Genomic DNA, 72,089 nt, shown 5'->3' with positions numbered 1-72,089 from the left:
GCTTTCCAAAGCTGCTGAACGTGTTTCTTTCTCTATTTCAATGGTATTCTGCCTTGTATAACACACATTTACCACTCTAGTCTCCTTTAAGTAAAGAATATAGGATTCATACAGTGTTTCATGTGATCTTAACTGGAATTAAGGATTTCCCTTATCTTAGCACCTTTTCTACAATAAGAACTGACTTGGAGATTCTCTTTCAGCTGTTCTAGACAAGTTCTCATCTGTTTACAGTCATTTTCACTGAATTAATCATGTTTTCATGTAGTTTCCTATATTCTGACTTCTGGTCCAAATATCAGCTTTGCCCACTTTATCAAACAACTTCCTACACACTGTTAAGTACTGAGGCAGGTATTGAACATTGTCTCTCAACTGTGTTATAGAGTGTAGCACTACATTTCAGTGAAGTGTAAGGCTTTCCAAAGCTGCCGAACGTGTTTCTTTCTCTATTTCAATGGTATTCTGCCTTGTATAACACACATTTACCACTCTAGTCTCCTTTAAGTAAAGAATATAGGATTCATACAGTGTTTCTTGTGATCTTAACTGGAATTAAGGATTTTCCTTCTCTTAGCTACCTTTTCTACACTAAGAACTGACTTGGAGATTCTCTTTCAGCTGTTCTAAACAAGTTCTCATCTGTTTACAGTCATTTTCACTGAATTATTCATGTTTTCATGTAGTTTCCTATATTCTGCCTTCTGGCCCAAGTATAAGCTTTGCCCACTTTATCAAACAACTTCCTACACAGTGTTATGAACTGAGGCAGCTCGGGAACATTGTCTCTCAACTGTGTTATAGAGTGTAGTACTACATTTCAGTGAAGTGTAAGGCTTTCCAAAGCTGCCGAACGTGTTTCTTTCTCTATTTCAATGGTATTCTGCCTTGTATAACACACATTTACCACTCTAGTCTCCTTTAAGTAAACAATATAGGATTCATACAGTGTTTCTTGTGATCTTAACTGGAATTAAGGATTTTCCTTCTCTTAGCTACCTTTTCTACACTAAGAACTGACTTGGAGATTCTCTTTCAGCTGTTCTAAACAAGTTCTCATCTGTTTACAGTCATTTTCACTGAATAATTCATGTTTTCATGTAGTTTCCTATATTCTGCCTTCTGGCCCAAGTATAAGCTTTGCCCCCTTTATCAAACAACTTCCTACACACTGTTATGAACTGAGCGAGCTAGGGAACATTGTCTCTCAACTGTGATATATAAAGTGTAGTACTACATTTCAGTGAAGTGTAAGGCTTTCCAAAGCTGCTCAACGTGTTTCTTTCTCTATTTCAATGGTATTCTGCCTTGTATAACACACATTTACCACTCTAGTCTCCTTTAAGTAAAGAATATAGGATTCATACAGTGTTTCATGTAATCTTATCTCGAATTAAGGATTTCCCGGATCTTAGCTACCTTTTCTACACTAAGAACTGACTTGGAGAATCTCTTTCAGCTGTTCTAAACAAGTTCACATCTGTTTACAGTCATTTTCACTGAATTAATCATGTTTTCATGTAGTTTCCTATATTCTGCCTTCTGGTCCAAGTATAAGCTTTGCCCTCTTTATCAAACAACTTCCTACACACTGTTAAGTACTGAGGCAGCTATTGAACATTGTCTCTCAACTGTGTTATAGAGTGTAGTACTACATTTCAGTGAAGTGTAAGGCTTTCCAAAGCTGCCGAACGTGTTTCTTTCTCTATTTCAATGGTATTCTGCCTTGTATAACAGACATTTACCACTCTAGTCTCCTTTAAGTAAAGAATGTAGGATTCATACAGTGTTTCATGTGATCTTAACTGTAATTAAGTATTTCCCTTATCTTACCTACCTTTTCTACACTAAGAACTGACTTGGAGATTCTCTTTCAGCTGTTCTAAACAAGTTCTCATCTGTTTACAGTCATTTTCACTGAATTATTCATGTTTTCATGTAGTTTCCTATATTCTGCCTTCTGGCCCAAGTATAAGCTTTGCCCACTTTATCAAACAACTTCCTACACACTGTTATGAACTGAGGCAGCTCGGGAACATTGTCTCTCAACTGTGTTATAGAGTGTAGTACTACATTTCAGTGAAGTGTAAGGCTTTCCAAAGCTGCCGAACGTGTTTCTTTCTCTATTTTAATGGTATTCTGCCTTGTATAACACACATTTACCACTCTAGTCTCCTTTAAGTAAACAATATAGGATTCATACAGTGTTTCATGTAATCTTAACTCGAATTAAGGATTTCCCGGATCTTAGCTACCTTTTCTACACTAAGAACTGACTTGGAGAATCTCTTTCAGCTGTTCTAAACAAGTTCACATCTGTTTACAGTCATTTTCACTGAATTATTCATGTTTTCATGTAGTTTCCTATATTCTGCCTTCTGGCCCAAGTATAAGCTTTGCCCTCGTTATCAAACACCTTCCTACACACTGTTATGAACTGAGGCAGCTTGGGAACATTGTCTCTCAACTGTGTTATAGAGTGTAGTACTATATTTCAGTGAAGTGTAAGGCTTTCCAAAGCTGCCGAACGTTTTTCTTTCTCTATTTCAATGGTATTCTGCCTTGTATAACACACATTTACCACTCTAGTCTCCTTTAAGTAAACAATATAGGATTCATACAGTGTTTCATGTGATCTTAACTGGAATTAAGGATTTTCCTTCTCTTAGCTACCTTTTCTACACTAAGAACTGAATTGGAGATTCTCTTTCAGCTGTTCTAAACAAGTTCTCATCTGTTTACAGTCATTTTCACTGAATTATTCATGTTTTCATGTAGTTTCCTATATTCTGCCTTCTGGCCCAAGTATAAGCTTTGCCCACTTTATCAAACAACTTCCTACACACTGTTATGAACTGAGCGAGCTAGGGAACATTGTCTCTCAACTGTGTGATAGAGTGTAGTACTACATTTCAGTGAAGTGTAAGGCTTTCCAAAGCTGCTGAACGTGTTTCTTTCTCTATTTCAATGGTATTCTGCCTTGTATAACACACATTTACCACTCTAGTCTCCTTTAAGTTAACAATATAGGATTCATACAGTGTTTCATGTGATCTTAACTGGAATTAAGGATTTTCCTTCTCTTAGCTACCTTTTCTACACTAAGAACTGACTTGGAGATTCTCTTTCAGCTGTTCTAAACAAGTTCTCATCTGTTTACAGTCATTTTCACTGAATTATTCATGTTTTCATGTAGTTTCCTATATTCTGCCTTCTGGCCCAAGTATAAGCTTTGCCCACTTTATCAAACAATTTCCTACACTGTTATGAACTGAGCGAGCTAGGGAACATTGTCTCTCAACTGTGATATATAAAGTGTAGTACTACATTTCAGTGAAGTGTAAGGCTTTCCAAAGCTGCTGAACGTGTTTCTTTCTCTATTTCAATGGTATTCTGCCTTGTATAACACACATTTACCACTCTAGTCTCCTTTAAGTAAAGAATATAGGATTCATACAGTGTTTCATGTGATCTTAACTGGAATTAAGGATTTCCCTTATCTTAGCACCTTTTCTACAATAAGAACTGACTTGGAGATTCTCTTTCAGCTGTTCTAGACAAGTTCTCATCTGTTTACAGTCATTTTCACTGAATTAATCATGTTTTCATGTAGTTTCCTATATTCTGCCTTCTGGTCCAAGTATAAGCTTTGCCCACTTTATCAAACAACTTCCTACACACTGTTAAGTACTGAGGCAGCTATTGAACATTGACTGTCAACTCTGTTATAGAGTGTAGTACTACATTTCAGTGAAGTGTAAGGCTTTCCAAAGCTGCCGAACGTGTTTCTTTCTCTATTTCAATGGTATTCTGCCTTGTATAACACACATTTACCACTCTAGTCTCCTTTAAGTAAAGAATATAGGATTCATACAGTGTTTCTTGTGATCTTAACTGGAATTAAGGATTTTCCTTCTCTTAGCTACCTTTTCTACACTAAGAACTGACTTGGAGATTCTCTTTCAGCTGTTCTAAACAAGTTCTCATCTGTTTACAGTCATTTTCACTGAATTATTCATGTTTTCATGTAGTTTCCTATATTCTGCCTTCTGGCCCAAGTATAAGCTTTGCCCACTTTATCAAACAACTTCCTACACAGTGTTATGAACTGAGGCAGCTCGGGAACATTGTCTCTCAACTGTGTTATAGAGTGTAGTACTACATTTCAGTGAAGTGTAAGGCTTTCCAAAGCTGCCGAACGTGTTTCTTTCTCTATTTCAATGGTATTCTGCCTTGTATAACACACATTTACCACTCTAGTCTCCTTTAAGTAAACAATATAGGATTCATACAGTGTTTCTTGTGATCTTAACTGGAATTAAGGATTTTCCTTCTCTTAGCTACCTTTTCTACACTAAGAACTGACTTGGAGATTCTCTTTCAGCTGTTCTAAACAAGTTCTCATCTGTTTACAGTCATTTTCACTGAATAATTCATGTTTTCATGTAGTTTCCTATATTCTGCCTTCTGGCCCAAGTATAAGCTTTGCCCCCTTTATCAAACAACTTCCTACACACTGTTATGAACTGAGCGAGCTAGGGAACATTGTCTCTCAACTGTGATATATAAAGTGTAGTACTACATTTCAGTGAAGTGTAAGGCTTTCCAAAGCTGCTCAACGTGTTTCTTTCTCTATTTCAATGGTATTCTGCCTTGTATAACACACATTTACCACTCTAGTCTCCTTTAAGTAAAGAATATAGGATTCATACAGTGTTTCATGTAATCTTATCTCGAATTAAGGATTTCCCGGATCTTAGCTACCTTTTCTACACTAAGAACTGACTTGGAGAATCTCTTTCAGCTGTTCTAAACAAGTTCACATCTGTTTACAGTCATTTTCACTGAATTAATCATGTTTTCATGTAGTTTCCTATATTCTGCCTTCTGGTCCAAGTATAAGCTTTGCCCTCTTTATCAAACAACTTCCTACACACTGTTAAGTACTGAGGCAGCTATTGAACATTGTCTCTCAACTGTGTTATAGAGTGTAGTACTACATTTCAGTGAAGTGTAAGGCTTTCCAAAGCTGCCGAACGTGTTTCTTTCTCTATTTCAATGGTATTCTGCCTTGTATAACAGACATTTACCACTCTAGTCTCCTTTAAGTAAAGAATGTAGGATTCATACAGTGTTTCATGTGATCTTAACTGTAATTAAGTATTTCCCTTATCTTACCTACCTTTTCTACACTAAGAACTGACTTGGAGATTCTCTTTCAGCTGTTCTAAACAAGTTCTCATCTGTTTACAGTCATTTTCACTGAATTATTCATGTTTTCATGTAGTTTCCTATATTCTGCCTTCTGGCCCAAGTATAAGCTTTGCCCACTTTATCAAACAACTTCCTACACACCGTTATGAACTGAGGCAGCTCGGGAACATTGTCTCTCAACTGTGTTATAGAGTGTAGTACTACATTTCAGTGAAGTGTAAGGCTTTCCAAAGCTGCCGAACGTGTTTCTTTCTCTATTTCAATGGTATTCTGCCTTGTATAACACACATTTACCACTCTAGTCTCCTTTAAGTAAACAATATAGGATTCATACAGTGTTTCATGTAATCTTAACTCGAATTAAGGATTTCCCGGATCTTAGCTACCTTTTCTACACTAAGAACTGACTTGGAGAATCTCTTTCAGCTGTTCTAAACAAGTTCACATCTGTTTACAGTCATTTTCACTGAATTATTCATGTTTTCATGTAGTTTCCTATATTCTGCCTTCTGGCCCAAGTATAAGCTTTGCCCTCGTTATCAAACACCTTCCTACACACTGTTATGAACTGAGGCAGCTTGGGAACATTGTCTCTCAACTGTGTTATAGAGTGTAGTACTATATTTCAGTGAAGTGTAAGGCTTTCCAAAGCTGCCGAACGTTTTTCTTTCTCTATTTCAATGGTATTCTGCCTTGTATAACACACATTTACCACTCTAGTCTCCTTTAAGTAAACAATATAGGATTCATACAGTGTTTCATGTGATCTTAACTGGAATTAAGGATTTTCCTTCTCTTAGCTACCTTTTCTACACTAAGAACTGAATTGGAGATTCTCTTTCAGCTGTTCTAAACAAGTTCTCATCTGTTTACAGTCATTTTCACTGAATTATTCATGTTTTCATGTAGTTTCCTATATTCTGCCTTCTGGCCCAAGTATAAGCTTTGCCCACTTTATCAAACAACTTCCTACACACTGTTATGAACTGAGCGAGCTAGGGAACATTGTCTCTCAACTGTGTGATAGAGTGTAGTACTACATTTCAGTGAAGTGTAAGGCTTTCCAAAGCTGCTGAACGTGTTTCTTTCTCTATTTCAATGGTATTCTGCCTTGTATAACACACATTTACCACTCTAGTCTCCTTTAAGTTAACAATATAGGATTCATACAGTGTTTCATGTGATCTTAACTGGAATTAAGGATTTTCCTTCTCTTAGCTACCTTTTCTACACTAAGAACTGACTTGGAGATTCTCTTTCAGCTGTTCTAAACAAGTTCTCATCTGTTTACAGTCATTTTCACTGAATTATTCATGTTTTCATGTAGTTTCCTATATTCTGCCTTCTGGCCCAAGTATAAGCTTTGCCCACTTTATCAAACAATTTCCTACACTGTTATGAACTGAGCGAGCTAGGGAACATTGTCTCTCAACTGTGATATATAAAGTGTAGTACTACATTTCAGTGAAGTGTAAGGCTTTCCAAAGCTGCTGAACGTGTTTCTTTCTCTATTTCAATGGTATTCTGCCTTGTATAACACACATTTACCACTCTAGTCTCCTTTAAGTAAAGAATATAGGATTCATACAGTGTTTCATGTGATCTTAACTGGAATTAAGGATTTCCCTTATCTTAGCACCTTTTCTACAATAAGAACTGACTTGGAGATTCTCTTTCAGCTGTTCTAGACAAGTTCTCATCTGTTTAGAGTCATTTTCACTGAATTAATCATGTTTTCATGTAGTTTCCTATATTCTGCCTTCTGGTCCAAGTATAAGCTTTGCCCACTTTATCAAACAACTTCCTACACACTGTTAAGTACTGAGGCAGCTATTGAACATTGACTGTCAACTCTGTTATAGAGTGTAGTACTACATTTCAGTGAAGTGTAAGGCTTTCCAAAGCTGCCGAACGTGTTTCTTTCTCTATTTCAATGGTATTCTGCCTTGTATAACACACATTTACCACTCTAGTCTCCTTTAAGTAAAGAATATAGGATTCATACAGTGTTTCATGTAATCTTAACTCGAATTAAGGATTTCCCAGATCTTAGCTACCTTTTCTACACTAAGAACTGACTTGGAGAATCTCTTTCAGCTGTTCTAAACAAGTTCACATCTGTTTACAGTCATTTTCACTGAATTAATCATGTTTTCATGTAGTTTCCTATATTCTGCCTTCTTGTCCAAATATCAGCTTTGCCCACTTTATCAAACAACTTCCTACACACTGTTAAGTACTGAGGCAGGTATTGAACATTGTCTCTCAACTGTGTTATAGAGTGTAGCACTACATTTCAGTGAAGTGTAAGGCTTTCCAAAGCTGCCGAACGTGTTTCTTTCTCTATTTCAATGGTATTCTGCCTTGTATAACACACATTTACCACTCTAGTCTCCTTTAAGTAAAGAATATAGGATTCATACAGTGTTTCTTGTGATCTTAACTGGAATTAAGGATTTTCCTTCTCTTAGCTACCTTTTCTACACTAAGAACTGACTTGGAGATTCTCTTTCAGCTGTTCTAAACAAGTTCTCATCTGTTTACAGTCATTTTCACTGAATTATTCATGTTTTCATGTAGTTTCCTATATTCTGCCTTCTGGCCCAAGTATAAGCTTTGCCCACTTTATCAAACAACTTCCTACACAGTGTTATGAACTGAGGCAGCTCGGGAACATTGTCTCTCAACTGTGTTATAGAGTGTAGTACTACATTTCAGTGAAGTGTAAGGCTTTCCAAAGCTGCTCAACGTGTTTCTTTCTCTATTTCAATGGTATTCTGCCTTGTATAACACACATTTACCACTCTAGTCTCCTTTAAGTAAAGAATATAGGATTCATACAGTGTTTCATGTAATCTTATCTCGAATTAAGGATTTCCCGGATCTTAGCTACCTTTTCTACACTAAGAACTGACTTGGAGAATCTCTTTCAGCTGTTCTAAACAAGTTCACATCTGTTTACAGTCATTTTCACTGAATTAATCATGTTTTCATGTAGTTTCCTATATTCTGCCTTCTGGTCCAAGTATAAGCTTTGCCCTCTTTATCAAACAACTTCCTACACACTGTTAAGTACTGAGGCAGCTATTGAACATTGTCTCTCAACTGTGTTATAGAGTGTAGTACTACATTTCAGTGAAGTGTAAGGCTTTCCAAAGCTGCCGAACGTGTTTCTTTCTCTATTTCAATGGTATTCTGCCTTGTATAACAGACATTTACCACTCTAGTCTCCTTTAAGTAAAGAATGTAGGATTCATACAGTGTTTCATGTGATCTTAACTGTAATTAAGTATTTCCCTTATCTTACCTACCTTTTCTACACTAAGAACTGACTTGGAGATTCTCTTTCAGCTGTTCTAAACAAGTTCTCATCTGTTTACAGTCATTTTCACTGAATTATTCATGTTTTCATGTAGTTTCCTATATTCTGCCTTCTGGCCCAAGTATAAGCTTTGCCCACTTTATCAAACAACTTCCTACACACTGTTATGAACTGAGGCAGCTCGGGAACATTGTCTCTCAACTGTGTTATAGAGTGTAGTACTACATTTCAGTGAAGTGTAAGGCTTTCCAAAGCTGCCGAACGTGTTTCTTTCTCTATTTCAATGGTATTCTGCCTTGTATAACACACATTTACCACTCTAGTCTCCTTTAAGTAAACAATATAGGATTCATACAGTGTTTCATGTAATCTTAACTCGAATTAAGGATTTCCCGGATCTTAGCTACCTTTTCTACACTAAGAACTGACTTGGAGAATCTCTTTCAGCTGTTCTAAACAAGTTCTAATCTGTTTACAGTCATTTTCACTGAATTAATCATGTTTTCATGTAGTTTCCTATATTCTGCCTTCTGGCCCAAGTATAAGCTTTGCCCACTTTATCAAACAACTTCCTACACACTGTTATGAACTGAGGCAGCTCGGGAACATTGTCTCTCAACTGTGTTATAGAGTGTAGTACTACATTTCAGTGAAGTGTAAGGCTTTACAAAGCTGCCGAACGTGTTTCTTTCTCTATTTCAATGGTATTCTGCCTTGTATAACTGACATTTACCACTCTAGTCTCCTTTAAGTAAACAATATAGGATTCATACAGTGTTTCATGTGATCTTAACTGGAATTAAGGATTTTCCTTCTCTTAGCTACCTGTTCTACAGTAAGAACTGACTTGGAGATTCTCTTTCAGCTGTTCTAAACAAGTACTCATCTGTTTACAGTCATTTTCACTGAATTATTCATGTTTTCATGTAATTTCCTATATTCTGCCTTCTGGTGCAAGTATCAGCTTTGCCCACTTTATCAAACAACTTCCTACACACTGTTAAATACTGAGGCAGCTATTGAACATTGTCTCTCAACTGTGTTATAGAGTGTAGTACTACATTTCAGTGAAGTGTAAGGCTTTCCAAAGCTGCCGAACATGTTTCTTTCTCTATTTTAATGGTATTCTGCCTTGTATAACACACATTTACCACTGTAGTCTCCTTTAAGTAAAGAATATAGGATTCATACAGTGTTTCATGTGATCTTAACTGGAATTAAGGATTTTCCTTATCTTAGCTACCTTTTCTACACTAAGAACTGACTTGGAGATTCTCTTTCAGCTGTTCTAAACAAGTTCTCATCTGTTTACAGTCATTTTCACTGAATTATTCATGTTTTCATGTAGTTTCCTATATTCTGCCTTCTGGTCCAAGTATAAGCTTTGCCAACTTTATCAAACAACCTCCTACACACTGTTAATTACTGAGGGAGCTCGGGAACATTGTCTCTCAACTGTGTTATAGAGTGTAGTACTACATTTCAGTGAAGTGTAAGGCTTTCCAAAGCTGCCGAACGTGTTTCTTTCTCTATTTCAATGGTATTCTGCCTTGTATAACACACATTTACCACTCTAGTCTCCTTTAAGTAAAGAATATAGGATTCATACAGTGTTTCATGTGATCTTAACTGGAATTAAGGATTTTCCTTATCTTAGCTAACTTTTCTACACTAAGAACTGACTTGGAGATTCTCTTTCAGCTGTTCTAAACAAGTTCTCATCTGTTTACAGTCATTTTCACTGAATTATTCATGTTTTCATGTAGTTTTCTATATTCTGCCTTCTGGCCCAAGTATAAGCTTTGCCCACTTTATCAAACAACTTCCTACACACTGTTATGAATTGAGGGAGCTAGGGAACATTGTCTCTCAACTGTGTGATAGAGTGTAGTACTACATGTCAGTGAAGTGTAAGGCTTTCCAAAGCTGCCGAATGTGTTTTTTTCTCTATTTCAATGGTATTCTGCCTTGTATAACACACATTTACCACTCTAGTTTCCTTTAAGTAAAGAATATAGGATTCATACAGTGTTTCATGTAATCTTAACTCGAATTAAGGATTTCCCGAATCTTAGCTACCTTTTCTACATTAAGAACTGACTTGGAGAATCTCTTTCAGCTGTTCTAAACAAGTTCTAATCTGTTTACAGTCATTTTCACTGAATTAATCATGTTTTCATGTAGTTTCCTATATTCTGCCTTCTGGCCCAAGTATAAGCTTTGCCCACTTTATCAAACAACTTCCTACACACTGTTATGAACTGAGGCAGCTCGGGAACATTGTCTCTCAACTGTGTTATAGAGTGTAGTACTACATTTCAGTGAAGTGTAAGGCTTTCCAAAGCTGCCGAACGTGTTTCTTTCTCTATTTCAATGGTATTCTGCCTTGTATAACACACATTTACCACTCTAGTCTCCTTTAAGTAAACAATATAGGATTCATACAGTGTTTCATGTGATCTTAACTGGAATTAAGGATTTTCCTTCTCTTAGCTACCTTTTCTACAGTAAGAACTGACTTGGAGATTCTCTTTCAGCTGTTCTAAACAAGTACTCATCTGTTTACAGTCATTTTCACTGAATTATTCATGTTTTCATGTAGTTTCCTATATTCTGCCTTCTGGCCCAAGTATAAGCTTTGCCCACTTTATCAAACAACTTCCTACACACTGTTATGAACTGAGCGAGCTAGGGAACATTGTCTCTCAACTGTGTTATATAAAGTGTAGTACTACATTTCAGTGAAGTGTAAGGCTTTCCAAAGCTACCGAACGTGTGTCTTTCTCTATTTCAATGGTATTCTGCCTTGTATAACACACATTTACCACTCTAGTCTCCTTTAAGTAAAGAATATAGGATTCATACAGGTTTCATGTGATCTTAACTGGAATTAAGGATTTCCCTTATCTTAGCTACCTTTTCTACAATAAGAACTGACTTGGAGATTCTCTTTCAGCTGTTCTAGACAAGTTCTCATCTGTTTACAGTCATTTTCACTGAATTATTCATGTTTTCATGTAGTTTCCTATATTCTGCCTTCTGGTGCAAGTATCAGCTTTGCCCACTTTATCAAACAACTTCCTACACACTGTTAAATACTGAGGCAGCTATTGAACATTGTCTCTCAACTGTGTTATAGAGTGTAGTACTACATTTCAGTGAAGTGTAAGGCTTTCCAAAGCTGCCGAACATGTTTCTTTCTCTATTTTAATGGTATTCTGCCTTGTATAACACACATTTACCACTGTAGTCTCCTTTAAGTAAAGAATATAGAATTCATACAGTGTTTCATGTGATCTTAACTGGAATTAAGGATTTTCCTTATCTTAGCTACCTTTTCTACACTAAGAACTGACTTGGAGATTCTCTTTCAGCTGTTCTAAACAAGTTCTCATCTGTTTACAGTCATTTTCACTGAATTATTCATGTTTTCATGTAGTTTCCTATATTCTGCCTTCTGGTCCAAGTATAAGCTTTGCCAACTTTATCAAACAACCTCCTACACACTGTTAATTACTGAGGGAGCTCGGGAACATTGTCTCTCAACTGTGTTATAGAGTGTAGTACTACATTTCAGTGAAGTGTAAGGCTTTCCAAAGCTGCCGAACGTGTTTCTTTCTCTATTTCAATGGTATTCTGCCTTGTATAACACACATTTACCACTCTAGTCTCCTTTAAGTAAAGAATATAGGATTCATACAGTGTTTCATGTGATCTTAACTGGAATTAAGGATTTTCCTTATCTTAGCTAACTTTTCTACACTAAGAACTGACTTGGAAATTCTCTTTCAGCTGTTCTAAACAAGTTCTCATCTGTTTACAGTCATTTTCACTGAATTATTCATGTTTTCATGTAGTTTCCTATATTCTGCCTTCTGGCCCAAGTATAAGCTTTGCCCACTTTATCAAACAACTTCCTACACACTGTTATGAATTGAGGGAGCTAGGGAACATTGTCTCTCAACTGTGTGATAGAGTGTAGTACTACATGTCAGTGAAGTGTAAGGCTTTCCAAAGCTGCCGAATGTGTTTTTTTCTCTATTTCAATGGTATTCTGCCTTGTATAACACACATTTACCACTCTAGTTTCCTTTAAGTAAAGAATATAGGATTCATACAGTGTTTCATGTAATCTTAACTCGAATTAAGGATTTCCCGAATCTTAGCTACCTTTTCTACAATAAGAACTGACTTGGAGAATCTCTTTCAGCTGTTCTAAACAAGTTCTAATCTGTTTACAGTCATTTTCACTGAATTAATCATGTTTTCATGTAGTTTCCTATATTCTGCCTTCTGGCCCAAGTATAAGCTTTGCCCACTTTATCAAACAACTTCCTACACACTGTTATGAACTGAGGCAGCTCGGGAACATTGTCTCTCAACTGTGTTATAGAGTGTAGTACTACATTTCAGTGAAGTGTAAGGCTTTACAAAGCTGCCGAACGTGTTTCTTTCTCTATTTCAATGGTATTCTGCCTTGTATAACACACATTTACCACTCTAGTCTCCTTTAAGTAAACAATATAGGATTCATACAGTGTTTCATGTGATCTTAACTGGAATTAAGGATTTTCCTTCTCTTAGCTACCTGTTCTACAGTAAGAACTGACTTGGAGATTCTCTTTCAGCTGTTCTAAACAAGTACTCATCTGTTTACAGTCATTTTCACTGAATTATTCATGTTTTCATGTAATTTCCTATATTCTGCCTTCTGGCCCAAGTATAAGCTTTGCCCACTTTATCAAACAACTTCCTACACACTGTTATGAACTGAGCGAGCTAGGGAACATTGTCTCTCAACTGTGTTATATAAAGTGTAGTACTACATTTCAGTGAAGTGTAAGGCTTTCCAAAGCTACCGAACGTGTTTCTTTCTCTATTTCAATGGTATTCTGCCTTGTATAACACACATTTACCACTCTAGTCTCCTTTAAGTAAAGAATATAGGATTCATACAGGTTTCATGTGATCTTAACTGGAATTAAGGATTTCCCTTATCTTAGCTACCTTTTCTACAATAAGAACTGACTTGGAGATTCTCTTTCAGCTGTTCTAGACAAGTTCTCATCTGTTTACAGTCATTTTCACTGAATTATTCATGTTTTCATGTAGTTTCCTATATTCTGCCTTCTGGTGCAAGTATCAGCTTTGCCCACTTTATCAAACAACTTCCTACACACTGTTAAATACTGAGGCAGCTATTGAACATTGTCTCTCAACTGTGTTATAGAGTGTAGTACTACATTTCAGTGAAGTGTAAGGCTTTCCAAAGCTGCCGAACATGTTTCTTTCTCTATTTTAATGGTATTCTGCCTTGTATAACACACATTTACCACTGTAGTCTCCTTTAAGTAAAGAATATAGGATTCATACAGTGTTTCATGTGATCTTAACTGGAATTAAGGATTTTCCTTATCTTAGCTACCTTTTCTACACTAAGAACTGACTTGGAGATTCTCTTTCAGCTGTTCTAAACAAGTTCTCATCTGTTTACAGTCATTTTCACTGAATTATTCATGTTTTCATGTAGTTTCCTATATTCTGCCTTCTGGTCCAAGTATAAGCTTTGCCAACTTTATCAAACAACCTCCTACACACTGTTAATTACTGAGGGAGCTCGGGAACATTGTCTCTCAACTGTGTTATAGAGTGTAGTACTACATTTCAGTGAAGTGTAAGGCTTTCCAAAGCTGCCGAACGTGTTTCTTTCTCTATTTCAATGGTATTCTGCCTTGTATAACACACATTTACCACTCTAGTCTCCTTTAAGTAAAGAATATAGGATTCATACAGTGTTTCATGTGATCTTAACTGGAATTAAGTATTTCCCCTATCTTACCTACCTTTTCTACACTAAGAACTGACTTGGAGATTCTCTTTCAGCTGTTCTAAACAAGTTCTCATCTGTTTACAGTCATTTTCACTGAATTATTCATGTTTTCATGTAGTTTCCTATATTCTGCCTTCTGGCCCAAGTATAAGCTTTTCCCACTTTATCAAACAACTTCCTACACAGTGTTATGAACTGAGGCAGCTCGGGAACATTGTCTCTCAACTGTGTTATAGAGTGTAGTACTACATTTCAGTGAAGTGTAAGGCTTTCCAAAGCTGCCGAACGTGTTTCTTTCTGTATTTCAATGGTATTCTGCCTTGTATAACACACATTTACCACTGTAGTCTCCTTTAAGTAAAGAATATAGGATTCATACAGTGTTTCATGTGATCTTAACTGGAATTAAGGATTTTCCTTATCTTAGCTAACTTTTCTACACTAAGAACTGACTTGGAGATTCTCTTTCAGCTGTTCTAAACAAGTTCTCATCTGTTTACAGTCATTTTCACTGAATTATTCATGTTTTCATGTAGTTTCCTATATTCTGCCTTCTGGCCCAAGTATAAGCTTTGCCCACTTTATCAAACAACTTCCTACACACTGTTATGAACTGAGGGAGCTAGGGAACATTGTCTCTCAACTGTGTTATATAAAGTGTAGTACTACATTTCAGTGAAGTGTAAGGCTTTCCAAAGCTGCCGAACGTGTTTCTTTCTCTATTTCAATGGTATTCTGCCTTGTATAACACACATTTACCACTCTAGTCTCCTTTAAGTAAAGAATATAGGATTCATACAGTGTTTCATGTAATCTTTTTTTTTTTTTTTAATAGTTCACAGATGATTTGACTTTTTATTTTTTATTTAATTTATTTATTTATTTATTTATTTATTTATTTATTTTTTACATATTTTCTTGATTTTTTTTTTATTGCCCCCCTGCCTCCCTCCCATACATCCCCTCCCTCCCCATAGTTTTATGTCCATTGGTTGTACCTATATGCATCTATACAAGTCCTTCGGTTGATCTATTATCTCCCCCTGATATCCCTACCCTCCCCACTGTAATCCGACAGTCTGCCTGTTGCTTTACCTTCTCTATATCTGTCTCTTGGTTCATCAGTTTATAAAGATCTTTATCATCCACCAATGTGTGAGGTCATGTGGTGTTTCTCTTTCGTTGATTGGCTTATTTCACTCAGCATGATGCTCTCCAATTCCATCCAGGTTGCTGCAAATGATGAGAATTCCTTCTTCTTTATGGCAGCATAGTATTCCATTGTGTAGATGTACCATAGTTTTTGGATCCAATCATCTGCTGACGGGCACCTAGGCTGTTTCCAAATTCTGGCTATTGTAGATTGTGCTGCTATGAACATAGGGGTGCATATATCCTTTCTGATTGGTGTTTCTAGTTTCTTGGGATATATTCCTAGAAGTGGGATTACTGGGTCAAATGGGAGTTCCATTTTCAGTTTTTTGAGGAAACTCCACACTGTTCTCCACAGTGGTTGCACCAGTCTGCATTCCCACCAGCAGTGCACGAGGGTTCCTTTTTCTCCGCAACCTCGCCAACACTTGTCGTTTGTTGATTTGTTGATGTTGGCCATTCTGACAGGTGTGAGATGGTACCGCATTGTTGTTTTGATTTGCACCTCTCGGATAATTAGTGACTTTGAGCATGTTTTCATGTGCCTTTTGGCCTTCCTTCTGTCTTCTTTTGAAAATATTCTGTTTAGGTCCATTGCCCATTTTTTAATTGGATCATTCATCTTCCTTTTATTTAGTTGTATAAGCTGTCTGTAAATGTTGGAGATTAAACCTTTATCAGTGGTAATATTTGCAAATATGATCTCCCACACCGTGGGCTTTCTTGTTGTTTTATTGATGGTTTCTTTTGCTGTAAAAAAGCTTTTTATTTCGAAGTAGTCCCATTTGTTTATTTTCTCTTTAGCTTCCATTGCCCTAGGGGCAATATCAGTGAAGAAGTTATTTTGGCATACGTCTGAGATTTTGCTACCTGTGGATGCTTCTAGTATTTTTATGGTTTCCCGTCTGATGTTTAAGTCCTGTATCCATTTTGAGTTTATCCTTGTGAATGGTGTAAGTTGGTGATCTAGTTTCATTCTTTTGCATGTGTCTGTCCAATTTTCCCAACACCATTTATTGAAGAGACTGTCTTGACTCCATTGTATATTCGTGCCTCCTTTGTCAAATATTAATTGAGCATAGTGATTTGGGTTGATATCTGGGTTCTCAATTCTATTCTATTGATCTATTTGTCTGCTCTTGTGCCAGTACCAGGCTGTTTTGAGAACAGTGGCTTTGTAGTATAGTTTGAAGTCTGGTATTGAGATCCCTCCTACTTTACTCTTCTTTCTCAGAATCGCTGTGGCTATTCGGGGTCTTTTATTGTTCCAAATGAACTTTTGGAGAGTTCTTTCTAGGTCAGTGAAATATGTCGTTGGTATTTTAATGGGGAGTGCATTGAACCTATAGATTGCTTTAGGAAGTATGGACATTTTGATGATGTTGATTCTACCAATCCATGAACATGGTATGTTCTTCCATCTCCTTACATCTTCCTCTATCTCTTTTTTCAGTGTCGTGTAGTTTTCCGCAAATAGGTCCTTTATTTCTTTAGTTAAATTTATTCCTAGGTATCTTAATTTTTTTGGTGCGATGGTGAATGGAATTGCTTTTTTAGCCTCTGTTTCTGTAGTTTCACTGTTGGTGTATAGAAATGCCATGGATTTCTTGGCATTAATTTTATATCCTGCTACGTTGCCAAATTCATTTATTAAGTCAATTAGTTTTTTAATGGAGTCTTTTGGGTTTTTTATGTACAATATCATGTCATCTGCAAATAAGGATAACTTTACTTCTTCTTTTCCAATTTGGATGCCTTTTATTTCCTCCTCTTGTCTAATTGCAATGGCTAGTACTTCCAGAACTATGTCAAACAGGAGTGGCGAGAGTGGGCATCCCTGTCTTGTTCCTGTTTTTAGAGGGAATGGTTTTAGTTTTTGCCCATTGAGTATAATGTTGGCTGTGGGTTTATCATATATAGCTTTTATTATGTTGAGGTATGATCCTTGTACTCCCACCTTTTTAAGAGTTTTTAACAGGAAAGGGTGTTGGATTTTGTCAAATGCTTTTTCTGCGTCAATTGATATGACTATATGATTTTTATCTTTCAATTTGTTTATGTGATGTATCACGTTTATTGATTTGCGGATATTGTACCATCCTTGCATTCCTGGAATAAATCCTACTTGGTCATGGTGTATGATCTTTGTGATGTTCTTTTGGAGTCGATTTGCTAGAATTTTGTTGAGGATTTTGGCATCTATGTTCATGAGGGATATTGGCCTGTAATTCTCTTTCATTGAGTTGTCTTTATCTGGTTTTGGTATTAGGGTGATGTTGGCTTCATAGAAGGAGTTCGGAAGTGTTCCTTCCTCTTGGATTTTTTGGAATAGTCTGAGGAGGATAGGTTTTAGTTCTTCCTTGAATGTTTGGTAAAACTCTCCTGTGAAGCCATCTGGCCCTGGGCTTTTGTTTGCTGGAAGCTTTTTGATGACGGTTTCAATTTCTTCCCACGTCACTGGTCTATTGAGATTTTTAGATTCTTCCTGATTGAGTTTTGGCAGTTTGTATTTTTCTAGGAATATGTCCATTTCCTCCAGGTTGTTTAGTTTGTTGGAATAGAGTTGTTCGTAGTATTTTGTAACAATCTGTTGTATTTCGGTGGGGTCTGTTGTTATTTCACCTCTTTCATTTCTGATTTTGTTTATTTGGGTCCTCTCTCTTTGTTTCTTGGTTAGCCTGGCTAGAGGTCCATCAATCTTGTTTATCCTTTCGAAGAACCAGCTCTTGGTTTTGTTGATCTTATGTATTGTTTCTTTGGTCTCTATGTCATTTATCTGTGCTCTGATTTTTGTTATTTCCTTCCTTCTGCTTACACTGGGCTTTTCTTGTTGCTCTTTTTCTAACTCTTTGAGTTGTAGAGTTAGTTCATCTGTTACCATTTTTTCTAGTTTTTTGCAATAGGCTTGTAAGGATATGAACTTCCCTCTCAAAACTGCTTTTGCTGTGTCCCATAGATTTTGGATTGTTGTGTCTTCATTGTCATTTGTTGCCAGGATGTTTTTAATTTCTTCCTTGATTTCTCTGGTAACCCAGTCCTTGTTTAATAGCATGTTGTTTAGTCTCCATGTATTTGATTTCTTTGGATTATTTTTATTGTAATTAATTTCCAGTTTTATGCCACTATGGTCTGAGAAGATGCTTGATATGATTTCTATCTTCTTGAATTTGAAGAGACTTTGCCTATGTCCCAAAATGTGGTCTATCTTTGAGAATGTCCCATGTGCACTTGAGAAGAATGTATATTCTGTGGCTTTGGGGTGGAATGTTCTAAAGATGTCAATTAATTCCATCTGGTCTAGTGAGTCGTTTAGGATTGATATTTCTTTGCTGATTTTTTGTTTAGATGATTTGTCGAAGGGTGACAGTGGGGTATTAAAATCTCCTACTATGATTGTATTGCTATTAATCTCTCCCTTAATGTCCTCCAGCAGTTTTTTTATGTATTTGGGTGCTCCTGTATTGGGTGCATATATATTTACCAGGGTTATTTCTTCTTGTTGGATTGTACCCTTTAGTATTATGAAGTGACCTTCATTATCTCTTGTTATGTCCTTCACTCTGAGATCTAATTTGTCAGATATAAGTATTGCTACCCCAGCTTTTCTTTCCTTTCCATTTGCCTGGAAAACTTTTTTCCATCCCTTCACCCTCAGTCTGTGTGCATCTTTTTTTCTGAGGTGAGTTTCTTGTAGGCAACAGATGTAAGGGTCTTGTTTTCTTATCCAATCTGACACCCTATGTCTTTTGATTGGAGCATTTAATCCATTTACATTTAAGGTTATTATTGATAGGTACTCATTTGATGGCATTTTTATTCTATACCCATGTTCCTTCTTCAATTCCTATTTCTTTATTTTTACAGTAGACCCTTTAGCATTTCTTGCATTGCTGGTTTGGTGGAGATAAATTCCTTCAGTCTTTTTTTGTCTGTGAAGCTCCTGATTTCCCCTTCAATTTTGATTGATAGTCTTGCTGGGTACAGTATTCTTGGATTCAAACCCTTCCTTTGCATGACTTTGTATATTTCATCCCATTCCCTTCTAGCCTGATATGTTTCTGTTGAGAAATCAGTTGCTAGTCTGATGGGGGTTCCTTTGTAAGTAACTTTCTGTCTCTCTCTGGCTGCTTTTAAGATTCTTACTTTGTCGTTGTTGTTTGCCACTTTAATTATAATGTGCCTTGGCGTCTGTCTTCTGGGATTCATTTTGCTTGGGACTCTGCGAGCATCTTGGATTTGTGTGGGTTTTTTCTTCTCTATCTCAGGAAAGTTTTCTGTCATTATTTCTTGAAATACTTTTTCCACGTCTACCTCAGTTTCCTTTCCTTCTGGAACCCCTATTATTCGAATATTATTTTGTTTTGTAATGTCCCAAAGCTCCCGTAGGCTCTCCTCCTGCTTTTTAATCTTTTTTTCTAGAAGCTGCTCTAATTGGGTATTTTTTTCCATCTTGTCTTCTAGCTCACTGATGCGGTCTTCCGCTTCATCTAGTCTACTCTTGATGCTTTCTATTGAGTTCTTCATGGTAGCGATGTCATTTTTCATTTCTTCTTGGTTCTTCCTCAATTCCTGATGGTTCTTCCTCATTTCTTCTTGGTTATTGTCAAATTTCTCTTCCATTCTTTTTAGCCAACCAATAATCATTATTCTGAACTCTTGCTCTGGTAGGCTGCTTGCCTCTGGCTCGTTTACTTCCTTTTCTGGTGATGCCTGCTTTTCTTTCATTTGTGGGGTGTTTCTTTGTCTTCCCATGGTATCTCTTTTCAGGATGTCTGGTTATGTGGTGTTCTTTCTCTTGCGTTAGTTTATAGGTGCAAAATACAACACTACCATGTACAACACGAGAGGCACTTAACAGGAATGTATTTACAATATTAATAACCTCTAATAAAGGTAACCCCTAGCGATAGGCAAATTAGGGTATAGGAGAGAAGGAAGGAAGGAAGGTAAAAATAAAGAAAAATTAAAAAAAAAAAAAGTCAAAGAAGAAATAAAGTAATGACAAAATGAAGTTAGAAAACAGGGAGAAAAAGAAGAGAGAGAGAGAAAGAGAGAGAGAGAGAGAGGGAGAGAGAGAGAGAGAGAGAGAGAGAGAGAAGAAGCAAACTAAAAAAATGGGAAACAAACTATATATATGTGGAGAAAATTGCCATAGATCAACCACTGAGCCCAGCCAATGCCGGTAACAATACTTGGAGATTAATACAAACTACAATACAATATCCACTATTATTAAGTAAGGTTATGATATACAGAAGTCAAAGAAACAAACAAAAACAGAGGATTTAAAAAAAAATACAAAGCAACAATAACAACACTGGAATAAGCATAACAATTTCACTGAAAAGCACCAATATTCACAATAATCAACCTTCACTCAAACAATGAGAAAAGGATAGAAAGTGGAACCGTTTTTTTTTTTTTTTTTAACTAGTTAATATAGTGCAGAGAGTGATATTTATACACTTGTATCAGGGGTTGGAACTTAGGTCTATGAGTATAGTGAGAGCTTTAGCAGGGGGTATACAGAAAGAATAGAGGAAAAACTAAAGCCGGAAAGGGATAGGATAAACTGGAGACTAAAAGGTTGAAGTTTAGTAAGAGAGTGATGGGGTAAAGGTCGAATTGAGATAGGGTTGAATGATGCTATAGTAGAGATTAAAATAGAATGAAGGTTACTCCCAATGTAAAATAAAGACGAAGTAAAATGGTACTGGGGAGGAAAAGAAAAAGAAAAAAAAAATTGCAAAATAGCAGTAGTAATAGTGAAGATAGAGATTGAAAAATGTAATAATTGAAAAGATAAAATCAAGTAAGGAAAAAAGAAAAAAAATCGTTTCTGAAGTAAAAGATGTAAAAAATGAAAATTAAATAAAAAATGTAAAAAATGAAAATAAAATAAAGAATAGTATAATTAGCATAAAATTGTCCAGTAGAGTTCAATCACTTCCTCTGTTATTGTATTTGGTATGCCTGGTTCTTGGATCAGAGAGTCTTGCAGTTCCCAGCTTTCCACTGCACCTCAGTTTTGTAAGGTAGTCCTTAATTTTAGGTAGGCTATATCTTAGTTATTTGTGACCATTTATTTTTGATTAATTAAAAGAAAAAGAAAAAGAAAAAAGAAAAAAAAAAAAAAAAAAAAAAAGGCAGTTTGTAGTTCAGCCCTTAGGTGTCAGTGTTACCGGTTTGACCTCCCAGACTTTGGTTGCTCTGGCCTTCTTTCTCTCTGGGGGCGGGCCCTCGCAGCTCTCCTGGGCTACAATATAGGCGGGGCCGCGGCCGCACTGGGGGCGGGGCCTCGCGGCGCTCCAGGGCGCAGCGCTCAGGGCCGCACTGGGGGCGGGGCCTCGCGGCGCCTCTGGCGGCGCGCTCAGGGCCGCTCTGGGGGCGGGGCCTCGCGGCGTCTCTGGCGGCACGCTCAGGGCCGCTCTGGGGGCGGGTGCTCTGGGCCGCACTGGGGCCGGGGCCTCGCGGTGCTCCTGGTGGCGCGCTCAGGGCCGCTCTGGGGGCGGGGCCTCGCGGCGTCTCTGGCGGCACGCTCAGGGCCGCTCTGGGGGCGGGTGCTCTGGGCCGCACTGGGGCCGGGGCCTCGCAGTGCTCCTGGCGGCGCGCTCAGGGCCGCTCTGGGGCCGGGGCCTCGCCGCGCTCCTGGTGGCGCACTCAGGGCCGCTCTGGGGGCGGGGCCTCGCTGGAGCAATGGCGCTATCGCAGCCTGAACTCTCAGCCTAGCCACGCAAACTCTGACCTTTCTGTGGGTGGTTGAAGAGCTTCCTTGAATCCACCCGCTTGCTCCGATCGGGGCGCCACAGGTGCTCGATGGACTCCTCGGCTGTGGGTTTTCCAGGCCTCATAGAAGCTGCTCCCTTCCTGGTAGGGTGGCGCCGCCTTTCGTTTCATGTAATCTTAACTCGAATTAAGGATTTCCCGGATCTTAGCTACCTTTTCTACACTAAGAACTGACTTGGAGAATCTCTTTCAGCTGTTCTAAACAAGTTCACATCTGTTTACAGTCATTTTCACTGAATTAATCATGTTTTCATGTAGTTTCCTATATTCTGCCTTCTGGTCCAAGTATAAGCTTTGCCCACTTTATCAAACAACTTCCTACACACTGTTAAGTACTGAGGCAGCTATTGAACATTGTCTCTCAACTGTGTTATAGAGTGTAGTACTACATTTCAGTGAAGTGTAAGGCTTTCCAAAGCTGCCGAACGTGTTTCTTTCTCTATTTTAATGGTATTCTGCCTTGTATAACACACATTTACCACTGTAGTCTCCTTTAAGTAAAGAATATAGGATTCATACAGTGTTTCATGTGATCTTAACTGGAATTAAGGATTTTCCGGATTTAGCTACCTTTTCTACACTAAGAACTGAGTTGGAGGATCTCTTTCAGCTGTTCTAAAACAAGTTCTGATCGGTTTACAGTCATTTTCACTGAATTATTCATGTTTTCATGTAGTTTCCTATATTCTGCCTTCTGGCCCAAGTATAAGCTTTGCCCACTTTATCAAACAACTTCCTACACAGTGTCATGAACTGAGGCAGCTCGGGAACATTGTCTCTCAACTGTGTTATAGAGTGTAGTACTACATTTCAGTGAAGTGTAAGGCTTTCCAAAGCTGCCGAACGTGTTTCTTTCTCTATTTCAATGGTATTCTGCCTTGTATAACACACATTTACCACTCTAGTCTCCTTTAAGTAAAAAATATAGGATTCATACAGTGTTTCATGTGATCTTAACTGGAATTAAGGATTTTCCTTATCTTAGCTACCTTTTCTACACTAAGAACTGACTTGGAGATTCTCTTTCAGCTGTTCTAAAGAAGTTCTCATCTGTTTACAGTCATTTTCACTGAATTATTCATGTTTTCATGTAGTTTCCTATATTCGGCCTTCTGGCCCAAGTATAAGCTTTGCCCACTTTATCAAACAACTTCCTACACACTGTTATGAATTGAGGGAGCTAGGGAACATGGTCTCTCAACTGTGTGATAGAGTGTAGTACTACATGTCACTGAAGTGTAAGGCTTTCCAAAGCTGCCGAATGTGTGTTTTTCTCTATTTCAATGGTATTCTGCCTTGTATAACACACATTTACCATTCTAGTTTCCTTTAAGTAAAGAATATAGGATTCATACAGTGTTTCATGTAATCTTAACTCGAATTAAGGATTTCCCAGATCTTAGCTACCTTTTCTACACTAAGAACTGACTTGGAGAATCTCTTTCAGCTGTTCTAAACAAGTTCACATCTGTTTACAGTCATTTTCACTGAATTATTCATGTTTTCATGTAGTTTCCTATATTCTGCCTTCTGGCCCAAGTATAAGCTTTGCCCACTTTATCAAACAACTTCCTACACACTGTTATGAACTGAGGCAGCTCGGGAACATTGTCTCTCAACTGTGTTATAGAGTGTAGTACTACATTTCAGTGAAGTGTAAGGCTTTCCAAAGCTGCCGAACGTGTTTCTTTCTCTATTTCAATGGTATTCTGCCTTGTATAACACACATTTACCACTCTAGTTTCCTTTAAGTAAACAATATAGGATTCATACAGTGTTTCATGTGATCTTAACTGGAATTAAGGATTTTCCTTCTCTTAGCTACCTTTTCTACAGTAAGAACTGACTTGGAGATTCTCTTTCAGCTGTTCTAGACAAGTTCTCATCTGTTTACAGTCATTTTCACTGAATTATTCATGTTTTCATGTAGTTTTCTATATTCTGCCTTCTGGTGCAAGTATCAGCTTTGCCCACTTTATCAAACAACTTCCTACACACTGTTAAATACTGAGGCAGCTATTGAACATTGTCTCTCAACTGTGTTATAGAGTGTAGTACTACATTTCAGTGAAGTGTAAGGCTTTCCAAAGCTGCCGAACGTGTTTCTTTCTCTATTTTAATGGTATTCTGCCTTGTATAACACACATTTACCACTGTAGTCTCCTTTAAGTAAAGAATATAGGATTCATACAGTGTTTCATGTGATCTTAACTGGAATTAAGGATTTTCCGGATTTAGCTACCTTTTCTACACTAAGAACTGAGTTGGAGGATCTCTTTCAGCTGTTCTAAAACAAGTTCTGATCGGTTTACAGTCATTTTCACTGAATTATTCATGTTTTCATGTAGTTTCCTATATTCTGCCTTCTGGCCCAAGTATAAGCTTTGCCCACTTTATCAAACAACTTCCTACACAGTGTCATGAACTGAGGCAGCTCGGGAACATTGTCTCTCAACTGTGTTATAGAGTGTAGTACTACATTTCAGTGAAGTGTAAGGCTTTCCAAAGCTGCCGAACGTGTTTCTTTCTCTATTTCAATGGTATTCTGCCTTGTATAACACACATTTACCACTCTAGTCTCCTTTAAGTAAAAAATATAGGATTCATACAGTGTTTCATGTGATCTTAACTGGAATTAAGGATTTTCCTTCTCTTAGCTACCTTTTCTACACTAAGAACTGACTTGGAGATTCTCTTTCAGCTGTTCTAAAGAAGTTCTCATCTGTTTACAGTCATTTTCACTGAATTATTCATGTTTTCATGTAGTTTCCTATATTCTGCCTTCTGGCCCAAGTATAAGCTTTGCCCACTTTATCAAACAACTTCCTACACAGTGTCATGAACTGAGGCAGCTCGGGAACATTGTCTCTCAACTGTGTGATAGAGTGTAGTACTACATGTCACTGAAGTGTAAGGCTTTCCAAAGCTGCCGAATGTGTGTTTTTCTCTATTTCAATGGTATTCTGCCTTGTATAACACACATTTACCATTCTAGTTTCCTTTAAGTAAAGAATATAGGATTCATACAGTGTTTCATGTAATCTTAACTCGAATTAAGGATTTCCCAGATCTTAGCTACCTTTTCTACACTAAGAACTGACTTGGAGAATCTCTTTCAGCTGTTCTAAACAAGTTCACATCTGTTTACAGTCATTTTCACTGAATTATTCATGTTTTCATGTAGTTTCCTATATTCTGCCTTCTGGCCCAAGTATAAGCTTTGCCCACTTTATCAAACAACTTCCTACACACTGTTATGAACTGAGGCAGCTCGGGAACATTGTCTCTCAACTGTGTTATAGAGTGTAGTACTACATTTCAGTGAAGTGTAAGGCTTTCCAAAGCTGCCGAACGTGTTTCTTTCTGTATTTCAATGGTATTCTGCCTTGTATAACACACATTTACCACTCTAGTTTCCTTTAAGTAAACAATATAGGATTCATACAGTGTTTCATGTGATCTTAACTGGAATTAAGGATTTTCCTTCTCTTAGCTACCTTTTCTACAGTAAGAACTGACTTGGAGATTCTCTTTCAGCTGTTCTAAACAAGAACTGATCTGTTTACAGTCATTTTCACTGAATTATTCATGTTTTCATGTAGTTTCCTATATTCTGCCTTCTGGCCCAAGTATAAGCTTTGCCCACTTTATCAAACAACTTCCTACACACTGTTATGAACTGAGCGAGCTAGGGAACATTGTCTCTCAACTGTGTTATATAAAGTGTAGTACTACATTTCAGTGAAGTGTAAGGCTTTCCAAAGCTACCGAACGTGTATCTTTCTCTATTTCAATGGTATTCTGCCTTGTATAACACACATTTACCACTCTAGTCTCCTTTAAGTAAAGAATATAGGATTCATACAGTGTTTCATGTGATCTTAACTGGAATTAAGGATTTCCCTTATCTTAGCTACCTTTTCTACAATAAGAACCGACTTGGAGATTCTCTTTCAGCTGTTCTAGACAAGTTCTCATCTGTTTACAGTCATTTTCACTGAATTATTCATGTTTTCATGTAGTTTTCTATATTCTGCCTTCTGGTGCAAGTATCAGCTTTGCCCACTTTATCAAACAACTTCCTACACACTGTTAAATACTGAGGCAGCTATTGAACATTGTCTCTCAACTGTGTTATAGAGTGTAGTACTACATTTCAGTGAAGTGTAAGGCTTTCCAAAGCTGCCGAACATGTTTCTTTCTCTATTTTAATGGTATTCTGCCTTGTATAACACACATTTACCACTGTAGTCTCCTTTAAGTAAAGAATATAGGATTCATACAGTGTTTCATGTGATCTTAACTGGAATTAAGTATTTCCCTTATCTTACCTACCTTTTCTACACTAAGAACTGACTTGGAGATTCTCTTTCAGCTGTTCTAAACAAGTTCTCATCTGTTTACAGTCATTTTCACTGAATTATTCATGTTTTCATGTAGTTTCCTATATTCTGCCTTCTGGCCCAAGTATAAGCTTTGCCCACTTTATCAAACAACTTCCTACACACTGTTATGAACTGAGGCAGCTCGGGAACATTGTCTCTCAACTGTGTTATAGAGTGTAGTACTACATTTCAGTGAAGTGTAAGGCTTTTCAAAGCTGCCGAACGTGTTTCTTTCTCTATTTCAATGGTATTCTGCCTTGTATAACACACATTTACCACTCTAGTCTCCTTTAAGTAAAGAATATAGGATTCATACAGTGTTTCATGTAATCTTAACTCGAATTAAGATTTTCCCGGATCTTAGCTACCTTTTCTACACTAAGAACTGACTTGGAGAATCTCTTTCATCTGTTCTAAACAAGTTCACATCTGTTTACAGTCATTTTCACTGAATTAATCATGTTTTCATGTAGTTTCCTATATTCTGCCTTCTGGTCCAAGTATAAGCTTTGCCCTCTTTATCAAACAACTTCCTACACACTGTTAAGTACTGAGGCAGCTATTGAACATTGTCTCTCAACTGTGTTATAGAGTGTAGTACTACATTTCAGTGAAGTGTAAGGCTTTCCAAAGCTGCCGAACGTGTTTCTTTCTCTATTTCAATGGTATTCTGCCTTGTATAACACACATTTACCACTCTAGTCTCCTTTAAGTAAAGAATATAGGATTCATACAGTGTTTCATGTGATCTTAACTGGAATTAAGAATTTTCCTTATCTTAGCTACCTTTTCTACACTAAGAACTGACTTGGAGATTCTCTTTCAGCTGTTCTAAACATGTTCTCATCTGTTTACAGTCATTTTCACTGAATTATTCATGTTTTCATGTAGTTTCCTATATTCGGCCTTCTGGCCCAAGTATAAGCTTTGCCCACTTTATCAAACAACTTCCTACACACTGTTATGAATTGAGGGAGCTAGGGAACATTGTCTCTCAACTGTGTGATAGAGTGTAGTACTACATGTCAGTGAAGTGTAAGGCTTTCCAAAGCTGCCGAATGTGTTTTTTTCTCTATTTCAATGGTATTCTGCCTTGTATAACACACATTTACCACTCTAGTTTCCTTTAAGTAAAGAATATAGGATTCATACAGTGTTTCATGTAATCTTAACTCGAATTAAGGATTTCCCGAATCTTAGCTACCTTTTCTACATTAAGAACTGACTTGGAGAATCTCTTTCAGCTGTTCTAAACAAGTTCTAATCTGTTTACAGTCATTTTCACTGAATTAATCATGTTTTCATGTAGTTTCCTATATTCTGCCTTCTGGTCCAAGTATAAGCTTTGCCAACTTTATCAAACAACTTCCTACACACTGTTAAGTACTGAGGCAGCTATTGAACATTGTCTCTCAACTGTGTTATAGAGTGTAGTACTACATTTCAGTGAAGTGTAAGGCTTTCCAAAGCTGCCGAACGTGTTTCTTTCTCTATTTTAATGGTATTCTGCCTTGTATAACACACATTTACCACTGTAGTCTCCTTTAAGTAAAGAATATAGGATTCATACAGTGTTTCATGTGATCTTAACTGGAATTAAGGATTTTCCGGATTTAGCTACCTTTTCTACACTAAGAACTGACTTGGAGGATCTCTTTCAGCTGTTCTAAAACAAGTTCTCATCTGTTTACAGTCATTTTCACTGAATTATTCATGTTTTCATGTAGTTTCCTATATTCTGCCTTCTGGCCCAAGTATAAGTTTTGCCCACTTTATCAAACAACTTCCTACACACTGTTATGAACTGAGGCAGCTCAGGAACATTGTCTCTCAACTGTGTTATAGAGTGTAGTACTACATTTCAGTGAAGTGTAAGGCTTTCCAAAGCTGCCGAACGTGTTTCTTTCTCTATTTCAATGGTATTCTGCCTTGTATAACACACATTTACCACTCTAGTCTCCTTTAAGTAAAGAATGTAGGATTCATACAGTGTTTCATGTGATCTTAACTGGAATTAAGTATTTCCCTTATCTTACCTACCTTTTCTACACTAAGAACTGACTTGGAGATTCTCTTTCAGCTGTTCTAAACCAGTTCTCATCTGTTTACAGTCATTTTCACTGAATTATTCATGTTTTCATGTAGTTTCCTATATTCTGCCTTCTGGCCCAAGTATAAGCTTTGCCCTCTTTATCAAACACCTTCCTACACACTGTTATGAACTGAGGCAGCTTGGGAACATTGTCTCTCAACTGTGTTATAGAGTGTAGTACTATATTTCAGTGAAGTGTAAGGCTTTCCAAAGCTGCCGAACGTTTTTCTTTCTCTATTTCAATGGTATTCTGCCTTGTATAACACACATTTACCACTCTAGTCTCCTTTAAGTAAACAATATAGGATTCATACAGTGTTTCATGTGATCTTAACTGGAATTAAGGATTTTCCTTCTCTTAGCTACCTTTTCTACACTAAGAACTGAATTGGAGATTCTCTATCAGCTGTTCTAAACAAGTTCTCATCTGTTTACAGTCATTTTCACTGAATTATTCATGTTTTCATGTAGTTTCCTATATTCTGCCTTCTGGCCCAAGTATAAGCTTTGCCCACTTTATCAAACAATTTCCTACACTGTTATGAACTGAGCGAGCTAGGGAACATTGTCTCTCAACTGTGATATATAAAGTGTAGTACTACATTTCAGTGAAGTGTAAGGCTTTCCAAAGCTGCTGAACGTGTTTCTTTCTCTATTTCAATGGTATTCTGCCTTGTATAACACACATTTACCACTCTAGTCTCCTTTAAGTAAAGAATATAGGATTCATACAGTGTTTCATGTGATCTTAACTGGAATTAAGGATTTCCCTTATCTTAGCACCTTTTCTACAATAAGAACTGACTTGGAGATTCTCTTTCAGCTGTTCTAGACAAGTTCTCATCTGTTTACAGTCATTTTCACTGAATTAATCATGTTTTCATGTAGTTTCCTATATTCTGCCTTCTGGTCCAAGTATAAGCTTTGCCCACTTTATCAAACAACTTCCTACACACTGTTAAGTACTGAGGCAGCTATTGAACATTGACTGTCAACTCTGTTATAGAGTGTAGTACTACATTTCAGTGAAGTGTAAGGCTTTCCAAAGCTGCCGAACGTGTTTCTTTCTCTATTTCAATGGTATTCTGCCTTGTATAACACACATTTACCACTCTAGTCTCCTTTAAGTAAAGAATATAGGATTCATACAGTGTTTCATGTAATCTTAACTCGAATTAAGGATTTCCCAGATCTTAGCTACCTTTTCTACACTAAGAACTGACTTGGAGAATCTCTTTCAGCTGTTCTAAACAAGTTCACATCTGTTTACAGTCATTTTCACTGAATTAATCATGTTTTCATGTAGTTTCCTATATTCTGCCTTCTGGTCCAAATATCAGCTTTGCCCACTTTATCAAACAACTTCCTACACACTGTTAAGTACTGAGGCAGGTATTGAACATTGTCTCTCAACTGTGTTATAGAGTGTAGAACTACATTTCAGTGAAGTGTAAGGCTTTCCAAAGCTGCCGAACGTGTTTCTTTCTCTATTTCAATGGTATTCTGCCTTGTATAACACACATTTACCACTCTAGTCTCCTTTAAGTAAAGAATATAGGATTCATACAGTGTTTCTTGTGATCTTAACTGGAATTAAGGATTTTCCTTCTCTTAGCTACCTTTTCTACACTAAGAACTGACTTGGAGATTCTCTTTCAGCTGTTCTAAACAAGTTCTCATCTGTTTACAGTCATTTTCACTGAATTATTCATGTTTTCATGTAGTTTCCTATATTCTGCCTTCTGGCCCAAGTATAAGCTTTGCCCACTTTATCAAACAACTTCCTACACAGTGTTATGAACTGAGGCAGCTCGGGAACATTGTCTCTCAACTGTGTTATAGAGTGTAGTACTACATTTCAGTGAAGTGTAAGGCTTTCCAAAGCTGCCGAACGTGTTTCTTTCTCTATTTCAATGGTATTCTGCCTTGTATAACACACATTTACCACTCTAGTCTCCTTTAAGTAAACAATATAGGATTCATACAGTGTTTCTTGTGATCTTAACTGGAATTAAGGATTTTCCTTCTCTTAGCTACCTTTTCTACACTAAGAACTGACTTGGAGATTCTCTTTCAGCTGTTCTAAACAAGTTCTCATCTGTTTACAGTCATTTTCACTGAATAATTCATGTTTTCATGTAGTTTCCTATATTCTGCCTTCTGGCCCAAGTATAAGCTTTGCCCACTTTATCAAACAACTTCCTACACACTGTTATGAACTGAGAGAGCTAGGGAACATTGTCTCTCAACTGTGATATATAAAGTGTAGTACTACATTTCAGTGAAGTGTAAGGCTTTCCAAAGCTGCTCAACGTGTTTCTTTCTCTATTTCAATGGTATTCTGCCTTGTATAACACACATTTACCACTCTAGTCTCCTTTAAGTAAAGAATATAGGATTCATACAGTGTTTCATGTAATCTTATCTCGAATTAAGGATTTCCCGGATCTTAGCTACCTTTTCTACACTAAGAACTGACTTGGAGAATCTCTTTCAGCTGTTCTAAACAAGTTCACATCTGTTTACAGTCATTTTCACTGAATTAATCATGTTTTCATGTAGTTTCCTATATTCTGCCTTCTGGTCCAAGTATAAGCTTTGCCCTCTTTATCAAACAACTTCCTACACACTGTTAAGTACTGAGGCAGCTATTGAACATTGTCTCTCAACTGTGTTATAGAGTGTAGTACTACATTTCAGTGAAGTGTAAGGCTTTCCAAAGCTGCCGAACGTGTTTCTTTCTCTATTTCAATGGTATTCTGCCTTGTATAACAGACATTTACCACTCTAGTCTCCTTTAAGTAAAGAATGTAGGATTCATACAGTGTTTCATGTGATCTTAACTGTAATTAAGTATTTCCCTTATCTTACCTACCTTTTCTACACTAAGAACTGACTTGGAGATTCTCTTTCAGCTGTTCTAAACAAGTTCTCATCTGTTTACAGTCATTTTCACTGAATTATTCATGTTTTCATGTAGTTTCCTATATTCTGCCTTCTGGCCCAAGTATAAGCTTTGCCCACTTTATCAAACAACTTCCTACACACTGTTATGAACTGAGGCAGCTCGGGAACATTGTCTCTCAACTGTGTTATAGAGTGTAGTACTACATTTCAGTGAAGTGTAAGGCTTTCCAAAGCTGCCGAACGTGTTTCTTTCTCTATTTCAATGGTATTCTGCCTTGTATAACACACATTTACCACTCTAGTCTCCTTTAAGTAAACAATATAGGATTCATACAGTGTTTCATGTAATCTTAACTCGAATTAAGGATTTCCCGGATCTTAGCTACCTTTTCTACACTAAGAACTGACTTGGAGAATCTCTTTCAGCTGTTCTAAACAAGTTCACATCTGTTTACAGTCATTTTCACTGAATTATTCATGTTTTCATGTAGTTTCCTATATTCTGCCTTCTGGCCCAAGTATAAGCTTTGCCCTCGTTATCAAACACCTTCCTACACACTGTTATGAACTGAGGCAGCTTGGGAACATTGTCTCTCAACTGTGTTATAGAGTGTAGTACTATATTTCAGTGAAGTGTAAGGCTTTCCAAAGCTGCCGAACGTTTTTCTTTCTCTATTTCAATGGTATTCTGCCTTGTATAACACACATTTACCACTCTAGTCTCCTTTAAGTAAACAATATAGGATTCATACAGTGTTTCATGTGATCTTAACTGGAATTAAGGATTTTCCTTCTCTTAGCTACCTTTTCTACACTAAGAACTGAATTGGAGATTCTCTTTCAGCTGTTCTAAACAAGTTCTCATCTGTTTACAGTCATTTTCACTGAATTATTCATGTTTTCATGTAGTTTCCTATATTCTGCCTTCTGGCCCAAGTATAAGCTTTGCCCACTTTATCAAACAACTTCCTACACACTGTTATGAACTGAGCGAGCTAGGGAACATTGTCTCTCAACTGTGTGATAGAGTGTAGTACTACATTTCAGTGAAGTGTAAGGCTTTCCAAAGCTGCTGAACGTGTTTCTTTCTCTATTTCAATGGTATTCTGCCTTGTATAACACACATTTACCACTCTAGTCTCCTTTAAGTAAACAATATAGGATTCATACAGTGTTTCATGTGATCTTAACTGGAATTAAGGATTTTCCTTCTCTTAGCTACCTTTTCTACACTAAGAACTGACTTGGAGATTCTCTTTCAGCTGTTCTAAACAAGTTCTCATCTGTTTACAGTCATTTTCACTGAATTATTCATGTTTTCATGTAGTTTCCTATATTCTGCCTTCTGGCCCAAGTATAAGCTTTGCCCACTTTATCAAACAATTTCCTACACTGTTATGAACTGAGCGAGCTAGGGAACATTGTCTCTCAACTGTGATATATAAAGTGTAGTACTACATTTCAGTGAAGTGTAAGGCTTTCCAAAGCTGCTGAACGTGTTTCTTTCTCTATTTCAATGGTATTCTGCCTTGTATAACACACATTTACCACTCTAGTCTCCTTTAAGTAAAGAATATAGGATTCATACAGTGTTTCATGTGATCTTAACTGGAATTAAGGATTTCCCTTATCTTAGCACCTTTTCTACAATAAGAACTGACTTGGAGATTTTCTTTCAGCTGTTCTAGACAAGTTCTCATCTGTTTACAGTCATTTTCACTGAATTAATCATGTTTTCATGTAGTTTCCTATATTCTGCCTTCTGGTCCAAGTATAAGCTTTGCCCACTTTATCAAACAACTTCCTACACACTGTTAAGTACTGAGGCAGCTATTGAACATTGACTGTCAACTCTGTTATAGAGTGTAGTACTACATTTCAGTGAAGTGTAAGGCTTTCCAAAGCTGCCGAACGTGTTTCTTTCTCTATTTCAATGGTATTCTGCCTTGTATAACACACATTTACCACTCTAGTCTCCTTTAAGTAAAGAATATAGGATTCATACAGTGTTTCATGTAATCTTAACTCGAATTAAGGATTTCCCAGATCTTAGCTACCTTTTCTACACTAAGAACTGACTTGGAGAATCTCTTTCAGCTGTTCTAAACAAGTTCACATCTGTTTACAGTCATTTTCACTGAATTAATCATGTTTTCATGTAGTTTCCTATATTCTGCCTTCTGGTCCAAATATCAGCTTTGCCCACTTTATCAAACAACTTCCTACACACTGTTAAGTACTGAGGCAGGTATTGAACATTGTCTCTCAACTGTGTTATAGAGTGTAGCACTACATTTCAGTGAAGTGTAAGGCTTTCCAAAGCTGCCGAACGTGTTTCTTTCTCTATTTCAATGGTATTCTGCCTTGTATAACACACATTTACCACTCTAGTCTCCTTTAAGTAAACAATATAGGATTCATACAGTGTTTCTTGTGATCTTAACTGGAATTAAGGATTTTCCTTCTCTTAGCTACCTTTTCTACACTAAGAACTGACTTGGAGATTCTCTTTCAGCTGTTCTAAACAAGTTCTCATCTGTTTACAGTCATTTTCACTGAATAATTCATGTTTTCATGTAGTTTCCTATATTCTGCCTTCTGGCCCAAGTATAAGCTTTGCCCACTTTATCAAACAACTTCCTACACACTGTTATGAACTGAGCGAGCTAGGGAACATTGTCTCTCAACTGTGATATATAAAGTGTAGTACTACATTTCAGTGAAGTGTAAGGCTTTCCAAAGCTGCTCAACGTGTTTCTTTCTCTATTTCAATGGTATTCTGCCTTGTATAACACACATTTACCACTCTAGTCTCCTTTAAGTAAAGAATATAGGATTCATACAGTGTTTCATGTAATCTTATCTCGAATTAAGGATTTCCCGGATCTTAGCTACCTTTTCTACACTAAGAACTGACTTGGAGAATCTCTTTCAGCTGTTCTAAACAAGTTCACATCTGTTTACAGTCATTTTCACTGAATTAATCATGTTTTCATGTAGTTTCCTATATTCTGCCTTCTGGTCCAAGTATAAGCTTTGCCCTCTTTATCAAACAACTTCCTACACACTGTTATGAACTGAGGCAGCTTGGGAACATTGTCTCTCAACTGTGTTATAGAGTGTAGTACTATATTTCAGTGAAGTGTAAGGCTTTCCAAAGCTGCCGAACGTTTTTCTTTCTCTATTTCAATGGTATTCTGCCTTGTATAACACACATTTACCACTCTAGTCTCCTTTAAGTAAACAATATAGGATTCATACAGTGTTTCATGTGATCTTAACTGGAATTAAGGATTTTCCTTCTCTTAGCTACCTTTTCTACACTAAGAACTGAATTGGAGATTCTCTTTCAGCTGTTCTAAACAAGTTCTCATCTGTTTACAGTCATTTTCACTGAATTATTCATGTTTTCATGTAGTTTCCTATATTCTGCCTTCTGGCCCAAGTATAAGCTTTGCCCACTTTATCAAACAACTTCCTACACACTGTTATGAACTGAGCGAGCTAGGGAACATTGTCTCTCAACTGTGTGATAGAGTGTAGTACTACATTTCAGTGAAGTGTAAGGCTTTCCAAAGCTGCTGAACGTGTTTCTTTCTCTATTTCAATGGTATTCTGCCTTGTATAACACACATTTACCACTCTAGTCTCCTTTAAGTAAACAATATAGGATTCATACAGTGTTTCATGTGATCTTAACTGGAATTAAGGATTTTCCTTCTCTTAGCTACCTTTTCTACACTAAGAACTGACTTGGAGATTCTCTTTCAGCTGTTCTAAACAAGTTCTCATCTGTTTACAGTCATTTTCACTGAATTATTCATGTTTTCATGTAGTTTCCTATATTCTGCCTTCTGGCCCAAGTATAAGCTTTGCCCACTTTATCAAACAATTTCCTACACTGTTATGAACTGAGCGAGCTAGGGAACATTGTCTCTCAACTGTGATATATAAAGTGTAGTACTACATTTCAGTGAAGTGTAAGGCTTTCCAAAGCTGCTGAACGTGTTTCTTTCTCTATTTCAATGGTATTCTGCCTTGTATAACACACATTTACCACTCTAGTCTCCTTTAAGTAAAGAATATAGGATTCATACAGTGTTTCATGTGATCTTAACTGGAATTAAGGATTTCCCTTATCTTAGCACCTTTTCTACAATAAGAACTGACTTGGAGATTCTCTTTCAGCTGTTCTAGACAAGTTCTCATCTGTTTACAGTCATTTTCACTGAATTAATCATGTTTTCATGTAGTTTCCTATATTCTGCCTTCTGGTCCAAGTATAAGCTTTGCCCACTTTATCAAACAACTTCCTACACACTGTTAAGTACTGAGGCAGCTATTGAACATTGACTGTCAACTCTGTTATAGAGTGTAGTACTACATTTCAGTGAAGTGTAAGGCTTTCCAAAGCTGCCGAACGTGTTTCTTTCTCTATTTCAATGGTATTCTGCCTTGTATAACACACATTTACCACTCTAGTCTCCTTTAAGTAAAGAATATAGGATTCATACAGTGTTTCATGTAATCTTAACTCGAATTAAGGATTTCCCAGATCTTAGCTACCTTTTCTACACTAAGAACTGACTTGGAGAATCTCTTTCAGCTGTTCTAAACAAGTTCACATCTGTTTACAGTCATTTTCACTGAATTAATCATGTTTTCATGTAGTTTCCTATATTCTGCCTTCTGGTCCAAATATCAGCTTTGCCCACTTTATCAAACAACTTCCTACACACTGTTAAGTACTGAGGCAGGTATTGAACATTGTCTCTCAACTGTGTTATAGAGTGTAGCACTACATTTCAGTGAAGTGTAAGGCTTTCCAAAGCTGCCGAACGTGTTTCTTTCTCTATTTCAATGGTATTCTGCCTTGTATAACACACATTTACCACTCTAGTCTCCTTTAAGTAAACAATATAGGATTCATACAGTGTTTCTTGTGATCTTAACTGGAATTAAGGATTTTCCTTCTCTTAGCTACCTTTTCTACACTAAGAACTGACTTGGAGATTCTCTTTCAGCTGTTCTAAACAAGTTCTCATCTGTTTACAGTCATTTTCACTGAATAATTCATGTTTTCATGTAGTTTCCTATATTCTGCCTTCTGGCCCAAGTATAAGCTTTGCCCACTTTATCAAACAACTTCCTACACACTGTTATGAACTGAGCGAGCTAGGGAACATTGTCTCTCAACTGTGATATATAAAGTGTAGTACTACATTTCAGTGAAGTGTAAGGCTTTCCAAAGCTGCTCAACGTGTTTCTTTCTCTATTTCAATGGTATTCTGCCTTGTATAACACACATTTACCACTCTAGTCTCCTTTAAGTAAAGAATATAGGATTCATACAGTGTTTCATGTAATCTTATCTCGAATTAAGGATTTCCCGGATCTTAGCTAACTTTTCTACACTAAGAACTGACTTGGAGAATCTCTTTCAGCTGTTCTAAACAAGTTCACATCTGTTTACAGTCATTTTCACTGAATTAATCATGTTTTCATGTAGTTTCCTATATTCTGCCTTCTGGTCCAAGTATAAGCTTTGCCCTCTTTATCAAACAACTTCCTACACACTGTTAAGTACTGAGGCAGCTATTGAACATTGTCTCTCAACTGTGTTATAGAGTGTAGTACTACATTTCAGTGAAGTGTAAGGCTTTCCAAAGCTGCCGAACGTGTTTCTTTCTCTATTTCAATGGTATTCTGCCTTGTATAACAGACATTTACCACTCTAGTCTCCTTTAAGTAAAGAATGTAGGATTCATACAGTGTTTCATGTGATCTTAACTGTAATTAAGTATTTCCCTTATCTTACCTACCTTTTCTACACTAAGAACTGACTTGGAGATTCTCTTTCAGCTGTTCTAAACAAGTTCTCATCTGTTTACAGTCATTTTCACTGAATTATTCATGTTTTCATGTAGTTTCCTATATTCTGCCTTCTGGCCCAAGTATAAGCTTTGCCCACTTTATCAAACAACTTCCTACACACTGTTATGAACTGAGGCAGCTCGGGAACATTGTCTCTCAACTGTGTTATAGAGTGTAGTACTACATTTCAGTGAAGTGTAAGGCTTTCCAAAGCTGCCGAACGTGTTTCTTTCTCTATTTCAATGGTATTCTGCCTTGTATAACACACATTTACCACTCTAGTCTCCTTTAAGTAAACAATATAGGATTCATACAGTGTTTCATGTAATCTTAACTCGAATTAAGGATTTCCCGGATCTTAGCTACCTTTTCTACACTAAGAACTGACTTGGAGAATCTCTTTCAGCTGTTCTAAACAAGTTCACATCTGTTTACAGTCATTTTCACTGAATTATTCATGTTTTCATGTAGTTTCCTATATTCTGCCTTCTGGCCCAAGTATAAGCTTTGCCCTCGTTATCAAACACCTTCCTACACACTGTTATGAACTGAGGCAGCTTGGGAACATTGTCTCTCAACTGTGTTATAGAGTGTAGTACTATATTTCAGTGAAGTGTAAGGCTTTCCAAAGCTGCCGAACGTTTTTCTTTCTCTATTTCAATGGTATTCTGCCTTGTATAACACACATTTACCACTCTAGTCTCCTTTAAGTAAACAATATAGGATTCATACAGTGTTTCATGTGATCTTAACTGGAATTAAGGATTTTCCTTCTCTTAGCTACCTTTTCTACACTAAGAACTGAATTGGAGATTCTCTTTCAGCTGTTCTAAACAAGTTCTCATCTGTTTACAGTCATTTTCACTGAATTATTCATGTTTTCATGTAGTTTCCTATATTCTGCCTTCTGGCCCAAGTATAAGCTTTGCCCACTTTATCAAACAACTTCCTACACACTGTTATGAACTGAGCGAGCTAGGGAACATTGTCTCTCAACTGTGTGATAGAGTGTAGTACTACATTTCAGTGAAGTGTAAGGCTTTCCAAAGCTGCTGAACGTGTTTCTTTCTCTATTTCAATGGTATTCTGCCTTGTATAACACACATTTACCACTCTAGTCTCCTTTAAGTAAACAATATAGGATTCATACAGTGTTTCATGTGATCTTAACTGGAATTAAGGATTTTCCTTCTCTTAGCTACCTTTTCTACACTAAGAACTGACTTGGAGATTCTCTTTCAGCTGTTCTAAACAAGTTCTCATCTGTTTACAGTCATTTTCACTGAATTATTCATGTTTTCATGTAGTTTCCTATATTCTGCCTTCTGGCCCAAGTATAAGCTTTGCCCACTTTATCAAACAATTTCCTACACTGTTATGAACTGAGCGAGCTAGGGAACATTGTCTCTCAACTGTGATATATAAAGTGTAGTACTACATTTCAGTGAAGTGTAAGGCTTTCCAAAGCTGCTGAACGTGTTTCTTTCTCTATTTCAATGGTATTCTGCCTTGTATAACACACATTTACCACTCTAGTCTCCTTTAAGTAAAGAATATAGGATTCATACAGTGTTTCATGTGATCTTAACTGGAATTAAGGATTTCCCTTATCTTAGCACCTTTTCTACAATAAGAACTGACTTGGAGATTCTCTTTCAGCTGTTCTAGACAAGTTCTCATCTGTTTACAGTCATTTTCACTGAATTAATCATGTTTTCATGTAGTTTCCTATATTCTGCCTTCTGGTCCAAGTATAAGCTTTGCCCACTTTATCAAACAACTTCCTACACACTGTTAAGTACTGAGGCAGCTATTGAACATTGACTCTCAACTCTGTTATAGAGTGTAGTACTACATTTCAGTGAAGTGTAAGGCTTTCCAAAGCTGCCGAACGTGTTTCTTTCTCTATTTCAATGGTATTCTGCCTTGTATAACACACATTTACCACTCTAGTCTCCTTTAAGTAAAGAATATAGGATTCATACAGTGTTTCATGTAATCTTAACTCGAATTAAGGATTTCCCAGATCTTAGCTACCTTTTCTACACTAAGAACTGACTTGGAGAATCTCTTTCAGCTGTTCTAAACAAGTTCACATCTGTTTACAGTCATTTTCACTGAATTAATCATGTTTTCATGTAGTTTCCTATATTCTGCCTTCTGGTCCAAATATCAGCTTTGCCCACTTTATCAAACAACTTCCTACACACTGTTAAGTACTGAGGCAGGTATTGAACATTGTCTCTCAACTGTGTTATAGAGTGTAGCACTACATTTCAGTGAAGTGTAAGGCTTTCCAAAGCTGCCGAACGTGTTTCTTTCTCTATTTCAATGGTATTCTGCCTTGTATAACACACATTTACCACTCTAGTCTCCTTTAAGTAAAGAATATAGGATTCATACAGTGTTTCATGTGATCTTCACTGGAATTAAGTATTTCCCTTATCTTACCTACCTTTTCTACACTAAGAACTGACTTGGAGATTCTCTTTCAGCTGTTCTAAACAAGTTCTCATCTGTTTACAGTCATTTTCACTGAATTAATCATGTTTTCATGTAGTTTCCTATATTCTGCCTTCTGGTCCAAGTATAAGCTTTGCCCTCTTTATCAAACAACTTCCTACACACTGTTAAGTACTGAGGCAGCTATTGAACATTGTCTCTCAAATGTGTTATAGAGTGTAGTACTACATTTCAGTGAAGTGTAAGGCTTTCCAAAGCTGCCGAACGTGTTTCTTTCTCTATTTCAATGGTATTCTGCCTTGTATAACACACATTTACCACTCTAGTCTCCTTTAAGTAAAGAATGTAGGATTCATACAGTGTTTCATGTGATCTTAACTGGAATTAAGTATTTCCCTTATCTTACCTACCTTTTCTACACTAAGAACTGACTTGGAGATTCTCTTTCAGCTGTTCTAAACCAGTTCTCATCTGTTTACAGTCATTTTCACTGAATTATTCATGTTTTCATGTAGTTTCCTATATTCTGCCTTCTGGTCAAAATATCAGCTTTGCCCACTTTATCAAACAACTTCCTACACACTGTAAAGTACTGAGGCAAGTATTGAACATTGTCTCTCAACTGTGTTATAGAGTGTAGTACTACATTTCAGTGAAGTGTAAGGCTTTTCAAAGCTGCCGAACGTGTTTCTTTCTCTATTTCAATGGTATTCTGCCTTGTATAACACACATTTACCACTCTAGTCTCCTTTAAGTAAAGAATATAGGATTCATACAGTGTTTCATGTGATCTTAACTGGAATTAAGGATTTTCCGGATTTAGATACCTTTTCTACACTAAGCACTGACTTGGAGAATCTCTTTCAGCTGTTCTAAACAAGTTCTCATCTGTTTACAGTTATTTTCACTGAATTATTCATGTTTTCATGTAGTTTCCTATATTCTGCCTTCTGGTCCAAGTATAAGCTTTGCCCACTTTATCAAACAACTTCCTACACAATGTTATGAACTGAGGCAGCTTGAGACCATTCTCTCTCAACTGTGTTATAGAGTGTAGTACTACATTTCAGTGAAGTGTAAGGCTTTCCAAAGCTGCCGAACGTGTTTCTTTCTCTATTTCAATGGTATTCTGCCTTGTATAACACACATTTAACACTCTAGTCTCCTTTAAGTAAAGAATATAGGATTCATACAGTGTTTCATGTAATCTTAACTCGAATTAAGGATTTCCCAGATCTTAGCTACCTTTTCTACACTAAGAACTGACTTGGAGAATCTCTTTCAGCTGTTCTAAACAAGTTCACATCTGTTTACAGTCATTTTCACTGAATTATTCATGTTTTCATGTAGTTTCCTATATTCTGCCTTCTGGCCCAAGTATAAGCTTTGCCCACTTTATCAAACAACTTCCTACACACTGTTATGAACTGAGCGAGCTAGGGAACATTGTCTCTCAACTGTGTTATATAAAGTGTAGTACTACATTTCAGTGAAGTGTAAGGCTTTCCAAAGCTACCGAACGTGTTTCTTTCTCTATTTCAATGGAATTCTGCCTTGTATAACACACATTTACCACTCTAGTCTCCTTTAAGTAAAGAATATAGGATTCATACAGTGTTTCATGTGATCTTAACTGGAATTAAGTATTTCCCTTATCTTACCTACCTTTTCTACACTAAGAACTGACTTGGAGATTCTCTTTCAGCTGTTCTAAACAAGTTCTCATCTGTTTACAGTCATTTTCACTGAATTATTCATGTTTTCATGTAGTTTCCTATATTCTGCCTTCTGGCCCAAGTATAAGCTTTGCCCACTTTATCAAACAACTTCCTACACACTGTTAAGTACTGAGGCAGCTATTGAACATTGTCTCTCAACTGTGTTATAGAGTGTAGTACTACATTTCAGTGAAGTGTAAGGCTTTCCAAAGCTGCCGAACGTGTTTCTTTCTCTATTTCAATGCTATTCTGCCTTGTATAACACACATTTACCACTCTAGTCTCCTTTAAGTAAAGAATATAGGATTCATACAGTGTTTCATGTAATCTTAACTCGAATTAAGAATTTCCCAGATCTTAGCTACCTTTTCTACACTAAGAACTGACTTGGAGATTCTCTTTCAGCTGTTCTAAACAAGTTCCCATCTGTTTACAGTCATTTTCACTGAATTAATCATGTTTTCATGTAGTTTCCTATATTCTGCCTTCTCGTCCAAGTATCAGCTTTGCCCACTTTATCAAACAACTTCCTACACACTGTTAAGTACTAAGGCAGCTATTGAACATTGTCTCTCAACTGTGTTATAGAGTGTAGTACTACATTTCAGTGAAGTGTAAGGCTTTCCAAAGCTGCCGAACGTGTTTCTTTCTCTATTTTAATGGTATTCTGCCTTGTATAACACACATTTACCACTGTAGTCTCCTTTAAGTAAAGAATATAGGATTCATACAGTGTTTCATGTGATCTTAACTGGAATTAAGGATTTTCCGGATTTAGCTACCTTTTCTACACTAAGAACTGACTTGGAGGATCTCTTTCAGCTGTTCTAAAACAAGTTCTCATCTGTTTACAGTCATTTTCACTGAATTATTCATGTTTTCATGTAGTTTCCTATATTCTGCCTTCTGGCCCAAGTATAAGCTTTGCCCACTTTATCAAACAACTTCCTACACACTGTTATGAACTGAGGCAGCTCAGGAACATTGTCTCTCAACTGTGTTATAGAGTGTAGTACTACATTTCAGTGAAGTGTAAGGCTTTCCAAAGCTGCCGAACGTGTTTCTTTCTCTATTTCAATGGTATTCTGCCTTGTATAACACACATTTACCACTCTAGTCTCCTTTAAGTAAAGAATATAGGATTCATACAGTGTTTCATGTGATCTTAACTGGAATTATTTCCCTTATCTTACCTACCTTTTCTACACTAAGAACTGACTTGGAGATTCTCTTTCAGCTGTTCTAAACCAGTTCTCATCTGTTTACAGTCATTTTCACTGAATTATTCATGTTTTCATGTAGTTTCCTATATTCTGCCTTCTGGCCCAAGTATAAGCTTTGCCCTCTTTATCAAACACCTTCCTACACACTGTTATGAACTGAGGCAGCTTGGGAACATTGTCTCTCAACTGTGTTATAGAGTGTAGTACTATATTTCAGTGAAGTGTAAGGCTTTCCAAAGCTGCCGAACGTGTTTCTTTCTCTATTTCAATGGTATTCTGCCTTGTATAACACACATTTACCACTCTAGTCTCCTTTAAGTAAAGAATATAGGATTCATACAGTGTTTCATGTGATCTTAACTGGAATTAAGGATTTTCCTTCTCTTAGCTACCTTTTCTACAGTAAGAACTGACTTGGAGATTATCTTTCAGCTGTTCTAAACAAGTACTCATCTGTTTACAGTCATTTTCACTGAATTATTCATGTTTTCATGTAGTTTCCTATATTCTGCCTTCTGGCCCAAGTATAAGCTTTGCCCACTTTATCAAACAACTTCCTACACACTGTTATGAACTGAGCGAACTAGGGAACATTGTCTCTCAAATGTGTTATATAAAGTGTAGTACTACATTTCAGTGAAGTGTAAGGCTTTCCAAAGCTACCGAACGTGTTTCTTTCTCTATTTCAATGGTATTCTGCCTTGTATAACACACATTTACCACTCTAGTCTCCTTTAAGTAAAGAATATAGGATTCATACAGTGTTTCATGTGATCTTAACTGGAATTAAGGATTTTCCGGATTTAGCTACCTTTTCTACACTAAGCACTGACTTGGAGAATCTCTTTCAGCTGTTCTAAACAAGTTCTCATCTGTTTACAGTTATTTTCACTGAATTATTCATGTTTTCATGTAGTTTCCTATATTCTGCCTTCTGGTCCAAGTATAAGCTTTGCCCACTTTATCAAACAACTTCCTACACAATGTTATGAACTGAGGCAGCTTGAGACCATTGTCTCTCAACTGTGTTATAGAGTGTAGTACTACATTTCAGTGAAGTGTAAGGCTTTCCAAAGCTGCCGAATGTGTTTTTTTCTCTATTTCAATGGTATTCTGCCTTGTATAACACACATTTACCACTCTAGTTTCCTTTAAGTAAAGAATATAGGATTCATACAGTGTTTCATGTAATCTTAACTCGAATTAAGGATTTCCCGAATCTTAGCTACCTTTTCTACATTAAGAACTGACTTGGAGAATCTCTTTCAGCTGTTCTAAACAAGTTCTAATCTGTTTACAGTCATTTTCACTGAATTAATCATGTTTTCATGTAGTTTCCTATATTCTGCCTTCTGGTCCAAGTATAAGCTTTGCCCACTTTATCAAACAACTTCCTACACACTGTTAAGTACTGAGGCAGCTATTGAACATGGTCTCTCAACTGTGTTATAGAGTGTAGTACTACATTTCAGTGAAGTGTAAGGCTTTCCAAAGCTGCCGAACTTGTTTCTTTCTCTATTTCAATGGTATTCTGCCTTGTATAACACACATTTACCACTCTAGTCTCCTTTAAGTAAAGAATATAGGATTCATACAGTGTTTCATGTGATCTTAACTGGAATTAAGGATTTTCCTTTTCTTAGCTAACTTTTCTAAACTAAGAACTGACTTGGAGATTCTCTTTCAGCTGTTCTAAACAAGTTCTCATCTGTTTACAGTCATTTTCACTGAATTATTCATGTTTTCATGTAGTTTCCTATATTCGGCCTTCTGGCCCAAGTATAAGCTTTGCCCACTTTATCAAACAACTTCCTACACACTGTTATGAATTGAGGGAGCTAGGGAACATTGTCTCTCAACTGTGTGATAGAGTGTAGTACTACATGTCACTGAAGTGTAAGGCTTTCCAAAGCTGCCGAATGTGTGTTTTTCTCTATTTCAATGGTATTCTGCCTTGTATAACACACATTTACCACTCTAGTTTCCTTTAAGTAAAGAATATAGGATTCATACAGTGTTTCATGTAATCTTAACTCGAATTAAGGATTTCCCAGATCTTAGCTACCTTTTCTACACTAAGAACTGACTTGGAGAATCTCTTTCAGCTGTTCTAAACAAGTTCTAATCTGTTTACAGTCATTTTCACTGAATTAATCATGTTTTCATGTAGTTTCCTATATTCTGCCTTCTGGTCCAAGTATAAGCTTTGCCCACTTTATCAAACAACTTCCTACACACTGTTAAGTACTGAGGCAGCTATTGAACATGGTCTCTCAACTGTGTTATAGAGTGTAGTACTACATTTCAGTGAAGTGTAAGGCTTTCCAAAGCTGCCGAACTTGTTTCTTTCTCTATTTCAATGGTATTCTGCCTTGTATAACACACATTTACCACTCTAGTCTCCTTTAAGTAAAGAATATAGGATTCATACAGTGTTTCATGTGATCTTAACTGGAATTAAGGATTTTCCTTTTCTTAGCTAACTTTTCTAAACTAAGAACTGACTTGGAGATTCTCTTTCAGCTGTTCTAAACAAGTTCTCATCTGTTTACAGTCATTTTCACTGAATTATTCATGTTTTCATGTAGTTTCCTATATTCGGCCTTCTGGCCCAAGTATAAGCTTTGCCCACTTTATCAAACAACTTCCTACACACTGTTATGAATTGAGGGAGCTAGGGAACATTGTCTCTCAACTGTGTGATAGAGTGTAGTACTACATGTCACTGAAGTGTAAGGCTTTCCAAAGCTGCCGAATGTGTGTTTTTCTCTATTTCAATGGTATTCTGCCTTGTATAACACACATTTACCACTCTAGTTTCCTTTAAGTAAAGAATATAGGATTCATACAGTGTTTCATGTAATCTTAACTAGAATTAAGGATTTCCCAGATCTTAGCTACCTTTTCTACACTAAGAACTGACTTGGAGAATCTCTTTCAGCTGGTCTAAACAAGTTCACATCTGTTTACAGTCATTTTCACTGAATTATTCATGTTTTCATGTAGTTTCCTATATTCTGCCTTCTGGCCCAAGTATAAGCTTTGGCCACTTTATCAAACAACTTCCTACACACTGTTATGAACTGAGGCAGCTCGGGAACATTGTCTCTCAACTGTGTTATAGAGTGTAGTACTACATTTCAGTGAAGTGTAAGGCTTTCCAAAGCTGCCGAACGTGTTTCTTTCTCTATTTCAATGGTATTCTGCCTTGTATAACACACATTTACCACTCTAGTTTCCTTTAAGTAAACAATATAGGATTCATACAGTGTTTCATGTGATCTTAACTGGAATTAAGGATTTTCCTTCTCTTAGCTACCTTTTCTACAGTAAGAACTGACTTGGAGATTCTCTTTCAGCTGTTCTAAACAAGTACTGATCTGTTTACAGTCATTTTCACTGAATTATTCATGTTTTCATGTAGTTTCCTATATTCTGCCTTCTGGCCCAAGTATAAGCTTTGCCCACTTTATCAAACAACTTCCTACACACTGTTATGAACTGAGCGAGCTAGGGAACATTGTCTCTCAACTGTGTTATATAAAGTGTAGTACTACATTTCAGTGAAGTGTAAGGCTTTCCAAAGCTACCGAACGTGTATCTTTCTCTATTTCAATGGTATTCTGCCTTGTATAACACACATTTACCACTCTAGTCTCCTTTAAGTAAAGAATATAGGATTCATACAGTGTTTCATGTGATCTTAACTGGAATTAAGGATTTCCCTTATCTTAGCTACCTTTTCTACAATAAGAACTGACTTGGAGATTCTCTTTCAGCTGTTCTAGACAAGTTCTCATCTGTTTACAGTCATTTTCACTGAATTATTCATGTTTTCATGTAGTTTTCTATATTCTGCCTTCTGGTGCAAGTATCAGCTTTGCCCACTTTATCAAACAACCTCCTACACACTGTTAAATACTGAGGCAGCTATTGAACATTGTCTCTCAACTGTGTTATAGAGTGTAGTACTACATTTCAGTGAAGTGTAAGGCTTTCCAAAGCTGCCGAACATGTTTCTTTCTCTATTTTAATGGTATTCTGCCTTGTATAACACACATTTACCACTGTAGTCTCCTTTAAGTAAAGAATATAGGATTCATACAGTGTTTCATGTGATCTTAACTGGAATTAAGTATTTCCCTTATCTTACCTACCTTTTCTACACTAAGAACTGACTTGGAGATTCTCTTTCAGCTGTTCTAAACAAGTTCTCATCTGTTTACAGTCATTTTCACTGAATTATTCATGTTTTCATGTAGTTTCCTATATTCTGCCTTCTGGCCCAAGTATAAGCTTTGCCCACTTTATCAAACAACTTCCTACACACTGTTATGAACTGAGGCAGCTCGGGAACATTGTCCCTCAACTGTGTTATAGAATGTAGTACTACATTTCAGTGAAGTGTAAGGCTTTTCAAAGCTGCCGAACGTGTTTCTTTCTCTATTTCAATGGTATTCTGCCTTGTATAACACACATTTACCACTCTAGTCTCCTTTAAGTAAAGAATATAGGATTCATACAGTGTTTCATGTAATCTTAACTCGAATTAAGATTTTCCCGGATCTTAGCTACCTTTTCTACACTAAGAACTGACTTGGAGAATCTCTTTCAGCTGTTCTAAACAAGTTCACATCTGTTTACAGTCATTTTCACTGAATTAATCATGTTTTCATGTAGTTTCCTATATTCTGCCTTCTGGTCCAAGTATAAGCTTTGCCCACTTTATCAAACAACTTCCTACACACTGTTAAGTACTGAGGCAGCTATTGAACATGGTCTCTCAACTGTGTTATAGAGTGTAGTACTACATTTCAGTGAAGTGTAAGGCTTTCCAAAGCTGCCGAACGTGTTTCTTTCTCTATTTCAATGGTATTCTGCCTTGTATAACACACATTTACCACTCTAGTCTCCTTTAAGTAAACAATATAGGATTCATACAGTGTTTCATGTGATCTTAACTGGAATTAAGGATTTTCCTTATCTTAGCTACCTTTTCTACACTAAGAACTGACTTGGAGATTCTCTTTCAGCTGTTCTAAACAAGTTCTCATCTGTTTACAGTCATTTTCACTGAATTATTCATGTTTTCATGTAGTTTCCTATATTCGGCCTTCTGGCCCAAGTATAAGCTTTGCCCACTTTATAAAACAACTTCCTACACACTGTTATGAATTGAGGGAGCTAGGGAACATTGTCTCTCAACTGTGTGATAGAGTGTAGTACTACATGTCAGTGAAGTGTAAGGCTTTCCAAAGCTGCCGAATGTGTTTTTTTCTCTATTTCAATGGTATTCTGCCTTGTATAACACACATTTACCACTCTAGTTTCCTTTAAGTAAAGAATATAGGATTCATACAGTGTTTCATGTAATCTTAACTCGAATTAAGGATTTCCCGAATCTTAGCTACCTTTTCTACATTAAGAACTGACTTGGAGAATCTCTTTCAGCTGTTCTAAACAAGTTCTAATCTGTTTACAGTCATTTTCACTGAATTAATCATGTTTTCATGTAGTTTCCTATATTCTGCCTTCTGGTCCAAGTATAAGCTTTGCCAACTTTATCAAACAACTTCCTACACACTGTTAAGTACTGAGGCAGCTATTGAACATTGTCTCTCAACTGTGTTATAGAGTGTAGTACTACATTTCAGTGAAGTGTAAGGCTTTCCAAAGCTGCCGAACGTGTTTCTTTCTCTATTTTAATGGTATTCTGCCTTGTATAACACACATTTACCACTGTAGTCTCCTTTAAGTAAAGAATATAGGATTCATACAGTGTTTCATGTGATCTTAACTGGAATTAAGGATTTTCCGGATTTAGCTACCTTTTCTACACTAAGAACTGACTTGGAGGATCTCTTTCAGCTGTTCTAAAACAAGTTCTCATCTGTTTACAGTCATTTTCACTGAATTATTCATGTTTTCATGTAGTTTCCTATATTCTGCCTTCTGGCCCAAGTATAAGTTTTGCCCACTTTATCAAACAACTTCCTACACACTGTTATGAACTGAGGCAGCTCAGGAACATTGTCTCTCAACTGTGTTATAGAGTGTAGTACTACATTTCAGTGAAGTGTAAGGCTTTCCAAAGCTGCCGAACGTGTTTCTTTCTCTATTTCAATGGTATTCTGCCTTGTAGAACACACATTTACCACTCTAGTCTCCTTTAAGTAAAGAATATAGGATTCATACAGTGTTTCATGTGATCTTAACTGGAATTAAGTATTTCCCTTATCTTACCTACCTTTTCTACACTAAGAACTGACTTGGAGATTCTCTTTCAGCTGTTCTAAACCAGTTCTCATCTGTTTACAGTCATTTTCACTGAATTATTCATGTTTTCATGTAGTTTCCTATATTCTGCCTTCTGGCCCAAGTATAAGCTTTGCCCTCTTTATCAAACACCTTCCTACACACTGTTATGAACTGAGGCAGCTCGGGAACATTGTCTCTCAACTGTGTTATAGAGTGTAGTACTACATTTCAGTGAAGTGTAAGGCTTTTCAAAGCTGCCGAACGTGTTTCTTTCTCTATTTCAATGGTATTCTGCCTTGTATAACACACATTTACCACTCTAGTCTCCTTTAAGTAAAGAATGTAGGATTCATACAGTGTTTCATGTAATCTTAACTCGAATTAAGGATTTCCCGGAACTTAGCTACTTTTTCTACACTAAGAACTGACTTGGAAAATCTCTTTCAGCTGTTCTAAACAAGTTCACATCTGTTTACAGTCATTTTCACTGAATTAATCATGTTTTCATGTAGTTTCCTATATTCTGCCTTCTGGTCCAAGTATAAGCTTTGCCCACTTTATCAAACAACTTCCTACACACTGTTAAGTACTGAGGCAGCTATTGAACATGGTCTCTCAACTGTGTTATAGAGTGTAGTACTACATTTCAGTGAAGTGTAAGGCTTTCCAAAGCTGCCGAACGTGTTTCTTTCTCTATTTCAATGGTATTCTGCCTTGTATAACACACATTTACCACTCTAGTCTCCTTTAAGTAAACAATATAGGATTCATACAGTGTTTCATGTGATCTTAACTGGAATTAAGGATTTTCCTTCTCTTAGCTACCTTTTCTACAGTAAGAACTGACTTGGAGATTCTCTTTCAGCTGTTCTAAACAAGTACTCATCTGTTTACAGTCATTTTCACTGAATTATTCATGTTTTCATGTAGTTTCCTATATTCTGCCTTCTGGCCCAAGTATAAGCTTTGCCCACTTTATCAAACAACTTCCTACACACTGTTATGAACTGAGTGAGCTAGGGAACATTGTCTCTCAACTGTGTTATATAAAGTGTAGTACTACATTTCAGTGAAGTGTAAGGCTTTCCAAAGCTACCGAACGTGTTTCTTTCTCTATTTCAATGGAATTCTGCCTTGTATAACACACATTTACCACTCTAGTCTCCTTTAAGTAAAGAATATAGGATTCATACAGTGTTTCATGTGATCTTAACTGGAATTAAGTATTTCCCTTATCTTACCTACCTTTTCTACACTAAGAACTGACTTGGAGATTCTCTTTCAGCTGTTCTAAACAAGTTCTCATCTGTTTACAGTCATTTTCACTGAATTATTCATGTTTTCATGTAGTTTCCTATATTCTGCCTTCTGGCCCAAGTATAAGCTTTGCCCACTTTATCAAACAACTTCCTACACACTGTTAAGTACTGAGGCAGCTATTGAACATTGTCTCTCAACTGTGTTATAGAGTGTAGTACTACATTTCAGTGAAGTGTAAGGCTTTCCAAAGCTGCCGAACGTGTTTCTTTCTCTATTTCAATGCTATTCTGCCTTGTATAACACACATTTACCACTCTAGTCTCCTTTAAGTAAAGAATATAGGATTCATACAGTGTTTCATGTAATCTTAACTCGAATTAAGGATTTCCCAGATCTTAGCTACCTTTTCTACACTAAGAACTGACTTGGAGAATCTCTTTCAGGTGTTCTAAACAAGTTCACATCTGTTTACAGTCATTTTCACTGAATTAATCATGTTTTCATGTAGTTTCCTATATTCTGCCTTCTGGTCCAAGTATAAGCTTTGCCCACTTTATCAAACAACTTCCTACACACTGTTAAGTACTGAGGCAGCTATTGAACATTGTCTCTCAACTGTGTTATAGAGTGTAGTACTACATTTCAGTGAAGTGTAAGGCTTTCCAAAGCTGCCGAACGTGTTTCTTTCTCTATTTCAATGGTATTCTGCCTTGTATAACACACATTTACCACTCTAGTCTCCTTTAAGTAAAGAATATAGGATTCATACAGTGTTTCATGTAATCTTAACTCGAATTAAGAATTTCCCAGATCTTAGCTACCTTTTCTACACTAAGAACTGACTTGGAGATTCTCTTTCAGCTGTTCTAAACAAGTTCCCATCTGTTTGCAGTCATTTTCACTGAATTAATCATGTTTTCATGTAGTTTCCTATATTCTGCCTTCTCGTCCAAGTATCAGCTTTGCCCACTTTATCAAACAACTTCCTACACACTGTTAAGTACTAAGGCAGCTATTGAACATTGTCTCTCAACTGTGTTATAGAGTGTAGTACTACATTTCAGTGAAGTGTAAGGCTTTCCAAAGCTGCCGAACGTGTTTCTTTCTCTATTTTAATGGTATTCTGCCTTGTATAACACACATTTACCACTGTAGTCTCCTTTAAGTAAAGAATATAGGATTCATACAGTGTTTCATGTGATCTTAACTGGAATTAAGGATTTTCCGGATTTAGCTACCTTTTCTACACTAAGAACTGACTTGGAGGATCTCTTTCAGCTGTTCTAAAACAAGTTCTCATCTGTTTACAGTCATTTTCACTGAATTATTCATGTTTTCATGTAGTTTCCTATATTCTGCCTTCTGGTCCAAGTATAAGCTTTGCCCTCTTTATCAAACAACTTCCTACACACTGTTAAGTACTGAGGCAGCTATTGAACATTGTCTCTCAACTGTGTTATAGAGTGTAGTACTACATTTCAGTGAAGTGTAAGGCTTTTCAAAGCTGCCGAACGTGTTTCTTTCTCTATTTCAATGGTATTCTGCCTTGTATAACACACATTTACCACTCTAGTCTCCTTTAAGTAAAGAATGTAGGATTCATACAGTGTTTCATGTAATCTTAACTCGAATTAAGGATTTCCCGGAACTTAGCTACTTTTTCTACACTAAGAACTGACTTGGAAAATCTCTTTCAGCTGTTCTAAACAAGTTCACATCTGTTTACAGTCATTTTCACTGAATTAATCATGTTTTCATGTAGTTTCCTATATTCTGCCTTCTGGTCCAAGTATAAGCTTTGCCCACTTTATCAAACAACTTCCTACACACTGTTATGTACTGAGGCAGCTATTGAACATGGTCTCTCAACTGTGTTATAGAGTGTAGTACTACATTTCAGTGAAGTGTAAGGATTTCCAAAGCTGCCGAACGTGTTTCTTTCTCTATTTCAATGGTATTCTGCCTTGTATAACACACATTTACCACTCTAGTCTCCTTTAAGTAAACAATATAGGATTCATACAGTGTTTCATGTGATCTTAACTGGAATTAAGGATTTTCCTTCTCTTAGCTACCTTTTCTACAGTAAGAACTGACTTGGAGATTCTCTTTCAGCTGTTCTAAACAAGTACTCATCTGTTTACAGTCATTTTCACTGAATTATTCATGTTTTCATGTAGTTTCCTATATTCTGCCTTCTGGCCCAAGTATAAGCTTTGCCCACTTTATCAAACAACTTCCTACACACTGTTATGAACTGAGCGAGCTAGGGAACATTGTCTCTCAACTGTGTTATATAAAGTGTAGTACTACATTTCAGTGAAGTGTAAGGCTTTCCAAAGCTACCGAACGTGTTTCTTTCTCTATTTCAATGGAATTCTGCCTTGTATAACACACATTTACCACTCTAGTCTCCTTTAAGTAAAGAATATAGGATTCATACAGTGTTTCATGTGATCTTAACTGGAATTAAGTATTTCCCTTATCTTACCTACCTTTTCTACACTAAGAACTGACTTGGAGATTCTCTTTCAGCTGTTCTAAACAAGTTCTCATCTGTTTACAGTCATTTTCACTGAATTATTCATGTTTTCATGTAGTTTCCTATATTCTGCCTTCTGGCCCAAGTATAAGCTTTGCCCACTTTATCAAACAACTTCCTACACACTGTTAAGTACTGAGGCAGCTATTGAACATTGTCTCTCAACTGTGTTATAGAGTGTAGTACTACATTTCAGTGAAGTGTAAGGCTTTCCAAAGCTGCCGAACGTGTTTCTTTCTCTATTTCAATGCTATTCTGCCTTGTATAACACACATTTACCACTCTAGTCTCCTTTAAGTAAAGAATATAGGATTCATACAGTGTTTCATGTAATCTTAACTCGAATTAAGGATTTCCCAGATCTTAGCTACCTTTTCTACACTAAGAACTGACTTGGAGAATCTCTTTCAGGTGTTCTAAACAAGTTCACATCTGTTTACAGTCATTTTCACTGAATTAATCATGTTTTCATGTAGTTTCCTATATTCTGCCTTCTGGTCCAAGTATAAGCTTTGCCCACTTTATCAAACAACTTCCTACACACTGTTAAGTACTTTGGCAGCTATTGAACATTGTCTCTCAACTGTGTTATAGAGTGTAGTACTACATTTCAGTGAAGTGTAAGGCTTTCCAAAGCTGCCGAACGTGTTTCTTTCTCTATTTCAATGGTATTCTGCCTTGTATAACACACATTTACCACTCTAGTCTCCTTTAAGTAAAGAATATAGGATTCATACAGTGTTTCATGTAATCTTAACTCGAATTAAGAATTTCCCAGATCTTAGCTACCTTTTCTACACTAAGAACTGACTTGGAGATTCTCTTTCAGCTGTTCTAAACAAGTTCCCATCTGTTTACAGTCATTTTCACTGAATTAATCATGTTTTCATGTAGTTTCCTATATTCTGCCTTCTCGTTCAAGTATCAGCTTTGCCCACTTTATCAAACAACTTCCTACACACTGTTAAGTACTAAGGCAGCTATTGAACATTGTCTCTCAACTGTGTTATAGAGTGTAGTACTACATTTCAGTGAAGTGTAAGGCTTTCCAAAGCTGCCGAACGTGTTTCTTTCTCTATTTTAATGGTATTCTGCCTTGTATAACACACATTTACCACTGTAGTCTCCTTTAAGTAAAGAATATAGGATTCATACAGTGTTTCATGTGATCTTAACTGGAATTAAGGATTTTCCGGATTTAGCTACCTTTTCTACACTAAGAACTGACTTGGAGGATCTCTTTCAGCTGTTCTAAAACAAGTTCTCATCTGTTTACAGTCATTTTCACTGAATTATTCATGTTTTCATGTAGTTTCCTATATTCTGCCTTCTGGCCCAAGTATAAGCTTTGCCCACTTTATCAAACAACTTCCTACACACTGTTATGAACTGAGGCAGCTCAGGAACATTGTCTCTCAACTGTGTTATAGAGTGTAGTACTACATTTCAGTGAAGTGTAAGGCTTTCCAAAGCTGCCGAACGTGTTTCTTTCTCTATTTCAATGGTATTCTGCCTTGTATAACACACATTTACCACTCTAGTCTCCTTTAAGTAAAGAATATAGGATTCATACAGTGTTTCATGTGATCTTAACTGGAATTATTTCCCTTATCTTACCTACCTTTTCTACACTAAGAACTGACTTGGAGATTCTCTTTCAGCTGTTCTAAACCAGTTCTCATCTGTTTACAGTCATTTTCACTGAATTATTCATGTTTTCATGTAGTTTCCTATATTCTGCCTTCTGGCCCAAGTATAAGCTTTGCCCTCTTTATCAAACACCTTCCTACACACTGTTATGAACTGAGGCAGCTATTGAACATTGTCTCTCAACTGTGTTATAGAGTGTAGTACTACATTTCAGTGAAGTGTAAGGCTTTCCAAAGCTGCCGAACGTGTTTCTTTCTCTATTTCAATGGTATTCTGCCTTGTATAACACACATTTACCACTCTAGTCTCCTTTAAGTAAAGAATATAGGATTCATACAGTGTTTCATGTGATCTTAACTGGAATTAAGGATTTTCCGGATTTAGCTACCTTTTCTACACTAAGCACTGACTTGGAGAATCTCTTTCAGCTGTTCTAAACAAGTTCTCATCTGTTTACAGTTATTTTCACTGAATTATTCATGTTTTCATGTAGTTTCCTATATTCTGCCTTCTGGTCCAAGTATAAGCTTTGCCCACTTTATCAAACAACTTCCTACACAATGTTATGAACTGAGGCAGCTTGAGACCATTGTCTCTCAACTGTGTTATAGAGTGTAGTACTACATTTCAGTGAAGTGTAAGGCTTTCCAAAGCTGCCGAATGTGTTTTTTTCTCTATTTCAATGGTATTCTGCCTTGTATAACACACATTTACCACTCTAGTTTCCTTTAAGTAAAGAATATAGGATTCATACAGTGTTTCATGTAATCTTAACTCGAATTAAGGATTTCCCGAATCTTAGCTACCTTTTCTACATTAAGAACTGACTTGGAGAATCTCTTTCAGCTGTTCTAAACAAGTTCTAATCTGTTTACAGTCATTTTCACTGAATTAATCATGTTTTCATGTAGTTTCCTATATTCTGCCTTCTGGTCCAAGTATAAGCTTTGCCCACTTTATCAAACAACTTCCTACACACTGTTAAGTACTGAGGCAGCTATTGAACATGGTCTCTCAACTGTGTTATAGAGTGTAGTACTACATTTCAGTGAAGTGTAAGGCTTTCCAAAGCTGCCGAACTTGTTTCTTTCTCTATTTCAATGGTATTCTGCCTTGTATAACACACATTTACCACTCTAGTCTCCTTTAAGTAAAGAATATAGGATTCATACAGTGTTTCATGTGATCTTAACTGGAATTAAGGATTTTCCTTTTCTTAGCTAACTTTTCTAAACTAAGAACTGACTTGGAGATTCTCTTTCAGCTGTTCTAAACAAGTTCTCATCTGTTTACAGTCATTTTCACTGAATTATTCATGTTTTCATGTAGTTTCCTATATTCGGCCTTCTGGCCCAAGTATAAGCTTTGCCCACTTTATCAAACAACTTCCTACACACTGTTATGAATTGAGGGAGCTAGGGAACATTGTCTCTCAACTGTGTGATAGAGTGTAGTACTACATGTCAGTGAAGTGTAAGGCTTTCCAAAGCTGCCGAATGTGTTTTTTTCTCTATTTCAATGGTATTCTGCCTTGTATAACACACATTTACCACTCTAGTTTCCTTTAAGTAAAGAATATAGGATTCATATAGTGTTTCATGTAATCTTAACTCGAATTAAGGATTTCCCGAATCTTAGCTACCTTTTCTACATTAAGAACTGACTTGGAGAATCTCTTTCAGCTGTTCTAAACAAGTTCTAATCTGTTTACAGTCATTTTCACTGAATTAATCATGTTTTCATGTAGTTTCCTATATTCTGCCTTCTGGTCCAAGTATAAGCTTTGCCAACTTTATCAAACAACTTCCTACACACTGTTAAGTACTGAGGCAGCTATTGAACATTGTCTCTCAACTGTGTTATAGAGTGTAGTACTACATTTCAGTGAAGTGTAAGGCTTTCCAAAGCTGCCGAACGTGTTTCTTTCTCTATTTTAATGGTATTCTGCCTCGTATAACACACATTTACCACTGTAGTCTCCTTTAAGTAAAGAATATAGGATTCATACAGTGTTTCATGTGATCTTAACTGGAATTAAGGATTTTCCGGATTTAGCTACCTTTTCTACACTAAGAACTGACTTGGAGGATCTCTTTCAGCTGTTCTAAAACAAGTTCTCATCTGTTTTCAGTCATTTTCACTGAATTATTCATGTTTTCATGTAGTTTCCTATATTCTGCCTTCTGGCCCAAGTATAAGTTTTGCCCACTTTATCAAACAACTTCCTACACACTGTTATGAACTGAGGCAGCTCAGGAACATTGTCTCTCAACTGTGTTATAGAGTGTAGTACTACATTTCAGTGAAGTGTAAGGCTTTCCAAAGCTGCCGAACGTGTTTCTTTCTCTATTTCAATGGTATTCTGCCTTGTATAACACACATTTACCACTCTAGTCTCCTTTAAGTAAAGAATATAGGATTCATACAGTGTTTCATGTGATCTTAACTGGAATTAAGTATTTCCCTTATCTTACCTACCTTTTCTACACTAAGAACTGACTTGGAGATTCTCTTTCAGCTGTTCTAAACCAGTTCTCATCTGTTTACAGTCATTTTCACTGAATTATTCATGTTTTCATGTAGTTTCCTATATTCTGCCTTCTGGCCCAAGTATAAGCTTTGCCCTCTTTATCAAACACCTTCCTACACACTGTTATGAACTGAGGCAGCTCGGGAACATTGTCTCTCAACTGTGTTATAGAGTGTAGTACTACATTTCAGTGAAGTGTAAGGCTTTTCAAAGCTGCCGAACGTGTTTCTTTCTCTATTTCAATGGTATTCTGCCTTGTATAACACACATTTACCACTCTAGTCTCCTTTAAGTAAAGCATATAGGATTCATACAGTGTTTCACGTAATCTTAACTCGAATTAAGGATTTCCCGGAACTTAGCTACTTTTTCTACACTAAGAACTGACTTGGAAAATCTCTTTCAGCTGTTCTAAACAAGTTCACATCTGTTTATAGTCATTTTCACTGAATTAATCATGTTTTCATGTAGTTTCCTATATTCTGCCTTCTGGTCCAAGTATAAGCTTTGCCCACTTTATCAAACAACTTCCTACACACTGTTAAGTACTGAGGCAGCTATTGAACATGGTCTCTCAACTGTGTTATAGAGTGTAGTACTACATTTCAGTGAAGTGTGAGGCTTTCCAAAGCTGCCGAACTTGTTTCTTTCTCTATTTCAATGGTATTCTGCCTTGTATAACACACATTTACCACTCTAGTCTCCTTTAAGTAAAGAATATAGGATTCATACAGTGTTTCATGTAATCTTAACTCAAATTAAGGATTTCCCAGATCTTAGCTACCTTTTCTACACTAAGAACTGACTTGGAGAATCTCTTTCAGCTGTTCTAAACAAGTTCACATCTGTTTACAGTCATTTTCACTGAATTATTCATGTTTTCATGTAGTTTCCTATATTCTGCCTTCTGGCCCAAGTATAAGCTTTGCCCACTTTATCAAACAACTTCCTACACACTGTTATGAACTGAGGCAGCTCGGGAACATTGTCTGTCAACTGTGTTATAGAGTGTAGTACTACATTTCAGTGAAGTGTAAGGCTTTCCAAAGCTGCTGAACGTGTTTCTTTCTCTATTTCAATGGTATTCTGCCTTGTATAACACACATTTACCACTCTAGTCTCCTTTAAGTAAACAATATAGGATTCATACAGTGTTTCATGTGATCTTAACTGGAATTAAGGATTTTCCTTCTCTTAGGTACCTTTTCTACAGTAAGAACTGACTTGGAGATTCTCTTTCAGCTGTTCTAAACAAGTACTCATCTGTTTACAGTCATTTTCACTGAATTATTCATGTTTTCATGTAGTTTCCTATATTCTGCCTTCTGGCCCAAGTATAAGCTTTGCCCACTTTATCAAACAACTTCCTACACACTGTTATGAACTGAGCGAGCTAGGGAACATTGTCTCTCAACTGTGTTATATAAAGTGTAGTACTACATTTCAGTGAAGTGTAAGGCTTTCCAAAGCTACCGAACGTGTTTCTTTCTCTATTTCAATGGTATTCTGCCTTGTATAACACACATTTACCACTCTAGTCTCCTTTAAGTAAAGAATATAGGATTCATACAGTGTTTCCTGTGATCTTAACTGGAATTAAGGATTTCCCTTATCTTAGCTACCTTTTCTACAATAAGAACTGACTTGGAGATTCTCTTTCAGCTGTTCTAAACCAGTTCTCATCTGTTTACAGTCATTTTCACTGAATTATTCATGTTTTCATGTAGTTTCCTATATTCTGCCTTCTGGCCCAAGTATAAGCTTTGCCCTCTTTATCAAACACCTTCCCACACACTGTTATGAACTGAGGCAGCTCAGGAACATTGTCTCTCAACTGTGTTATAGAGTGTAGTACTACATTTCAGTGAAGTGTAAGGCTTTTCAAAGCTGCCGAACGTGTTTCTTTCTCTATTTCAATGGTATTCTGCCTTGTATAACACACATTTACCACTCTAGTCTCCTTTAAGTAAAGAATATAGGATTCATACAGTGTTTCACGTAATCTTAACTCGAATTAAGGATTTCCCGGAACTTAGCTACTTTTTCTACACTAAGAACTGACTTGGAAAATCTCTTTCAGCTGTTCTAAACAAGTTCACATCTGTTTATAGTCATTTTCACTGAATTAATCATGTTTTCATGTAGTTTCCTATATTCTGCCTTCTGGTCCAAGTATAAGCTTTGCCCACTTTATCAAACAACTTCCTACACACTGTTAAGTACTGAGGCAGCTATTGAACATGGTCTCTCAACTGTGTTATAGAGTGTAGTACTACATTTCAGTGAAGTGTGAGGCTTTCCAAAGCTGCCGAACTTGTTTCTTTCTCTATTTCAATGGTATTCTGCCTTGTATAACACACATTTACCACTCTAGTCTCCTTTAAGTAAAGAATATAGGATTCATACAGTGTTTCATGTAATCTTAACTCAAATTAAGGATTTCCCAGATCTTAGCTACCTTTTCTACACTAAGAACTGACTTGGAGAATCTCTTTCAGCTGTTCTAAACAAGTTCACATCTGTTTACAGTCATTTTCACTGAATTATTCATGTTTTCATGTAGTTTCCTATATTCTGCCTTCTGGCCCAAGTATAAGCTTTGCCCACTTTATCAAACAACTTCCTACACACTGTTACGAACTGAGGCAGCTCGGGAACATTGTCTGTCAACTGTGTTATAGAGTGTAGTACTACATTTCAGTGAAGTGTAAGGCTTTCCAAAGCTGCCGAACGTGTTTCTTTCTCTATTTCCATGGTATTCTGCCTTGTATAACACACATTTACCACTCTAGTCTCCTTTAAGTAAACAATATAGGATTCATACAGTGTTTCATGTGATCTTAACTGGAATTAAGGATTTTCCTTCTCTTAGGTACCTTTTCTACAGTAAGAACTGATTTGGAGATTCTCTTTCAGCTGTTCTAAACAAGTACTCATCTGTTTACAGTCATTTTCACTGAATTATTCATGTTTTCATTTAGTTTCCTATATTCTGCCTTCTGGCCCAAGTATAAGCTTTGCCCACTTTATCAAACAACTTCCTACACACTGTTATGAACTGAGCGAGCTAGGGAACATTGTCTCTCAACTGTGTTATATAAAGTGTAGTACTACATTTCAGTGAAGTGTAAGGCTTTCCAAAGCTACCGAACGTGTTTCTTTCTCTATTTCAATGGTATTCTGCCTTGTGTAACACACATTTACCACTCTAGTCTCCTTTAAGTAAAGAATATAGGATTCATACAGTGTTTCCTGTGATCTTAACTGGAATTAAGGATTTCCCTTATCTTAGCTACCTTTTCTACAATAAGAACTGACTTGGAGATTCTCTTTCAGCTGTTCTAGACAAGTTCTCATCTGTTTACAGACATTTTCACTGAATTATTCATGTTTTCATGTAGTTTCCTATATTCTGCCTTCTGGTGCAAGTATCAGCTTTGCCCACTTTATCAAACAACTTCCTACACACTGTTAAATACTGAGGCAGCTATTGAACATTGTCTCTCAACTGTGTTATAGAGTGTAGTACTATATTTCAGTGAAGTGTAAGGCTTTCCAAAGCTGCCGAACATGTTTCTTTCTCTATTTTAATGGTATTCTGCCTTGTATAACACACATTTACCACTGTAGTCTCCTTTAAGTAAAGAATATAGGATTCATACAGTGTTTCATGTGATCTTAACTGGAATTAAGTATTTCCCTTATCTTACCTACCTTTTCTACACTAAGAACTGACTTGGAGATTCTCTTTCAGCTGTTCTAAACAAGTTCTCATCTGTTTACAGTCATTTTCACTGAATTATTCATGTTTTCATGTAGTTTCCTATATTCTGCCTTCTGGCCCAAGTATAAGCTTTGCCCACTTTATCAAACAACTTCCTACACACTGTTATGAACTGAGGCAGCTCGGGAACATTGTCTCTCAACTGTATTATAGAGTGTAGTACTACATTTCAGTGAAGTGTAAGGCTTTTCAAAGCTGCCGAACGTGTTCCTTTCTCTATTTCAATGGTATTCTGCCTTGTATAACACACATTTACCACTCTAGTTTCCTTTAAGTAAACAATATAGGATTCATACAGTGTTTCATGTGATCTTAACTGGAATTAAGGATTTTCCTTATCTTAGCTACCTTTTCTACACTAAGAACTGACTTGGAGATTCTCTTTCAGCTGTTCTAAACAAGTTCTCATCTGTTTACAGTCTTTTTCACTGAATTATTCATGTTTTCATGTAGTTTCCTATATTCGGCCTTCTGGCCCAAGTATAAGCTTTGCCCACTTTATCAAACAACTTCCTACACACTGTTATGAATTGAGGGAGCTAGGGAACATTGTCTCTCAACTGTGTGATAGAGTGTAGTACTACATGTCACTGAAGTGTAAGGCTTTCCAAAGCTTCCGAATGTGTTTTTTTCTCTATTTCAATGGTATTCTGCCTTGTATAACACACATTTGCCACTCTAGTTTCCTTTAAGTAAAGAATATAGGATTCATACAGTGTTTCATGTAATCTTAACTCGAATTAAGGATTTCCCAGATCTTAGCTACCTTTTCTACACTAAGAACTGACTTGGAGAATCTCTTTCAGCTGTTCTAAACAAGTTCACATCTGTTTACCGTCATTTTCACTGAATTATTCATGTTTTCATGTAGTTTCCTATATTCGGCCTTCTGGCCCAAGTATAAGCTTTGCCCACTTTATCAAACAACTTCCTACACACTGTTATGAACTGAGGCAGCTCGGGAACATTGTCTCTCAACTGTGTTATAGAGTGTAGTACTACATTTCAGTGAAGTGTAAGGCTTTCCAAAGCTGCCGAACGTGTTTCTTTCTCTATTTCAATGGTATTCTGCCTTGTATAACACACATTTACCACTCTAGTCTCCTTTAAGTAAACAATATAGGATTCATACAGTGTTTCATGTGATCTTAACTGGAATTAAGGATTTTCCTTCTCTTAGCTACCTTTTCTACAGTAAGAACTGACTTGGAGATTCTCTTTCAGCTGTTCTAAACAAGTACTCATCTGTTTACAGTCATTTTCACTGAATTATTCATGTTTTCATGTAGTTTCCTATATTCTGCCTTCTGGCCCAAGTATAAGCTTTGCCCACTTTATCAAACAACTTCCTACACACTGTTATGAACTGAGCGAGCTAGGGAACATTGTCTCTCAACTGTGTTATATAAAGTGTAGTACTACATTTCAGTGAAGTGTAAGGCTTTCCAAAGCTACCGAACGTATTTCTTTCTCTATTTCAATGGTATTCTGCCTTGTATAACACACATTTACCACTCTAGTCTCCTTTAAGTAAAGAATATAGGATTCATACAGGTTTCATGTGATCTTAACTGGAATTAAGGATTTCCCTTATCTTAGCTACCTTTTCTACAATAAGAACTGACTTGGAGATTCTCTTTCAGCTGTTCTAGACAAGTTCTCATCTGTTTACAGTCATTTTCACTGAATTATTCATGTTTTCATGTAGTTTCCTATATTCTACCTTCTGGTGCAAGTATCAGCTTTGCCCACTTTATCAAACAACTTCCTACACACTGTTAAATACTGAGGCAGCTATTGAACATTGCCTCTCAACTGTGTTATAGAGTGTAGTACTACATTTCAGTGAAGTGTAAGGCTTTCCAAAGCTGCCGAACATGTTTCTTTCTCTATTTTAATGGTATTCTGCCTTGTATAACACACATTTACCACTGTAGTCTCCTTTAAGTAAAGAATATAGGATTCATACAGTGTTTCATGTGATCTTAACTGGAATTAAGTATTTACCTTATCTTACCTTCCTTTTCTACACTAAGAACTGACTTGGAGATTCTCTTTCAGCTGTTCTAAACAAGTTCTCATCTGTTTACAGTCATTTTCACTGAATTATTCATGTTTTCATGTAGTTTCCTATATTCTGCCTTCTGGCCCAAGTATAAGCTTTGCCCACTTTATCAAACAACTTCCTACACACTGTTATGAACTGAGGCAGCTCGGGAACATTGTCTCTCAACTGTGTTATAGAGTGTAGTACTACATTTCAGTGAAGTGTAAGGCTTTCCAAAGCTGCCGAACGTGTTTCTTTCTCTATTTCAATGGTATTCTGCCTTGTATAACACACATTTACCACTCTAGTCTCCTTTAAGTAAAGAATATAGGATTCATACAGTGTTTCATGTGATCTTAACTGGAATTAAGTATTTCCCTTATCTTACCTACCTTTTCTACACTAAGAACTGACTTGGAGGTTCTCTTTCAGCTGTTCTAAACAAGTTCTCATCTGTTTACAGTCATTTTCACTGAATTATTCGTGTTCTCATGTAGTTTCCTATATTCGGCCTTCTGGCCCAAGTATAAGCTTTGCCCACTTTATCAAACAACTTCCTACACACTGTTATGAACTGAGGGAGCTATGGAACATTGTCTCTCAACTGTGTGATAGAGTGTAGTACTACATTTCAGTGAAGTGTAAGGCTTTCCAAAGCTGCCGAACGTGTTTCTTTCTCTATTTCAATGGTATTCTGCCTTGTATAACACACATTTACCACTCTAGTCTCCTTTAAGTAAAGAATATAGGTTTCATACACTGTTTCATATGATCTTAACTAGAATTAAGTATTTCCCTTATCTTACCTACCTTTTCTACACTAAGAACTGACTTGGAGATTCTCTTTCAGCTGTTCTAAACAAGTTCTCATCTGTTTACAGTCATTTTCACTGAATTATTCATGTTTTCATGTAGTTTCCTATATTCTCCCTTCTGGCCCAAGTATAAGCTTTGCCCACTTTATCAAACAACTTCCTACACACTGTTATGAACTGAGGCAGCTCGGGAACATTGTCTCTCAACTGTGTTATAGAGTGTAGTACTACATTTCAGTGAAGTGTAAGGCTTTCCAAAGCTGCCGAACGTGTTTCTTTCTCTATTTCAATGGTATTCTGCCTTGTATAACACACATTTACCACTCTAGTCTCCTTTAAGTAAAGAATATAGGATTCATACAGTGTTTCATGTGATCTTAACTGGAATTAAGGATTTTCCTTATCTTAGCTACCTTTTCTACACTAAGAACTGACTTGGAGATTCTCTTTCAGCTGTTCTAAACAAGTTCTCATCTGTTTACAGTCTTTTTCACTGAATTATTCATGTTTTCATGTAGTTTCCTATATTCGGCCTTCTGGCCCAAGTATAAGCTTTGCCCACTTTATCAAACAACTTCCTACACACTGTTATGAATTGAGGGATAGGGAACATTGTCTCTCAACTGTGTGATAGAGTGTAGTACTACATGTCACTGAAGTGTAAGGCTTTCCAAAGCTTCCGAATGTGTTTTTTTCTCTATTTCAATGGTATTCTGCCTTGTATAACACACATTTACCACTCTAGTTTCCTTTAAGTAAAGAATATAGGATTCATACAGTGTTTCATGTAATCTTAACTCGAATTAAGGATTTCCCAGATCTTAGCTACCTTTTCTACACTAAGAACTGACTTGGAGAATCTCTTTCAGCTGTTCTAAACAAGTTCACATCTGTTTACAGTCATTTTCACTGAATTATTCATGTTTTCATGTAGTTTCCTATATTCTGCCTTCTGGCCCAAGTATAAGCTTTGCCCACTTTATCAAACAACTTCCTACACACTGTTATGAACTGAGGCAGCTCGGGAACATTGTCTCTCAACTGTGTTATAGAGTGTAGTACTACATTTCAGTGAAGTGTAAGGCTTTCCAAAGCTGCCGAACGTGTTTCTTTCTCTATTTCAATGGTATTCTGCCTTGTATAACACACATTTACCACTCTAGTCTCCTTTAAGTAAACAATATAGGATTCATACAGTGTTTCATGTGATCTTAACTGGAATTAAGGATTTTCCTTCTCTTAGCTACCTTTTCTACAGTAAGAACTGACTTGGAGATTCTCTTTCAGCTGTTCTAAACAAGTACTCATCTGTTTACAGTCATTTTCACTGAATTATTCATGTTTTCATGTAGTTTCCTATATTCTGCCTTCTGGCCCAAGTATAAGCTTTGCCCACTTTATCAAACAACTTCCTACACACTGTTATGAACTGAGGGAGCTAGGGAACATTGTCTCTCAACTGTGTTATATAAAGTGTAGTACTACATTTCAGTGAAGTGTAAGGCTTTCCAAAGCTACCGAACGTATTTCTTTCTCTATTTCAATGGTATTCTGCCTTGTATAACACACATTTACCACTCTAGTCTCCTTTAAGTAAAGAATATAGGATTCATACAGGTTTCATGTGATCTTAACTGGAATTAAGGATTTCCCTTATCTTAGCTACCTTTTCTACAATAAGAACTGACTTGGAGATTCTCTTTCAGCTGTTCTAGACAAGTTCTCATCTGTTTACAGTCATTTTCACTGAATTATTCATGTTTTCATGTAGTTTCCTATATTCTACCTTCTGGTGCAAGTATCAGCTTTGCCCACTTTATCAAACAACTTCCTACACACTGTTAAATACTGAGGCAGCTATTGAACATTGCCTCTCAACTGTGTTATAGAGTGTAGTACTACATTTCAGTGAAGTGTAAGGCTTTCCAAAGCTGCCGAACATGTTTCTTTCTCTATTTTAATGGTATTCTGCCTTGTATAACACACATTTACCACTGTAGTCTCCTTTAAGTAAAGAATATAGGATTCATACAGTGTTTCATGTGATCTTAACTGGAATTAAGTATTTACCTTATCTTACCTTCCTTTTCTACACTAAGAACTGACTTGGAGATTCTCTTTCAGCTGTTCTAAACAAGTTCTCATCTGTTTACAGTCATTTTCACTGAATTATTCATGTTTTCATGTAGTTTCCTATATTCTGCCTTCTGGCCCAAGTATAAGCTTTGCCCACTTTATCAAACAACTTCCTACACACTGTTATGAACTGAGGCAGCTCGGGAACATTGTCTCTCAACTGTGTTATAGAGTGTAGTACTACATTTCAGTGAAGTGTAAGGCTTTCCAAAGCTGCCGAACGTGTTTCTTTCTCTATTTCAATGGTATTCTGCCTTGTATAACACACATTTACCACTCTAGTCTCCTTTAAGTAAAGAATATAGGATTCATACAGTGTTTCATGTGATCTTAACTGGAATTAAGTATTTCCCTTATCTTACCTACCTTTTCTACACTAAGAACTGACTTGGAGGTTCTCTTTCAGCTGTTCTAAACAAGTTCTCATCTGTTTACAGTCATTTTCACTGAATTATTCGTGTTCTCATGTAGTTTCCTATATTCGGCCTTCTGGCCCAAGTATAAGCTTTGCCCACTTTATCAAACAACTTCCTACACACTGTTATGAACTGAGGGAGCTAGGGAACATTGTCTCTCAACTGTGTGATAGAGTGTAGTACTACATTTCAGTGAAGTGTAAGGCTTTCCAAAGCTGCCGAACGTGTTTCTTTCTCTATTTCAATGGTATTCTGCCTTGTATAACACACATTTACCACTCTAGTCTCCTTTAAGTAAAGAATATAGGATTCATACAGTGTTTCATATGATCTTAACTAGAATTAAGTATTTCCCTTATCTTACCTACCTTTTCTACACTAAGAACTGACTTGGAGATTCTCTTTCAGCTGTTCTAAACAAGTTCTCATCTGTTTACAGTCATTTTCACTGAATTATTCATGTTTTCATGTAGTTTCCTATATTCTCCCTTCTGGCCCAAGTATAAGCTTTGCCCACTTTATCAAACAACTTCCTACACACTGTTATGAACTGAGGCAGCTCGGGAACATTGTCTCTCAACTGTGTTATAGAGTGTAGTACTACATTTCAGTGAAGTGTAAGGCTTTCCAAAGCTGCCGAACGTGTTTCTTTCTCTATTTCAATGGTATTCTGCCTTGTATAACACACATTTACCACTCTAGTCTCCTTTAAGTAAAGAATATAGGATTCATACAGTGTTTCATGTGATCTTAACTGGAATTAAGGATTTTCCTTATCTTAGCTACCTTTTCTACACTAAGAACTGACTTGGAGATTCTCTTTCAGCTGTTCTAAACAAGTTCTCATCTGTTTACAGTCTTTTTCACTGAATTATTCATGTTTTCATGTAGTTTCCTATATTCGGCCTTCTGGCCCAAGTATAAGCTTTGCCCACTTTATCAAACAACTTCCTACACACTGTTATGAATTGAGGGAGCTAGGGAACATTGTCTCTCAACTGTGTGATAGAGTGTAGTACTACATGTCACTGAAGTGTAAGGCTTTCCAAAGCTTCCGAATGTGTTTTTTTCTCTATTTCAATGGTATTCTGCCTTGTATAACACACATTTACCACTCTAGTTTCCTTTAAGTAAAGAATATAGGATTCATACAGTGTTTCATGTAATCTTAACTCGAATTAAGGATTTCCCAGATCTTAGCTACCTTTTCTACACTAAGAACTGACTTGGAGAATCTCTTTCAGCTGTTCTAAACAAGTTCACATCTGTTTACAGTCATTTTCACTGAATTATTCATGTTTTCATGTAGTTTCCTATATTCTGCCTTCTGGCCCAAGTATAAGCTTTGCCCACTTTATCAAACAACTTCCTACACACTGTTATGAACTGAGGCAGCTCGGGAACATTGTCTCTCAACTGTGTTATAGAGTGTAGTACTACATTTCAGTGAAGTGTAAGGCTTTCCAAAGCTGCCAAATGTGTTTCTTTCTCTATTTCAATGGTATTCTGCCTTGTATAACACACATTTACCACTCTAGTCTCCTTTAAGTAAACAATATAGGATTCATACAGTGTTTCATGTGATCTTAACTGGAATTAAGGATTTTCCTTCTCTTAGCTACCTTTTCTACAGTAAGAACTGACTTGGAGATTCTCTTTCAGCTGTTCTAAACAAGTACTCATCTGTTTACAGTCATTTTCACTGAATTATTCATGTTTTCATGTAGTTTCCTATATTCTGCCTTCTGGCCCAAGTATAAGCTTTGCCCACTTTATCAAACAACTTCCTACACACTGTTATGAACTGAGCGAGCTAGGGAACATTGTCTCTCAACTGTGTTATATAAAGTGTAGTACTACATTTCAGTGAAGTGTAAGGCTTTCCAAAGCTACCGAACGTATTTCTTTCTCTATTTCAATGGTATTCTGCCTTGTATAACACACATTTACCACTCTAGTCTCCTTTAAGTAAAGAATATAGGATTCATACAGGTTTCATGTGATCTTAACTGGAATTAAGGATTTCCCTTATCTTAGCTACCTTTTCTACAATAAGAACTGACTTGGAGATTCTCTTTCAGCTGTTCTAGACAAGTTCTCATCTGTTTACAGTCATTTTCACTGAATTATTCATGTTTTCATGTAGTTTCCTATATTCTGCCTTCTGGTGCAAGTATCAGCTTTGCCCACTTTATCAAACAACTTCCTACACACTGTTAAATACTGAGGCAGCTATTGAACATTGCCTCTCAACTGTGTTATAGAGTGTAGTACTACATTTCAGTGAAGTGTAAGGCTTTCCAAAGCTGCCGAACATGTTTCTTTCTCTATTTTAATGGTATTCTGCCTTGTATAACACACATTTACCACTGTAGTCTCCTTTAAGTAAAGAATATAGGATTCATACAGTGTTTCATGTGATCTTAACTGGAATTAAGTATTTACCTTATCTTACCTTCCTTTTCTACACTAAGAACTGACTTGGAGATTCTCTTTCAGCTGTTCTAAACAAGTTCTCATCTGTTTACAGTCATTTTCACTGAATTATTCATGTTTTCATGTAGTTTCCTATATTCTGCCTTCTGGCCCAAGTATAAGCTTTGCCCACTTTATCAAACAACTTCCTATACACTGTTATGAACTGAGGCAGTTCGGGAACATTTTCTCTCAACTGTGTTATAGAGTGTAGTACTACATTTCAGTGAAGTGTAAGGCTTTCCAAAGCTGCCGAACGTGTTTCTTTCTCTATTTCAATGGTATTCTGCCTTGTATAACACACATTTACCACTCTAGTCTCCTTTAAGTAAAGAATATAGGATTCATACAGTGTTTCATGTGATCTTAACTGGAATTAAGGATTTCCCTTATATTAGCTACCTTTTCTACACTAAGAACTGACTTGGAGATTCTCTTTCAGCTGTTCTAAAGAAGTTCTCATCTGTTTACAGTCATTTTCATTGAATTATTCATGTTTTCATGTAGTTTCCTATATTCTGCCTTCTGGCCCAAGTATAAGCTTTGCCCACTTTATCAAACAACTTCCTACAAACTGTTATGAACTGAGGCAGCTCGGGAACATTGTCTCTAAAATGTGTTATAGAGTGTAGTACTACATTTCAGTGAAGTGTAAGGCTATCATAGTTTCCTATATTCTGCCTTCTGGCCCTAGTATAAGCTTTGCCCACTTTATCAAACAACTTCCTACACACTGTTATGAACTGAGGGAGCTAGGGAACATTGTTTCTCAACTGTGTTATAGAGTGTGGTACTACATTTCAGTGAAGTGTAAGGCTTTCCAAAGCTGCCGAACGTGTTTCTTTCTCTATTTCAATGGTATTCTGCCTTGTATAACACACATTTACCACTCTAGTCTCCTTTAAGTAAAGAATATAGGATTCATACAGTGTTTCATGTGATCTTAACTGGAATTAAGTATTTCCCTTATCTTACCTACCTTTTCTACACTAAGAACTGACTTGGAGGTTCTCTTTCAGCTGTTCTAAACAAGTTCTCATCTGTTTACAGTCATTTTCACTGAATTATTCATGTTCTCATGTAGTTTCCTATATTCGGCCTTCTGGCCCAAGTATAAGCTTTGCCCACTTTATCAAACAACTTCCTACACACTGTTATGAACTGAGGGAGCTAGGGAACATTGTCTCTCAACTGTGTGATAGAGTGTAGTACTACATTTCAGTGAAGTGTAAGGCTTTCCAAAGCTGCCGAACGTGTTTCTTTCTCTATTTCAATGGTATTCTGCCTTGTATAACACACATTTACCACTCTAGTCTCCTTTAAGTAAAGAATATAGGATTCATACAGTGTTTCATATGATCTTAACTAGAATTAAGTATTTCCCTTATCTTACCTACCTTTTCTACACTAAGAACTGACTTGGAGATTCTCTTTCAGCTGTTCTAAACAAGTTCTCATCTGTTTACAGTCATTTTCACTGAATTATTCATGTTTTCATGTAGTTTCCTATATTCTCCCTTCTGGCCCAAGTATAAGCTTTGCCCACTTTATCAAACAACTTCCTACACACTGTTATGAACTGAGGCAGCTCGGGAACATTGTCTCTCAACTGTGTTATAGAGTGTAGTACTACATTTCAGTGAAGTGTAAGGCTTTCCAAAGCTGCCGAACGTGTTTCTTTCTCTATTTCAATGGTATTCTGCCTTGTATAACACACATTTACCACTCTAGTCTCCTTTAAGTAAAGAATATAGGATTCATACAGTGTTTCATGTGATCTTAACTGGAATTAAGGATTTTCCTTATCTTAGCTACCTTTTCTACACTAAGAACTGACTTGGAGATTCTCTTTCAGCTGTTCTAAACAAGTTCTCATCTGTTTACAGTCTTTTTCACTGAATTATTCATGTTTTCATGTAGTTTCCTATATTCGGCCTTCTGGCCCAAGTATAAGCTTTGCCCACTTTATCAAACAACTTCCTACACACTGTTATGAATTGAGGGAGCTAGGGAACATTGTCTCTCAACTGTGTGATAGAGTGTAGTACTACATGTCACTGAAGTGTAAGGCTTTCCAAAGCTTCCGAATGTGTTTTTTTCTCTATTTCAATGGTATTCTGCCTTGTATAACACACATTTACCACTCTAGTTTCCTTTAAGTAAAGAATATAGGATTCATACAGTGTTTCATGTAATCTTAACTCGAATTAAGGATTTCCCAGATCTTAGCTACCTTTTCTACACTAAGAACTGACTTGGAGAATCTCTTTCAGCTGTTCTAAACAAGTTCACATCTGTTTACAGTCATTTTCACTGAATTATTCATGTTTTCATGTAGTTTCCTATATTCTGCCTTCTGGCCCAAGTATAAGCTTTGCCCACTTTATCAAACAACTTCCTACACACTGTTATGAACTGAGGCAGCTCGGGAACATTGTCTCTCAACTGTGTTATAGAGTGTAGTACTACATTTCAGTGAAGTGTAAGGCTTTCCAAAGCTGCCGAACGTGTTTCTTTCTCTATTTCAATGGTATTCTGCCTTGTATAACACACATTTACCACTCTAGTCTCCTTTAAGTAAACAATATAGGATTCATACAGTGTTTCATGTGATCTTAACTGGAATTAAGGATTTTCCTTCTCTTAGCTACCTTTTCTACAGTAAGAACTGACTTGGAGATTCTCTTTCAGCTGTTCTAAACAAGTACTCATCTGTTTACAGTCATTTTCACTGAATTATTCATGTTTTCATGTAGTTTCCTATATTCTGCCTTCTGGCCCAAGTATAAGCTTTGCCCACTTTATCAAACAACTTCCTACACACTGTTATGAACTGAGCGAGCTAGGGAACATTGTCTCTCAACTGTGTTATATAAAGTGTAGTACTACATTTCAGTGAAGTGTAAGGCTTTCCAAAGCTACCGAACGTATTTCTTTCTCTATTTCAATGGTATTCTGCCTTGTATAACACACATTTACCACTCTAGTCTCCTTTAAGTAAAGAATATAGGATTCATACAGGTTTCATGTGATCTTAACTGGAATTAAGGATTTCCCTTATCTTAGCTACCTTTTCTACAATAAGAACTGACTTGGAGATTCTCTTTCAGCTGTTCTAGACAAGTTCTCATCTGTTTACAGTCATTTTCACTGAATTATTCATGTTTTCATGTAGTTTCCTATATTCTGCCTTCTGGTGCAAGTATCAGC

This window comes from Pipistrellus hanaki (genome assembly GCF_964339955.1).
Source record: "Pipistrellus hanaki genome assembly, chromosome: 12".
NCBI lineage: Eukaryota > Metazoa > Chordata > Mammalia > Chiroptera > Vespertilionidae > Pipistrellus > Pipistrellus hanaki.
This window is presented reverse-complemented; position numbering follows the sequence as displayed.